The following is a 72,089-nucleotide window of genomic DNA, read 5'->3' as shown; positions in this document are numbered from 1 at the left end:
AATGATTGTGTAATTCCTTACAGTGTTCTTTATATTCATACTTTTAAAGAAAACTAGGATTGTTTTGTTTACTTATATGATTTTTAAAGTATAGTTTCAAATCGTATTTATAGCTAGAAAACATGATTTTAATACAATTTTAATACTATGAATTATTCTATCTTATAACTTTACAATTCTTTATTTCACTGTTAGACTTTATGTGGAAAATTGGGCTGATTTTAACTTTTTTCCTACAATAATACTGTTAACATTCTTATATGTAAATCCTTTTGATCATCAATGAGTATTTTATTAGAGTAAAATGCAAAGGTTATTACTGAGTGAAAGTATATAAGCATTTTCAATACTCGATATGTATTGCTAAATATCTTTTTAAAATATCGTACCCATTAATATTTCCACAGTATTTATGAGAATGACCATTTAACTTTACCCCAGTAACAATAATTATTATTTTAAAATATTTTTTTGCCAGTCCAATAGGAGAATTAACGACCAGCTGCACATTTTGTTTGCTCCTGAGTCTGAACATTTTTTAACGTGTTAACTAGCTATTTGTTATTTTGTTTGGGTGTGAAAATTGCCTATTCAAACACTGTGACCTTTTAAATCAGGTTGTTTTCTTTTTGTTTGAAATAGTTATTTATATGTGAAGATTAAAACTTTATCATAAATGTTTCACATTTTTTCCAAGTATTTTAATTTTATCAAAATGAATCAGTGAAGGAAGCAAGGAGAGGCAGTCACCATGCTGATCTGATTTTTTGTAATTAAATATAACTAGCTGAAGAAGTTGAAGTGGATAGTCTTGGAAAAATAACATCGTTATCTCTCAGTTTTTCATCAATTCTTTAATTTTTCACATATTTGTTAAACAGGTATTTATTAAGTATTTGTTCAGTAAGTTTACAAGTTAGTGTCAACTCAAAAAGCAGGAAACAAGCGCTGACATAGTAAAATAGACACCCAAATCTCTAGAATACATAAGATGAGGCACTGACCAGACACGCTAGTTGTAAATTAGCTGAACTTGACAGGATTCTCTTAAAACCAAAATTGTGATTATAACTACAAATTCCTCATTTGGGGGAAAATAAAAAGATAAAAACTATTAAGTCTTGTGCCTGCCCAGGAACTACTCAGCCATGTATTTTGAGAGAAATACGGAAAGCTAACAGGGGGAGCACATACATGATGATAAACCTTTGAGTGACAGGAATCTGGAAATATAGAGGCAGAAAAGCAAGAGGCATAAATGAGCAGAGGCTTGTTAAAAATGCCAAAGACAGTAAAAATGACATTTTTAGAAATGTTCAGAACAAGAAGAATGAGGCCAGAATAGGCCCACTGCTTGGGGGGAATATGACATAATAATTCTGGAAGGAACAGCTAAAGCATGGGATGACAAAAAGAAGATTCAAAAAGATCTCTACAGGAAAGCATGAAGGGCCAAAGCTAACAAGATGAAATTAGATAAGTGATAAATAAATCAACCTGTCCTTACGTTAAAAAAAAATCAACTGAACAAGTGCAAGATTGGGGAAACAGGACGGTCTACAGGAAAAATACTCTGGGTTTGTCATTGATTGAAAACTCAATATGAATTTGTCTTTCAGCGTGCAGCCAAAAATGGCCACAATCATTATAGAGCACATTTACAAAAAACACAGAATTACAGAGATAATTATGCTGCAGTGCTTGGCCCGTATCAGAACACACCTGTTACACTTTACACAGCTATAAATGTTTTTACTTTAGAGAAACAGGAGCAAGTTAAGACTCACTACTATCAATGACCTGGACCATTTTGAATGATCTTTAAGAGACTCAGAAATTTCTCCTGTAAATGTTGAACATGACACAAGGCATGAAAATTGTAAACTATTTGAACAACTGTGATAACAAAAATAGGTTTTACTTGTTCTCTGTTGCTCCAGAAGATAGAACTGAGTGCAGTGGATGGAATTCACAAAAAATCTAGATGTTGGTCTAATATTCAGACTTTTTTTAAGGCATTGTGTTCCTAGTCACTGCAAGAGTTGAAGAAGAGGTCAGGAATATGGTAGAAAGGATTTAAATATAGGATGAAATCTAACAAGAGGGATTTTCATGACCCTATCAACTCTACCATTCTATGCTAACCTACTTTTCATATTTGTTAATGTAACCTAATAGCTTTTTCTCATCAGTTAATCTGTTTCTGAAATAATTATATAAATAGTTGCTCAGTTAATAAATGCATAACAAAATGATTATTAAATATCTTAGCACTCATTTTTTAAAGTGTTTAAGAGAGTATCAGAAATAGGTGTGAAAACTGTCTCTTTCTGGCAGCAAAAATTTGAGCAGAACACTGCATTTCACTGAACCTCAATAGTCAAGCAGCTGGTTCTTTTTATGGTAAAAAGCAAGTCTCAGCATAAATTATTATCCCTGGTTTATTGATTAGGACAGTTGATGGATAGTTTTGTTTATTTCTTCTACATACTTGCTGATTTTTTTCTCTAGTTGTTCTAGCAGATGGGTATTTAAAATCTCCAAATACAGTGGAATTTTCCATTTCTCTTTTAAATTCTATCAATTTGCCTCATATGTTTTGACATTTTCTTTTTGGGATTTTTTACATTTATGATTGTTATGCCTTTGTATTAGTTTATTGCTCTTTAAAAAAATTATGTCAGAATTCAGTGGCTTGAAACAACATTTATTATCTCACAGTTCTGGAAATTGGAAATCTGAGTGCATCTTAGGTGGGTCCTGTCTTGCAGTCATGGTGTTGGCTAGGTATGCAGTCATCTCAAGGCTTCCATGGTCAAGGATTTGCTTCCAAACTCACTCATGTTGTTGGCAGGATTCAGTCCCTCCTCATGTTGTTGGACCAAGAGTGTTAATTCCTGATTGACCATTGCTCTGAGGCTGCCCTCAATTCCTTGTCTGTGGGCCTCCTAACATATTAGGATATTACCATCAGAGAAGGCAATAGAGATGACCATAAGATGGTAGTGGTAGTCAGGGTCTTTTGTAACCTAGCTACAGAGGCGACATCCATCACTTTTATCAAATTCTGTTAGTTAGAAGTAAGTCACTAGGTCTAGTCCACATTCAGGGGGAGGGATATTTGAGTACCAATAGGCAGAAATCATTGTGAGATGTTGTCAGAAGATAACTACCACAATCTATTCTTTAACTTAAATTTTTATCCTTTTATTATGTCCATTCCAATCTCTGGTAATAATTTTGTTTTGAAGTATATTTTATCTTTTATTAATATAGCCACTGTTTGCATGGAATATCTTTTTCCTTCCATTCACTTTCTATCTTTTTTTTCTTTAAAGTGTATATCTTGTGTACAACATATGATTGTTTTGTTTTCCTTCTATTGTTTCTGTTAATCTCTGCCTTTTAGTTTTAATTTTTATTCCATTAATGTTTAATACAGTTTTTTAATATCATTGAATACTGTTGTGCCATTTTATTTTTTGATTGCTACTTGTCTCCTCTGTGTTTGTTCCTGTGTTTCTCCTTTCCTGCCTTTTATTTGGATTCTAAAATATTTTTTAGAATTGAATTTAAGTTTCCTATTTTACTTCTTGGCTATATTTCTGTGCTTAGTTATATATTTTGCATTTCCTCTTGGTTACATCAGGAATTACAATACATCCTTAACTTGTCATAATACACTCAGAGTCAATTATGTACTACTTCATTTAAATATGAAAATCTTGTAAACATAAAGAATCATAGTTCCCACCCTTTTCATTATAATTTATTATATATAACAATCTACATACATTTTAAACCCCACAAGACAATGTTATGATTTTGCTTTAAGCAGTTAAATGGTTTGTAAAGAGGAAAAAGTCAAAAAGAAAAAAGTAACCTTTTTATTAAACCAGATATTAACTATTTCTGATGTTCTTTATTCCTTTCTTAGGATCTGAGTATCATTTTCCTCACTTTGAAGAACTTGTGATTTCTTACATTTCAGGTCTGAAGGACATGGATTTTTAGTCTTCTTTTATCTGAAAATATTTTTATTTTGCCTTTATTTTTAAAGGACATTTTAGCTGTATATAGAATTCTGTGTTTTTTTTCTTATTTAATCATATAAGTTATTCCACTGTCTTCTGGTTTCCATGGCTTCTGATGAGAAGTTATTGATATGACACATATGCCACTTTTCTCTTTTTGCTTTTAAGAGATGCTCTTTATCTTTAGATTTCAACAATTTGACCTGGCCTTGTGCTTTGTTGTTAGCTTCTTTATATTTTCTCTGCTTGGTGTTGATTTAGAAACTCAAATATGTGAATTTCTTCCTTTCATAGATTTGTGAAATTTTAGCCATTATATTCTGAAATATTTTTCTGTCCAGTCCTCTTTCCCCTTCTTCTTCTATTCCAGTTGTACCTATCTTTGACCATTTCATAGCATTTAAGATGTTCCTGCAACTCATTTTAAAAACATTTATATTGTTTACTATAATTATTATTTATCTATATTTAAATTAACCTATGCTGTTGTGTTCATTGAGCTAAGTCCTTCCAATTTTATTTATTTTAAAATTGTATTTTTTACTTCTAGAATTTCGATTTTAAACTGATTTTATCTTTGTTATAATTTCCCATTTCTCTACTAAAATATTCATTGGTTGAAAAAAATGTTCTCTTTTAGATCATTGGGGATAATTGTAAGTACTGTCTTAAAATCCTAATCTGTTAGTTCCAACATCTGATTTATTTTCTGGTCACACTTGCTTGATTTTTTTCTCTCTCGTGAGAGAAAATGTATTTTATTTTTTGGTTCTTCATATATTGGATAATTTTTTATTACATCTAGGATATTAGAAATATTAAGTTGTAAAGATTCTGGGTTCTGTTATTTTTCTTTAGTAAGCATTGTATCCTTTGTTTCAGCTGTTAATTTTTTTGGCTGTGCTGGAACTGTAAACTCCGTTTCTTGGACAGCAGCTCTGGTTTCTGTGCATATTTTTAGTCTGTTTGAGGCGAAAACCAAAAAATACTCTTGTTCACAGTTACCCATCTATGTACCATTATGATGCTCAGAATTTCTTTGTCTAGATCGTTTCCTTCTGATATATTTTAATTCTGTTTGAAGAATATTTCTTTTAATATTTCTTAAAGTGAAGATCTCATGTCTTCACTGAGTAAATTTACTAAGTAAATTGTCTCAGCTTTTGTTGGTCTGACAGATCTGTTTCCTTTACATTTTTCAAGATATTTTTGCTGGGAATATAATTCTAGATTAATAGGTTTTTCTGATTCTTTTTAAGTTTCAGTAATTTAAATTGTCATTCACTTGTCCTCTGGATTGAATAACTTTAGACGAGAATCTGTAATTCTTTCCTCCTTTCCTCTATACATAATGCATCCTTTTTCCTCTGGCTGCTTTTAATTTTTAATCCTTATCACTGTTTTCCAGCAATTTGATTGCGGTATGCCTTGTTGTGTTTATTCTATTTGTATTTTACTGAACCTCTTGGATGTGTGGGTTTGTAATTTTCACCAAACCTGGGAAATAATTGGTCATTTTTACTTAAAGTATTTTCACATACCTATTCTTCTAGAATTTATATTATGTCCATATATAATTTCTTAATTGTTCTACAGGTAATTGAGTCTCTGTTCATTTTTTTTTTTCAGTCTTTTTTTTTCTCTGTGATTTAATTTGTATTGAGATTTTTCTCTGTGTAACTTAATTTCTATTGTGTCAATGTTCACTAATTTTTTCTTCGGTGTCTAATCTAATAAATCAGTGTACTATTTTTCATTTCAGACATATAATTTTTCATCTATAGGAATTATATTTTGTTTTTTGCTACAAATTCAGTTTATGTCTTTATTACGTTAATGTTTTTTCTCTTCATCTTTGAATGTATTTCTAATAAGTCTTCAAGTGTTAACAAATTCCATCATCTCTGAAATCCTGGTTATGGATCACATTTTCCTGGTTCTTCATATTTCAGGTACTGATTAGTATAGATTGTGAGTGTTACATTGTTGAATGATAGTTTTTGTCATTTTAGTTAAGATGTGCTAGACTTTATTAAGTTACTTACCAAACAGATTGATACTTTAGAAGCCTGTTTTAAAACATTTTTATGTCAGATACAGGGTTGCCTTTATGCATAGTTTAGCCCCACTGCTTATATGTGCTCTACCTGTTTTCTCCACCAAAGGCTGAGTATTCAACAAGAACTCTCACTGGCTATTGTGAACCTGAAAAATTTCCCAGACATCTTGTAAGCTTCAGATTTTAGTTCTCTGGTCATTCCATTTCTAGCTTTGTGTAGTTGCACCCCCTGATGTTGCGGCTTAGATTTCACAAGAGACTCAAGGGAGCCCTATGGAGATTTATGGATCTCTTTCTCTATTAAACACCCTCCTCTCTAGTACTCTGTCCTGAAAATACTGGGTACCTCAGCCTCCAAGAATTCTTCAGTTTGTCCCTGAATTCTGTAAGACTACTGTGCTCTGCTTGGTACCCCTCTTCTTGTAACACAGCTTGTTAGATGCCTATAGTCAAAAGACCAGGAGAGAAAACATTGCTTGACCTTTTGACCTTTTAATTTACTAACCTTATATTAGTGACTGAATTGATTATTTCACCAACTTACTTGACTATATTAAGACAGGTGGTATTTGTTTACCAGCTCCTGGATTTTCCTTTTTCCATGTATTAAAATTTCTATATACGGCATAGGGAATGTAGTCAATAATATTTTAATAACTTTGTATGGTGAAAGATGATTACTAGACTTATTGTGGTGATCAATTCATAACCCTATAATTGTAGAGCCACTGGGGTTTAGATACCAATGTATCAATACTTTATTTGTGTTTCTCTTGATTTATTGTTTTATCCTGTAATTCTTTCTCTAACAAATAATTTTGAGAGGTAGAGGATGCCAGTTGAGCCCCCTTTTTTTTTTTGCCATGATTTCCACGATTAAGAGTAAAATTTAGTGTTGCTGTATTTAATTGGGAGTGGGGATCTTTCCATCGTTTAAAAGGGCATGGAAAATATACTTTGTTTCAGCTGTTAATTTTTTTGGCTGTGCTGGAACTGTAAACTCTGTTTCTTGCACAGCAGCTCTGGTTTCCGTGCATATTTTTAGTCTGAGATGAAAACCAAAAAAATCTATTGTTCACAGTTACCCATCTATGTACCATTATGATGCTCAGAATTTCTTTGTGTAGATCCAAGTTTCCTTGCAGGGATCAAAATTCTGCTCTGCCTGTCGTATGGTATCCTAACACTGTTTATTTGAATATATTGTATATTGTAGGAGAGTAAATCCAGTCCCAATTACTCCATAAAGACTAGGAGTGTAAATAATCACACTCTTTATTAAAAAGTAGATATCAGAATAAAATACATAATTTGGGTTTTTTACATGCTTTAGTCATTAATAATCAAAAGATATTTCAGACATAAATGGAAAATTGTGATAAATACAATACTGAGTACTATACTTATTCTAATTAATTTTCATAAGCACTGATGTTACTATTAGATAATGACTTCTAAGCTGTATTATCACTAGAAGACAAAAAAGGCAAAAGATAAATTCAGGATTAATTATCTCTTCTTCTTAAGCTTTAAATAAGGAAAAAAAGGTCCTCACAATGTTATTTCCTTTTTTCTTTTTTTAGCAGAATTACTTTATAAAGTCCTAGCTAAGTCTTAGGTATCATCATTTCTAGCCACACTGACAAGAGTATTGAAATACTAAATAGACTTGTAGCACTTAAAAACAGCTATATGATTTGTAATAATTTTGTGATTTTTATTTTTCTTCATCTTCTGTACTACACTGGTCATTCAGTGCAGTTCCTAAGATCACCATACAAATTTAGTTTATAATAGCTTGAACAATTTAAATCAATTCTCAAAATTAATCAGTTTAAAATTTTGACCTTTTCATTTACTAACCTTATAGTAGTGACTGAATTGATTATTTCACTAACTTACTTGACTATATTAAGACAGGTGGTATTTGTTTACCAGCTCCTGGATTTTCCTTTTTCCATGTATTAGAATTTCTATATATGGCATAGGGAATATAGTCAATAATATTTTAATAACTTTGTATGGTGAAAGATGATTACTAGACTTATTGTGGTGATCAATTCATAATGTAGATAAATGTCAAATCACTATGTTGTATACTTGAAACAAATATAATATTGTATGTTGACTATACTTTAATAAAAAAATTCTATAAATCTTATTTGGGTAAATGGATGTATGAAGATCTCAGAACTCTTAGATACTTATTGGCAGAACTTAGGTCCGTAAAGAAAGCAATTACAGAGGATTTTCTTCTGATGAGCTGGTAAGTTTAATAAAAATTATTTTGAGCTTACCTATACATTCATATTCACTGTATCCTACATAAGCCAGCAGGTGGCAAACTTGAGATTTTTTATACTATTGCTCCTATTGAGGAAGTACAAGTATTGAACCATATATCTATCAATGGATCTCATGAATAGCTTTTTTATTGTACTATAACATAAGAAAAATTAAACCCTCTAATTGCAGAGCCACTGGTGTTTAGATACCAATGTATCAATACTTTATTTGTGTTTCTCTTGATTTATTGTTTTATCCTGTAATTCTTTCTCTAACAAATAATTTTGAGAGGTAGAGGATGCCAATTGAGCCCCCCCCCTTTTTTTTTGCCATGATTTCCACGATTAAGAGTGAAATTTAGTGTTGCTGTATTTAATTGGGAGTGGGGATCTTTCCATCATTTAAAACGGCATGGAAAATATACTTTTTCTCCCAGAACAAGTAATGTAAGATATTTTTGAAAGTCCTAACAACATTGATCTTCATGTTGTTAAATACAAACAGTAACTTGTTCATGGTAACGATTGTTTTTATTTTATTCCTATAAATATTTCTGTTTTGGTGTGACTCATTGGTAGTCATTTATAAGTGATGATGGATTTAATTTCTTATTATTTTAAATTTTTAGTGGAATATAGGTGATTTACAAAATTTTGTCAGTTTCAGGTGTACAGCAAAGTGAATCAGTTATACATATACTTATATTCACTCTTTTTTAGATTCTTTTAGTATTGAGTAGAGTTCCCTGTGCTATACATTAGGTCCTTATTAGTTATCTGTTTTATATATAGTAGTGTGTATATGTCAATCCCAATCTTCCAATTTATCCCTCCCTCTCCCCACCCCTGGTAACCATAAGTTTGTTTTCTACATCTGTAAATCTATTCTGTTTTGGAGATAAGTTCATCTGTACCCTTTTTTTAGATTCCACATATGTGATATCATACATGTATATTTGTTTTTCAAAAAATGAAGATTGGTTATAGTCAAGCATATGATTAGGCTTTGGGTTTATAAGAAAACACATTTCTAGCCATTGCATTCAGAGATGAAAACTCAATCATAATAATTTACTCATTTCTTTCTCTCTGGGAAATTCATCCATTGTTAACACTACCTCTAAAAATTAATTTTCCATCCTGTAAGTTACAGTCCTTTTTATATGGCTGCATTAACCAATCTATTTTAACACTTACTATAACTTTCTCTTCCAATGGGGAAGAATATTAAAAAAAAAAAAAAGGAAAGCAGTGACTAAAGGCAAACAAAAAGTTAGGCCACATAGTTACTCCATTATTTCTACATATAAATTGGATCATTTAAATGACTTTTACAAGATTTAAATAAAATAAACTATCCTTCAGTAAAGCCAAAAACTATATGAAGGATTCTAGTGATTGGCTCTTTGGTAGACTGAATTTTCAAGAAGTGGAAAGGTGAATTCTCTAATTATTGAAAATAAACGTTTGAAGTTTTCTTCAAACATCACAGTAGCTGAAGAATCTTTAAGACTTATTAAGACTCTAATAATTCATAATTCTTCCTTCCTTGCTTTTTTTTAAGGGAAGAAGACTCAATTTTTCTAAAATGTGGAATATAAATACATCAAAAGGAAAATAAATTATACTGTACATTTGAATTTAAACTCTGAAAGAAGCTCTGAAACTTAAGAAAACGAAAACGGGCACATGATATAGATTGTATATCATTCCACTTTAGTGTTCTCAGCACTGGGGCCTTAAGAAAAAAAAAAGAAGCTTCTAATCAGAGGAAACTGCCCTGCTCTAGTCAGCATGCATTCAGAGGTCAAGATGCCCTGGTCTTGTGCAATGTGTTCTAACTCAATCCTCCTTTCTTCTGTTTTCCTTCAATCCATCTCCAAGTTCCCCAGAAACCAGTTTTTGAGAAAGATGACCCATAAACATCTTCTCATCCTCCCCACTCCCGAGATCTTCCTGATGGAATACCTTGGGATTTTTCATGAAGTAAAATCAGGGACATGAAACTGGCCCCAGACTCAGTGATACCCAGACTTCTAGAGTCCCACGTGCATCAGACTACAACACAAAAATACCTGAGCCATAGTTGGCCCTTGTTCTAAGGATTCTGATGAGGTCAGACTGTCATAAACAGTTGTGCAGTGAGCCAGATTTTTGTTTTTAATAATGTCCTTTCCAATGTAGTACTGAAATATACACATCTCTTGAATATGAGTGAGAACACGCAGTCCCAGGCATGTGGTCTGGTGATGCTACCTAGAACACGCATAGCTGCGCTGCTAGGGGAGAGCCGGGGAGGAACCGCGGGCACCTCCCCCGCAGGGGTGAGGCCCCAGCCAACTGCATCTTCCCAACCTTCAGACATGGAAGGTGACAGGTTGTGACAGCAGGGAGTGGCCAACTCCTTAAAGCAGGCTTGAGTGTAACTCTTCTTGAGAGAGGAGTTCCTTGGTGAGTGTTCTTTGGAGTCCTAGTGAATTTAGGAGTCTGTATTTCCTCCCTCCCCTGTGTTCTCTCTGCCTTTCTTTACACACTGTGCTCCCACGTCACCCTGTGTACACGCAGAAGAAAGTTTTATACAGAATGAGCCCCGTGTTGACGTAGGCATCCCCTCCCCTCCCATCTGGACAGAAGCCCAGAAGGCAGCGAGAGGGGGGTTGGGGGAATGCGAAGGTAGGGATCGCTTGGATCCCTGTGGTAAGCGTCCCGAGGCGGGGCCGATCAAGGGCCAGACTAGAGTATTGGTTCTGGACCCACAAATAGATCAAGCTTTTCCCTCCTCCGTCACCCTCTTAAATCCCAATGAGGTCATTGCAATGAGAGAGAATCAGATCAAGAGACAAGGGGAGGAAGAGGACGACGACGAGGGAGAAGAAACCCAGACGGAAAAAGGCCATCAGACAAGGTCGCTTTTTCTGGCGACACAGAAACTGTGCGGAGTGTGGTGCTGAATCTCATCTGCCCGCTCAGCCTGGGGACCAAGGGACTCGTAGAAGCACTTTGTGTTACCACGAAAACAAAGGAAAGGAGACGAGAGGGAGAGAGAAGCTCTGAGCAGTTCCGCCTTGGATCTGGGGAAGCAAAGCTCATCTACTTGTCAAGGAAAGAAAGGGGAGCCTGAAAGGGTTTGGGAGGCTGAGGAGGGAGCGGGATTTCCCTGCGGAGAGTTGGGACGCGGCAGAACTCTGGACAGCGCCTCCCGAGCCGGATTCCAGGCTCGGGGCTCCGGAGCTCCGTGGCTCCTCCAGGGTTCCAGCTCCTGTTGAAAGCCCTTTCTACCGGCGTGCTCTCCTCTCCTGGACTCCGACCACCGAACCGAACCGGGAAAATCCTTCTACGATCCCTGTCCGAACGTGCCAGGGGATGGAGCGACTCTGCCTCTGACCCGGTCAGGGAAGAGGGTCTCCAGTTCTGGAAATCCAGTCCTTGTGTATAATGCTTCGCCGGTGAAGAAAGAAAAGTTTTGGGGTCTGGTAGGGGGCAGAAGGGGTAAGGAGGATAGTGGAAGAAAGAAGGTGGATGGTTGGCTTCTCTTTCTGATCTGGAAGGAATGATGACCGAGGAAGGATGTGCACCAGCGGCCAGATTATTGGGAGCCTCTTGGTTCTCTCTGTGCTGGAGATAGGGCTGGGGGTGTCCAGCGTGGCCGTAGGAGCGGTCAGCTTCAGCCTGGCCCTCCGAGAGCACAAGCCGCAGCTTGGAGACTCGTCCCCGGTATGGAGCGGGGTGTGTGTACGTTGAGCCATTTCACTCTCTCTTTACCTCTTTACGGTGATGGTCAGTGTGTGTGCGTTAGTCACTCCCTCCCTGGGGAAGAAAATTATAAATCTCCTCCGGCTTGCATGTAGGTTCATGTTGGCAGGCTATACTTTATGTTGTCCTTTATTTATTAGTGTGTTTCCTTTTTTCTTACCTTGACTTGATACCACATTAAATGGCTTTGTTTAAAGTTGGGGGGAGGGCAGTTTCCACTGGCTGAGTCTGCAAAAGCCTGCGGAGTGGTGCTGATTGGGGCATCACACCTGTCAAGGGCAGACTCACTTAATTTCTTTTACAAGGAAAATCAAAATGAAAGTGTCATATCATTTTCTTATACCAGGAACAAGCAAGGGTAGAATTGTGCGTTTATTTCTGGATAACAGTGCCCAAAGTACACTAAAGGCAACACCGATATCACAAAAGGAGAAATGGGGTGTGAGTGTGAAAGGAGCATTTTATCCCAGAAAACACTGCTCTTAATTTTCCCTTGTTAGCGTCTATAGAACTCTTTTGTAAGTTCTAGGCAATAAGGTAAACAACAGATTATGATATGTAACATTCTAATTGAAGAATAACTCAGCTTAAAGAGTACCTAATGCTCAGAGAAAATGTCATAATTTTCTCTAGGTCAGAGGGCAGACCCAGTGAGCTTCTTGTTTATTTACTTTGGGTGAATCTCCAGGAAAGCTTTGGAGACCCATTCCTTCCACCAAGGATCAATAAAATAACTCAGCACTATTCCTAGTGTGAGCCTAATTGTGAAAATCAGCTTTTCTTATGCTTTAAGTTATATATCTGCTATATCCACATCCTTCTGGGTCTCTGGCTTGATTCTGTTTTCTCAGATAGTTTAATAGGATGTTATTCTGTCACAGATAATCAGTGAGTATAATTAACAGTCATGGCTTAGTCATGCTCTAGGTCACCGAGGAAAAAATTATTTATGAGTTAAAGAATAATTCTGAAGCAATTTACTTTTGAGAGAAGTTCTAGCATTCTTAAAACTGGCATACTTGTGCTTTAGAAAATTAGTTTTTATATTTTAACTTTTCAGAGTGAAGTGTTTTTAAATTGCAGAAGTTATAAGAAGAAAGAAAAATGGTGTTCATCTCTAACATGGAATTTTTCTAGGAATCCTTGTTCTGAATTCAATAAGTTACCACCAACCTCAAATAATTACCTTTTTCTTTATTATGTAATTTTATCAATGTATATTTTAAATTTAAGTATGAAAGACTAAAAGGCAAATCTTCAACCTAGTAATTTTCCATCTTATATGTAGTAGTGATTATTTTGAGATTTGTAGTATTATTACTTTATTATTATTATTATTTAAATAGAAATTGTTAGACTTTAAAACTTCTATCAGACAATTGTCAAAATTAACTGTAATGTCAACATTTAAATCATGGGAAGAAAATGTGATCTTCTGGTGGCTTATGAGGAAGAAGCCTCAAATACTCTTCAAATCAATTCCCCTCTGAAATTCAAGAAACTGAGTAAATAAATGTAGGTTGTATCTAAATAGCATTAAAATATCCAGTTTACCTTCAAGAATAAAAAAAAGTGGTTACATTTGCTTAGTGTCAAGTAAGAAAAATAATTAAATGATTTTTTCCTTTCTTTCCCAACTATTTACCATTATCTAGGTGAGTCGACATATGTGTATGTACAGAAAATGAAAATTCTGAAGCAGCTCAGTGAAAAGCAAATAAAATAATAATACAGTCATTATCATAAAGAATTATTTCCAGTTTTAACACTTTGTTTCCTTAGAGTAACCAAAATTCACCTAGGATTCTCAAATAATAGTTTCAAATTCTATTGTCTGATTCAGTTAAAAAAAAAATCCATATGATTGAATGAATGGATTTAAAACTGGAGTGCCCATAGATTTGGTCACTTTTATTAACTCAACATAAAAAATCAAATTTGTGAAGATATAAATATCCAAATTTGATCTTTGTTTATCACATTATAGGCATGCTAAATTGATTTTTAAAGTAATTTTTCAGAGGTCATTTGTGATACAGACTGAATTCTCTCTTAATTCTGGCGATGATGAATTCATATAACCAGTATTTATAGAGGGCTTACCATATGCAAGGTGTTTTACTATTTAACACAAAGCCTATTAAGGTGAATCAGAATGCCTAGCAGAGGAAACAAGATGGGTATGTCACAAACTTTTATCAGTAGTGAGAAATTAGTTTGACTTCAGGGAGTTACAGGAGTAGATAAAGGGGAGAGAGGAAATACCCATGGGAGAACTATTATTTTTCTCTTGATCTTTAAAGTTTATTGAAACTTGGAATTAATGTATCACAGTGTTAAGTAATGTATCACAGTATGAAATCTGGAGTTTGCCTGGGTACAAATCGCAGCTCAGCCATTAGCCATTTACTGTCTGGATGACTAGCCAAGGTTTCCTCATACTCTGTAAAATAGGGTTGCTAGAAGTCGCAAATGAAATAATGCTCTTAGTAAAATGCATGGTATGTAGTAAGCACTGAATAAATGCAAACAGCTAGTACTGGGTGCATAGACTAACAGTAAAGGGCGTGAGAAAGAGAAACTTTTAGGCAGCAAGGATGAAGACAAAAATCTGGGACAGGATGGGTTGTGTTTCAGGTAGAATAGGCTCTTCTATTTTTCTGGGGCTTACGTGCGTGAGGGAGAGATAAGGATGGAAAGAGTGGAAGGGACCAGACCATGGGAGGCTGCGTGCCAGTCTAAGGCAATAGATTTATTTCCTCACAGTTTTAATATAATAATAATAATAACACCAAATTTTAGTTCCCAAAGAGACTGCAGGAATATGCAGCAGAAAACTAGATTGAAAACTACTAATCTCTTTGGTATTTGGTGAATTTAAAATCTGTGTTATTTATAAACACTGGATGGGATTTTATGTTAATTAACCTTTCAGGTCATAGTGTATAATCAGAGTGTGTTTTGATTGGTGCCATGAAGTTTTTTCAACACAAATATCATTATTGCCAGATTTTGAATTAAATTTTAGAAGCCAATGGAAATAAAAACTGCACTACGAAGGGATTACTTATTATAATGGACCTCAACATCATAAGCTTTTTTCTAGGTCAAATGCACTAAGAGTTCAGGCAACTATTTGATTATTTGGACTTAAATTATTATTGGATATTTTTGGATTATTGGAAAAATTATTGGACCAAAATTTTTTTATTGTATTTTATTGTGATAAGAACACTTAAGAGATCTTAGCAAACTTTTAAATGTACAATATGTTATTGTGGACTATAGGTACAATGCTGTGCATCAGATCTCTAGAGCTTATTCATCTGATTAAATGAAATTTTATGCTCCTTGATCCATAACTCCCATTTCCTTCTCCCCACTACCCCCTGGAAGTCACCATTCCACTCTTTGATTATGTAAACTTCACTATTTTACATTCCTTATATAAGATGAATCATGCAGTATTTGTTTGTATGTGATTGGCTTATTTCATTTAGTATAGTGTGCTCAGGTTCATCCATGTTTTCACACATGACATAATTTCCTTCTGACGTTCCTTTAGAATTAAGGCTGAATCGTATTCCATTGAATGTATATACCATATTTTCTTTACATATTCATCTGTTGATGGACATTTAGGTTGTTTCCACGTCTTGGCTATTGTGAATAGTGCTGCAATGAACATGAAATGCTAATATATCTTTGAGATCCTGATTTCATTCTTTTGGCTAAATACCCAGAAAAAAGATTGTTGGATCAAATGGTAGTTCCATTTTAAGTTTTTTGAGGAACCTCCATACCGTTGTCATAGTGGCTACACCATTTATCATTCTCACCAACAGTGTGCTAACGTTCCAATTCATCCACATTCTTGCCAACACTTTTTAAGTGGCTTAGAAAAAGAAAAAGGGCTTAAAATCCACAAGGTGGATGCTTATACAGACTATCTCCAGTCACTATTTCACAATCAGGCAAAGGGTACGTCCTGCGACCAGTCTAAAAGATGTGGGCAATTAGAAGGAACAGTTACTTAACTGTAATTTCATAGTGAAAGAAAGCGATAAATGCCTTATAGGATTTTGGCCGCCTCCTGATTCTTTGTTACAGTTTATATAGACACCTCCTTGAGAGCATGAAAGAATACATTATTACTAGCTAACAATAAATGAACCATTGAGTAAACTGCTTTGGAAAAGACATAGGCATGGTGAAATATAATTGATGTGTAAGGTATATTGACAGGGAGTTAAATAGACAGGGCTATGTTTCCAAGCTGCTGTGGGATAGTCATTTTTCTCAGTCTCCAGTGAATCATGTATAATGGAAGTGGATTATATTTAGTGGTACACAGATCCAGGAGAATTTTATTTTGTTGCTCTAAGTTGGTACTTGAAAAATCTAAAGATTCAAATGGTGGTGTCCAGAGAAGCATCTGATACTGAGTTTTATTTGATACATACCATGCTGAATTCCATCCATCTATATCTGATATTCATTCTATAAATTAAATATATTAAAATAACTTTTCTTAGGCTCCTTACCCCACATGTAAAATAGTTTTTTAAAATATTCAAAGTTTTTCTGGTCAAAATCATATAAAGTTTGAGCACTTTTTATTGCTTATTTTTCTGAAGCATACTTGATTTGTACATCATAACTTCATCTGCTTAAAAAATCCTCTACTTTAGGTGAGTGAAATTTATAGCATAATCAAGTCACATACTTAGTACGTAGACTCCTGATTCACCATGGCAACAACTCAGCCAGTGGTAAGGTTGTATTGAAATTCACCTACTGTACAATCTGACCCATACCATAGCACCACAAATGAGATGCTATGTATAAATGATAGTTGCTCAAAAATGTTATTTCTAATATTTAAGTCTGTTCAGTTAATTTAAGGAAAAACAAAATAAAGTGAAAGAAACCCCTCAAACAGTTACTTCAATTGTACAAAATTTGAAGCTAGTGTGTCTCTGGCCAGATAATACATCATTTTTCTCCAAAGTTAAAATATATAAAGGATGCATATAATTTGTCATGAGATGAAAACACTGCCCCTATCCTCAGAAAAAATTACAAATGAACATTTATATCCAATTTTTAAATTAATTTGAATTATATAAGTAATTCACAAATATTGTTTCAAAGGGTTAAAAAAAGATCAAAACTGAAGTTCTCTTCCCTACCACCTCATCAAGATTAGCCACCATTATAAATTTAGTGTGTAATCTCAAGATATTTCTCTATGCATAAATAGTATTGTTTGAACATATAGACTAATTTTAATATCAAGTTTCTGGATATAATAAAGCCCCTTCATGGACTCTCTAGAGCCAGGTAAAGAATATCTTCCTTATCTGAGTCACACTCTTATACTCAAGTGCTACTTGTTATCTACTCAAGTCAGGGCAATTAGATAACTGGCAGTTAGATAAGTTAGACAAGCTAAACAGTTGGAAAATGTAGCTATTATTCAAGGAATCATACTGTGTCAAAAAAAATAAAATGCCAATTTCTGGTGTTGATTGATAATGGTAAGATGGAAGAAAAATGGTGAGTTTTGCCATTATCCGATGATATTTTTTTTGTTTTAGTCTGTATTTCACCCACATGTAAGTGACATGTGTTGAAATTTCTGTGCAGAGGCCATGGAAAATTCTGCTTCAGGATTTTGGCCCTCATTCAAGGGTATAACTGGTCTTGAAGAATTTGCCATAGAAACGTGAGGGGATAAGTGATAATGATAGCATCACTCACCTATTTGTTGACAGTTTGCTCCATACAACATGATCTAGACAAAGTCACATCTTTTCATTTGGATGTTTTTGCTTAAAATGTTCAAGCTGGCTCTCCATATTGACTTAATTATTAGCCAGATCATCCAATATGTGCTTTGAATATGGCTAAGCAATTTAACTTTCCTGTATATTCACTTAGCCCTCAGATACTTAATTTTATTAGTAGATGGGAGGCATAACCCAGCCATCCAAAATTCATCCAAACCTATCTTGAAAATTCAGTAAAAATTAGAATAGATTTTGGGGTGTGTGTGTTTACACACTCACCAAAGGGGAAAAACCCCAACAATTTTCTGTTTTCTGTTCAAATGATGTTGGCTCATTCACTTACGAACTGAACAAAACTTCATCCTACTACTGCATTATATATATATTGATACATAATTCTATTCATTCAAATGGCATTTCTATACCTAAATAACTAAGCCCAGAGTTGTTCAAAATATTTAACTTTATTGTCCTAATAATTTAGTCAAATTACAAGGTGGTTACTCTGCATATAGGTGTCCATGTTGAAATACATGGACAATGGCAGATTAATTAGATGATAGTATATAAAGACTCTCACTGAGTATCATTCTAGGAGAAAAAGAAAGAAAAGACACTATGTGACTACTTTCCTCTGTGATGTATAAAGCCATGCAATCCTTGTCATGAATGCAGATCTAATCTATATATACTTTACTCATATTGAATGACAGATGGGATTCATACATCTCACTCAATATTACTGTAGCTCTGGATAACTATGTGTCTTCACTGAGTCAAGGAGTACCTATTTTACAGGTTGCTGTGAAGTTACTGTGAAGCTAAGACAATGCTTATAAAGCTGTCAGTAACGAGCCTGGCACAAAGTAAGCGCTCAGTGAGCATTAGCCCTGTTTGGCTCCATGACTGCCTGAGACCATTAACCCACTAGTGGTGCACTGGTTCTCAACATTTCTCCAACACCTTTAATCAACTCTAGTTTGACTCATCATTTTTGTTTTTGTTTTTTCTTTTCATGTATAGTATCTAGTTAGCTTTTGATTTAATCCAGGTATATACATTAACAGCTAAAAAAATGTACCGAAATATCTACATTAGAGAAGTCATGTAAATATTCAGCTTAAAACCGAATGGGGAAACAGCTCCTGCTGTAAGACACCTCTCTCTTTGTTTTTCTGTTGGAGGTGGAAAGGGTAGAAACCCTGTGATAAAAATATTTGAAAATCAGATAAGTTAGACAATTATCTAAGTTAGGCAAGTCAAACAGGGGAGGTATGGTAACTACTTTTTATACTATAAAACAAAGTCCTCGAAACACATATAAAACCATATGTTACTGTCATAAAGTCAAAATAAAAGTACAAATTAATACTTCTGACAAAGATACTCAATATCTTGGAAATTCGTATGGTTTTGCCCTAACAACCCAAATAGCTTTTGAAGCAATGTTGATTTCATGTTGTACTATTAACAGATTCATCAATGAAATATCTAAATTTCAACAATGACTCTTATAATGTTAATTAGTGATCATGATTTTTAGTGCCAATATTGCAACTCAAGAAGCAATTGAAAGTTTCATTAGTTCATGATCTGCTATTAAATATTGGAAAAAATTAAGGCAAAAATAAAATATTAGTGGTTAAGTATATCACCTTGGCGGACAGGGTGCCTTGAGCTATTTATCCTATAGAAATAATACTAGACATGATTTATTCATGGTTAACTATGGTCCATATGCTTTCTTATACATTTTATTTCTAATTTTAACATCTTTGTGAACAATGTAGTGTTTTATAAAATTTATGTAGGAAAAAGAACTTAACTAGGGTCCACCATTATTTAATCAGCTGAGTTAGTATTTAAAGCCAGAGCAGTCTTATTTCAAAATCTGTACTTCTTTGACTGCATTGTGTGGAACATGGGATATTTTCATGAGAAAGTCATTCACTGAGGCCTGACCTCATTATTTGCTCCCATCCCTGAATCTACGAGGCAGGCAGGATGGCATAAAAGCCAGGTCCCGATCACTGTTTGTATCTATTTTCTGGAAGAGACTGATATAGTCAACTGATGAACAACACAACCCCGATGTTCTCAAAAGAGTGTGAGATAATAGATTAAATTGTTCCTATCCATAAAGCTTAAGCTTTAGCCTTGAAAAATAAAGCTAAATTATGCATCTCAAATAATCATTAAATATTATGAGGCCAAATCAGGAAGACACAAAATAACATATTTGTTTAAATATGTTCAGAATGAGAGGTATCAATGAAGGACCAAGGGTATTCTTCCTCATGGTGGGAGAACTGTACCCAGGCCTTGGAGATCGGTCAGATTTCCAGTGGGCAGAGGAAAGAAGATGATGTGCTAAGCAGTTATTAGTATGTGTAAAATCATGGAAGGGATAATAAATTGGAGAGTTTATGGAGGATTGAGGAGACTGTACTTGTTAGAGCAAAGACATGTTCACAGAAAAACTGGTAAGTGAAGATCTACCTCATCTGAATAGGATGGGTCCAGCTTCAAAAGGGTCCTGAAAGAATGGTAAGACTAGTCTGCTCTTGATTCCCAACTAAGCTTGGTGAGTTCTACTCGGTAGAACTTGGCGGTCATGAGGCCAAGGCCGTGGGGCCAGGCATTGCTGCTCAATTTCAAGGCAAAACACCAGCCCTTGGTTCCAAGATGTGTATGCAGGATCAAGAGAAAGACTTGAAGGAAATCTTGAGACTTGAGGGAAGTGAAAATCTTTCATCACAAACCTAACTCCAGCTTCAAATGGCTTTCCTATTATTGACGGTGGATTTGTAAGTTCATCAGTTCCTTTTGTTCAATTATTCTTACGGCTGCCTGTCATACAAAAGTAAGAGTTCATTTGTGTAACTGGAAGTATTGGCATGACACACAGAGATGGAAACAGGTTTTGGAGGTATTAAGACTTGGGTTCACATTCTAGCTCTAGTATTTTCTAGTTGTTTAAGTTTGAATGATTTGAATTACTGAGCAGTCAGCTAACTCATTGGTAAAATAGCAATCCTACTACTTATCTCATGGAGTTTTCTAAAAATTAAAAGTAGGACTTCCATAAAGGGCTTGATAAATTTTAGGTATTCAGTAACTGTGACTGGCCCACAACAATGACTGCACGCTTTTGCCATATCTCTGGAAAAATCCATTTTCTGTGTGTGGTTTCTATTGTGCATTATAGACATTTTATTTCTATACATTTCTGAAGGGGAGCTTATTGTAAGACCGTTGATGAAATTGACCTTGGACTCAAGACTTAGTAACATTTAGGTCATATATCCTCTCTTAGAAAATATGTACTAGTCATAACTGATTTTTGGCATTAGTAGTAGTAGTGATTTAGTGTGCTTGTCCCAGGGTCCCAGGAATATTTTCTAGGTCAGTATTGAGGTAAAGAAGTATAATTTTTGTTTGTTCTATCAAATACAGATGTGTTCTTGATTTTCTCATTAATTTTGCTGGGCTGTTGGAATTTTTAGTTCTTTCTGTACTTGTTTTCTGCCAATTAATCTCCTACATGGATTACTCTGAAGAATTTAAATAATAATTAATGATAATAATAATGACATAAATAATAACAGCAATGGCAGCTTATGTTTATAATATACTACATTGCCTAAGAATTCCACCTACTTTTGTTATACCACTTAGCAGGTGAGTTTCTTCACTTAGGGGATGAGAACCTAAAGGATTTAGGATTCAGTGATTTAAGATCGAAAAGCAACAGGTGTAGGGTAGAAACCTAAATCACCTGAAGAAAGAATGTATATGTATGTGTGTGTCAGTGTGTGTATGCATGTGCCCATGCAGGTGCTCATACAGGTACAGTGGAGATCGAGAGACAAGTAATTCCTAGGAGGAAGTCGATAATTATCACTGATACGCAGTATAAGCTGCATTTAGGCTGCTAGTGCCCTGATTTGGGGGCAAGTTCACAACGTCAGCTGCCTCTTATCTCCATAACTGGCAGGCTTTCAGAAACTGCCAGGCATGTTGGATGGACATTCATTCGTGGTGTTGACAGTTCTTAGGAAGAGTATAACTTCTACCCTCCAGTCCCCTGTAGCCCCTGGATATTTTCAACTCTGAGAGGACAGGCCACAAATCATAGACTCAAAGCTGGCATGTACCCAAGGAAGTATCTTTTTACCTTTCCTCTTCACCAAAGCCATCTTCTACATTTTTAACTTTATTAGGTCTTCCACATGTATCAAGTTGTGAGCTTGATATTTGAATGTTGCCCAAATACAGTATTTAAGTTAATATTATTTATATGACACGAAGGAATCCTAAACATAAAAATACAAGTGAAATCATTGCAAATTGGGATAGCCCACATTAATGTAAAACTACCTTAATTTACATAAAAATACTTATTAAGTTGTTGTTATGATATATATAGAGCTCCTGTAAAATGTATATAAGAAGTTTATGCTACTTTAATAAATAGAATGTCATGGACAGCATTATCTATATCTGGATGTTGAATATTGATTGCATCTTCCTTTACTTCCCTCCGGAACTAATCATTTTTTAAAATTTTAAGTAAGTTTGAATTTTAAAATTCATTTATATGTTATATTTGGCTAAAATAACAAAACTTTGGACTCAGGAGATAAACTCTTCTGATTTTTTCCTGCTATCTATGAAATAGTTTTATTTTGTTTTGTTTTAATAACTAACATGAATAATGACTATACCTAAGATTTACTTGGACAATTGCCACTTAAATATACTGCAAATTCAAAGTCCCTCTTGCTGAAAATTTACAAGTTTAGTTAAAATTTTCCTTGCTACTTCTGGAGCAGAAATAGCTCGAACATCAAAAAGCCTTATTCACTTAGCATACTCAAAATATTGAGCAGATTATTTTTTAAAAAGAAAAACTATCACAAAGAGTAGTTGTAACAAAATACAATGCATAATTCATTAAATACAAGAAAGATTGCATTACCTGAACCCTGAGTGGGGGTGTGAAGGAATGAATGGCATTCTGAGCATCAAGGCTGATTCTTTTGAAGAAAGAAAGAATTCCACACTGAGGATTTGGGTCCCAGTAAGAAGCTTCTGAGATTTTTGGACTTGGGTTCCTTTAGAAGAGCTTGGCCTGCCGATCAGCCTCATACTATCTATGTTTGGTGCTTTCTTCTGAAATTCATTCTTGCGTGTTGATAGTTTCATTCAGTTACTTTACAGTCTCTGCAAAGGTTTCTTTCACTACTTGCTGTGCATCCCCATTTACTTCTGCGGGGGTTTTCTTTCCATTTCTCCCTTGAGTGCTTGGTTTAATTTCTTTATTTGCTCTGGTTGCCTCTTACCCCATGCTGTCTGCTAGGCTACCAAGATGGCCTGGTGCTAATGGAGGACTGCTTGCTTATCACATCAGCATAGCTCTTGTACACTTTATCCTCTTGGTATTTTATTTTCCTGTGAAGGTGATTATATTTGTGAGAGGTAATGGCTCTATTGATAAAAAGTGTACATTTACCCTTTCGCAGTTGAACTTTTAAATTTTTTTAAGTTTCAAAATTTCCTGGAGTGGAAGAAACATAGTATATGGATCAATGTATATAAATGCCTTACTTTATTTCAGTGTTCTGTTTTGGGATGGAAAACAAGAAATTAGATCTAGCTTAAGGGAAAAAAAGAACACTGCGTATTAGCAGGATCTTCCATAGACTAAGAAAAGAAAGGACTATAAATAGGAAAGTAGAAAAGTGACTTATTTTAAAAATGAACGCTTTGCTAAAAATGCAGAATAATTGGGAGAGGGGAAAGCAGAGGCCATTGAGGATATCTATAAATGTAATAAAGGCGGAAAAAGCCCAGGAAACTGAGTTGTTAGATAGCATGGTCAGGGCCTGGGAACCCCCCAGGGATTAGGCTTATGAAAATGGGGCCAAATCAACGTTGAAGTCAGTGACAAAGACACTTGATCAGCCTGAGCTACATGGTCTACACTGGGTTGGGATGACTCAAGAAGAGGAATGACAGCATGGTATGGAGGAAGAGCTATGGAAAATGAAGAGAGTCAAGTTCCTGTTCCCATTCTCATCAGCCATATGCTATTCTCCTCAATTCACTTTCTTATAAGATTTCGTTAACAAGTATTGATTCCACTGCTATGACATTCTGTGCTCCGAGTTAGGTTCTGAGGATTTAGCAGTGAATAAAATTATCATGATCCCTGGTCTGCTGAAGTTTAATTTAAAAGGAATTCCCTGGTGGTGCAGTGGTTGAGAGTCCGCCTGCCGATGCAGGGGACCCGGGTTCGTGCCCTGGTCCAGGAAGATCACACGTGCCGCGGAGCGGCTGGGCCCGTGAGCCATGGCCGCTGAGCCTGCGCGTCCGGAGCCTGGGCTCCGCAATGGGAGAGGCCACAGCAGTGAGAGGCCCGCGTACCACAAAATAAATAAATAAATAAATAAATAAAAATAAAAAGGAATATAGACGATGAACAAATAATGCACAAATTAACAATTAAAGGTTGTACCTGTTAAATAGGAGAAGTACAGGCTTATGAAGCCTATAACAGTTGTCAATAATGGGAGAATAAGAAAATGCATCTCTAAGGAAGCAATATTTTCTGAAGGATGATGAGGCATTACCCAGATAAAGAGGGAAAAAGCATTGTTCCAACCAGAGGGAATACCGTGTGTAAAGACTCTGAGATAGAAAAAGATCCATGTGTTTGAGAAACTGAAAGAAGGCCAGGGTAACTGGAGCATGACTAGTGAGTAGGAGGAGATATAAGGCACTGGGTGAGGGGAAGAGACACACGTGGGGATGAAAATCACTTCAGGCTTTATACATACGGTACAATGTTTTTATTTTCTCCTAATTAGGAGCCACCAAAAGATTTTAAGCAGGAAAGTAACAGGATTATACCTGCATTTAAAGAAGCTCATTTGGGGCTGTATTTAAAAAAAATTTTTTTGGAGTCAGACAAGTTCTTAACTTGTCACAAATTAAGTCACAAGTCTAGTTAGGAGGCTGCTAGGGTGTATGAAGCAATAGTTACATGGATGAGAGTTAAAGAATAAAATAAAAATAGAAGAAGAACAGATATTTGAGATACACAGTTGACAAGAGTTTGTGTTTCATTAGATGCCATTGTAAAGTATTAAGAATGAGCCTCAGATTTCAGGACTGAGCAACTGATAGGGTCCTATTTACTCTTGAGATTAGGGGATTAGAGAAGGAAAAACTGTGTGTGTGTGTGTGTGTGTGTGTGTGTGTGTGTGTAGGGGATAATTGTGTAAGGTGGGAAGAGATCAAGGATTTATTTGTGATCTGTTAAGTTGGAGGTGCCTGTGAGACATCCAGATGGAGAGATGCTGTGGGCTATTAGATGGGTCTAGATTTCAGGGCTGGAAATCTAAAAACTGTAAATACATTAAATACATTTAAAGGTATTTAAAGCCACGTGACTTGTAGAAACCACCCAAAACAATGCCTTCAGTTACTGTTATATTCAGAAGCTGGACATTCAGAATTTACTATAATACTCAGAAGTAGAAAAAAGAGACTGAGAAGTTGTGACCAGAAAAATATGCTAAAGACCAGGAGAGTGTGGTATCCCAGAAGCCCAAAGGAGAGAGGTTCCTTGTAAGATGTGGAGTGAAATGTGGAAGTCATTACTTACTTTAGCAAGAGAAGATGAAATAAAACAGGGTGTAGAAGGCAGTCTGAAGTCTGAGAGAGAACGGGAAGTAAAAATGCAGAAATAGTAAGTGTAGAAGCTTGGCGGTAAAGGGAAGATGGAGTAGAGAGAAAGAACCATCAGTAGAAAAAGATTTGGAGTCAAGGAAGGCTTTCACTTTTAAGGGAGATTTTGGAACACTTCGGCATGCTGATGTGAATAATGGAGTAGAATGGGAGAGTTATAACGGGGGAGAAAGAAAGTCTTTGAGTAAGTGAAGGGTGATTGAATTTAGAGCTAAAATGGAGGTTTTGTGTTGATAAGTTTTATCTTTGTTTCATGTAATAAAGCAAGATAATATGAGTTAAGATGCAGAGCTTGTCACACCTAATGGCGAATAGAGAGAGGATTCTCTGATGGCTTTTGTGTTTTCTGTCTAATTTGATATCTGTCAATAGCTAAGGGTAGAGAAGAAACATGTCTGGTTTGACTCTGAGAACATGATTAAAATGTCTTCTCTCCCTCTTGATTGAGAATTATAATTAAGTCACACAATATGAACAGGATAGAGACATAAAAATAATTTATTCCAAATTCATCATTTTACAGATAACTAAACTGAAACCCAGAGAATTAGCACTGGTGGCTAACTACAGAACCAGGACGAGAGTCCAAGTCATCTAATTCTTGGTCTAACACTATTTGCACAGATGCCTCAAAACATTAAATATCCTTAAAATAAGTGTTCAACCAAAAGGATAATGAAATTATGTGGCTATGCCCCAAACTGAACAGGAATGATCTCAAATTATTGGCACTGCTAACTATCATGGATATGTAGTAATTATTTTAACAAATTTCAGGGGTTTCCTCCCAGTTGGGAGTTTCAAGGAAACAGCTTTCCAAAGAAATTGTGACGTGTTCTCCATGGTGCTTTTCCAAACTGACTGAGAGAAGCTAATTTTTTTTTTTTTTTCCCACATTGGGTCTTCGTTGCTGCATGTGGGCTTTCTCTAGTTGCGGCGAGCGGGGGCTACTCTTTGTTGCAGTGCGTGGGCTTCTCATTGCGGTGGCTTCTCTTGTTGAGGAGCACTGGCTCTAGGCACGTGGGCTTCAGTAGTTGCAGTGCACGGGCTCAGTAGTTGTGGCTGGCAGGCTCTAGAGGGCAGGCTCAGTAGTTGTGGCTCACGGGCTTAGTTGCCCCACGGCATGTGAGATATTCCTGGACCAGGGATTGAACCTGCGTCCCCTGCATTGGCCAGCAGATTCTTAACCACTGCGCCACCAGGGAAGTCCCCAAGCTAATTTTTAAAAGTTACTAATGTTTCCAAACCCACAAAAGCTAGTGATCAATTTAGGTAAGTAAGCAGATTGCCTTCAAGAAGGCTTTAAAAACAAATTCCAAAGCTCATTTATCAAGCTTTATGCATTTGTAGAGCTTGAACAGGGAATGTCAAAGTCCTGTAGTTATGAATATTTTCTCTCTGAGGCTATTCTTTTTAAGTCAAACATCTAGAAATCAAAATTAAGTCAGATTTAGTACAGTTTGCCTAAAGTGGCTAGAAACAAATATGCGTATGTTTACATATATATTATATATATGTATGTATGTAAAAATGCCTTTATCCAACACTGTTGTAAAAATTGTCAAAATATTTTATAATGATAAATTTCTTTAAAGGGGCACACTAAAAAAAAGGTGCTCTTTTCCATAAATGTATCTTTGGCCATGAATATAGCAGAGTGTACTTACTAGTGATGGGATGAGCTGAGTTTTGTAGTGTGACATTATGAAATTAAAATACCATTATGAAAGGTTAGCAATTCTCACCACCTTTGTACCCCAATTACTTGTAGTTGAAGGAAAGGATTTTCTCAAAGGAACTGTTCATTTGGCGAAAGAGGTGTAACTTTAACTTGTAATTTTTGCTAATGTCTTTTCAGCTCTAGCCAAGGGGTATCGTCAAACATCTTTGGCTCTCAGACGTTCAGAATAGTCTCTTAGAGGGATACTTGGGGAGTTAATAAAATATCGAGTTGAAAGTATTTACTGCGTTAAAAGATGCAAGTTTGGCAGACATCATGCAATGGGTTATCAGGAAACTTAGGCGTATAGAGAACAAGTTGTCTCTAGAGCTCGCACACAACTGAAACTAACTAATTTAGGAAATCATTGTATCTCTTGGGTGATATTTGGTGGTTGAGGGGGGCACTTGTTTTTCTTTGACTTGTGACCGTAACTAGGATTAGGTATTCTCTAGATTTACACAAATAGATTAGCCACTAGCCACATGTGGCTCCCGAGCACTTTAAACGTGGCTAGTCTGAGTTAAAATATAAGGATAAAATGCACACTAGATTTCAAGGACTGAGTAGGAGAAAACGACATATAGTACCTCAAGTTTTTTAATGTTGATTTCATGGAAAAATGATGATAGTGTGAATATATTGAGTTAAATAAAATATATTGTTAAAATCTTCACCTTTTTCTTTTTAATGTGACTACCAGAAAATGCAGAGTTATACATGTGGCTCACATCTGTGGCTTAGGTTAAATTTCTGTTAGACAGCTCTCATCTAGATACTTTTTTCTCATCAAAAACAAGTAGTCAGCTGGTCAAGAAAATTGTCAAGCTTTGTTTACCTAAGACGTGAACTATAGATGAGGAATGCCTCTTAGACAATTTGAGTTTTTTGTGAACTGGGAAGGCTGTGTTGGCTTAGTCAGCTGGTAGAGACACTAGAAGCAGCTAAGTGTTACAGTACAGCATTTTCCAGAATGGATACCTCAGGAGTCTGCTCCCATGACACAAGTCTTTCAACCTCTGTTTTTTAAATGGTGAAATCAAAGACTCTGTGTGACTTTTTGTTAAAGGGATTTCAAATATTATTTGGCAAGTATCAAAAGTGTTTTGGGGGCTTCCCTGGTGGCACAGTGGTTGAGAGTCCGACTGCCGATGCAGGGGACCACGGGTTCGTGCCCCGGTCCGGGAGCATCCCACATGCCACGGAGCGGCTGGGCCCGTGAGCCATGGCCGCTGAGCCTGCGCGTCCGGAACCTGTGCTCCGCAACGGGAGATGCCACAACAGTGAGAGACCCGCATACTGCAAAAAAAAAAAAAAAAAAGAGTGTTTTGGGAGAGGAGAAGCTTTTTCCCACTTCTTTTACTAACCTGAAATTAATTCATTCATTTATCCATTCATCAACATATATTCATTGAACTTTTTGTATGTGTGAGGTCCTCTGTTAGTGCTAAAGTTTTAAAGATTAAAATACATAACACCTGACAAGAAGGAGTTCAAGAACTTTTAGAATGACAGCTATATAGTGAATAATTACCATAAAAAATGGTCAGTGCATCAGTGTTATAATAGACATGAATATATTTTGTTAGGTTCTGACTAGGAGTACATAGAGAGGTTGAAAAGGCTTCACAAATAATGGATCTTGATATTTAAAAAATAATTTTCCAAATAGAGGGAGAAAATAAACATTTATTGGCACCTGCGATGTCCCACAGTCAAGGCTAAGCACTATCACATGGGTTGTTTCTTTTAATTCCATAATCAGGTGATATTAGTATTAGTCTCCTCATTCTTGTAAAAGGAATGGAGAATATCATTTTATTATAAATGATAGAATGTGTCAGAGAGCTATGATATATGTCATGGTAGATACTGGAGAAATATTGGGTACATATGGTCAGTACTGGAGAAGTGTCTGCTGAAATTGAGTGGAGAAAAAATAGGGTTGCTTGGTTTACAGATCAGAGAATGTCAGAGCAGGGAGAACGTCACAAATCCCATCCAGTTCAAATCCCTCCTTTTAAAGATGAAGCCCAGAGAATTCAATTGACTCACCTAATATAATTAAATGACAAAGGAAGACTGAATGAGAGCCTTTTTGCTTTTTTCTCAGTAGTGCATGGCCAAAACTTGTTAAGCCCATGACTACAGAAAGTAATTCTATCACAAGCTGCACTTTGATAACAACACATTATTTACTGCTCATCATTTACTGCAAGCTTTCAGCTTATTTGTACAAGATTCCTTTCTGTATTCTACTATTTAGAGTTGGAATTACAATATTATTGCTAATTTTTCACATAATTTCTCCTGTTTTGAAATTCTGATGATTTTCCCTCCTCTTTCCTTGCTTTCCTAAATATGTGTTCCTTTAACAAGACCCATCTTGTTGAGATAGCTATGGTGATCTAAAGCTTCAGGATATACACAGGACCCTAGAGCTTCCCAATAAATCAATTTGACAGATAATTACTGGTCTTTAAATGAAGTTGCTTTGCTGAGAATTTGAAGATAGATAATTATCTGGACTCTGGATTTAAGGGTTTTATAGTTGGTGGGGGAAATACATGTAAACAATAACAGATATTGAACATGAATTCCTCTAAGTGCTTTACACCTATTATTTTGTCTAATATTTATAGCAATTCTATGAAGTATGTTCTCTTATGTATTTAATTAAAGGGAAAACTGTAGCAAATTATTTAAGTAACTTTCTCAAAGTCACACAGCTGGAAAATGATGGAGCCATGATTCAAACTCAGCCAATTCGATTCTAGAGCAGTCATTCTTAATCACTAAACTATTGATATATTGACTCCTACTAATCCAAATAAGTAGAGTTAAATACAGAATGCAGTGTATGAAAATCCTGCGAAAGGAAAGTGAAGAGGGAGACAGATGGCGCAAAGGAAAGTGAAGAGGGAGACAGATGACTTCATGGAGGATGTGTTTTAGTGGCAAGTCTGGAAAAATTGAAGTAGGGAGGGCTTGATGGGAGGTGAGGAAAGAAAGACCTTTCAGGTTGGTGGAGACATGCTCCGTGGAGAGCTTGAGAATGGTAGAGGATATTGGTTTCAGAGCACAGAATATGAAGAAAGAAGAGAATCTGAAGAGGTAGGGTTGAGCTAACTGTTAGAAACTTGAGTACTATACTATGGGATTTGAACTTACACTTTTTAAGAAATGGACAGGTACTAAAAACGTTTTAAAGGTTTTGAGGATATAAGTAACAAGAGTCAGTGTATTTTAGGAATAATCACCTAGGAAGCAGTGTGAAGAATTAGAGCTAGGGGCACTATGAATATCTTTCATATTAAAATTTAGAATCAGAATGAAGGTAACTCCCGTAGGAATGGACATTAAAAGGGCATATGTGTCTCGGAGTGGCTGGGCCCATGAGCCATGGCCGCTGAGCCTGTGCGTCCGGAGCCTGTGCTCTGCAACGGGAGAGGCCACAACAGTGAGAGGCCCACGTACCGCAAAAAAAAAAAAAAAAAAAAAGGCATATGTGAGCAACTTTATGGAGATAGATTCAACAAGACTTGGTGGGAAGCAGGTTATGAAAAATGAGGGTGGAAGAGATTGGAAATTAAGGCTGCCTTTCTGCCTGGGTTAAAGAGAATGAGAGAGTTTCACTGAGATCAGGAAAACAAAAATGGAGGCATGTGTGGACGGCAAGAAAACAAATTAAGTTTAGACAAGTTGTGCTTTGTTAAGTCATTTATTCACAAAATATTCACATGTCAATTTATAACAGGCTTTGTGTTGTATACTGGGAATACAATAAAGAACAAGACGATGAGGTCCCGACCTCAAGACAGCTACAGTCTATGGTAGGGAGGCAAACATTAAACAGATAAGTGTAGAGATAAGTATTTAATTACAGTGCTACAAAGGAAAAAGTCAGGATGCCATCAGAGCTTAAAATGGGAGCTCAATCCAGAAAGTTAAGGAATTCTTCCATGAAGAAGTAATATTTAGGCAGTCATTTTTAGGTCCTATTTAGATCAGGGATAGTACTTAGCCAGTCAAAGAAGAATAGGACTATTTCAGGCTAAGGAAACAGCATATTCCAAGTCTTTTCCTTGAGTGGGATGAATTCCAAGAAGTTAAGAGAGAGGTGAGTGAATGTTGAGGTTGTAGAAGAAGGCAGATCATGAAACAGTTTATAAACCATGCAAAGATTTTGGATTTTTTTCTTAAAGACAATGGGATAATATTAAAAGTTGTAAAATGTGGAAGTAACAAGTTCAGACAAGAGTGGATTTGATGAAGGCAAGGGTGGTAAGAACAATTTGAAAGCTTTTGCTGTAATGCTGATGAGAGATGTTAGCGGTTTGGAAGAGAGTGGAAACAATGGAAGTGAACAGAAGCAGGTAAATTTCAGCTATGTTCTGGAGACAAAAAGAAGAACGCTGTGTGGTTCACTGACTGTGGTAGATGAGGGTAGGAAGGAGGTGTCAGTAAGCCGTTCCGGATGTCAAGAATGAGAACTGGGTCCATGACTGTGCTATTTCTGGAAGTGAGAAATACTGGAGGAGCAAAATATTTTCAGGGGGAGGATGACAGTATTTTCAGGCGAATATGCTCACAATATTTTCAGGGGTAGAAGATGAGGACATTCTGAGTGTGAAGTATTTTTGTGAGGCATCTCAGTGCCTGGTTCCTCTAGCTGGCTTCATTCTTAGTTTTCACACTGTGGTCCCCAGCAGTTCTCAGATCATATCGTCACTGGACCAAGGCCAGTAGAAAAGATAGTCTGCTTCCTGGCTGATGAAACAAAATTTCTAAAATATATTCTCTTTCCCTAGCTTGAGCTTAACTGTATCTTGTGGTCACATCTGAAGCCATCACTGTGACAGCGGACAGAACATCCTAATTTATTATACCTGGCTCACAGGTCTGTAGCGGATGAGAAGCACGTGCCTGAGAGTGAGGGATGGGTGGTTTTCTAGCAGAAAAATGAGGTGCAAATTGCCAGATAAATACATTCGGAAGAGCAAAAAACAGCTTTCTACCACCACACGTAATCAGTGATGCCATAGACATGAATAAAAGAAAGAGAAAAATGTATAGTTTGAAATTTGGGGAGGACATTGTTGTGAAAAAGACAGTTGGCATTCCGTTTCAGAGTTTAGGTAACGGTCAGTACTTGCTGTACAAGATGTGGAAGTTGTTGGCAGAGAATAATAGTTTTTCTACCAAGAACACAGAGTGAGAGGAGAACTGAAACCATAGCATAAGACGGAAAAAGAATCCAGCAACGGAGACCGAGGAGGCCTGGGCAGAAAAGTAGGAGGGCAGCTGGGGGAGTTCAGTGCCGTGGAATCCAGTGAGGAGACTATTTCAGAAATAAAGGAATGGCCAGTACAGTGTCACTGATAATCTTTGAACGGGCAATTTTAGTGAAGTGTGGGAGTAAAAACTGTATGTATCACTGTATTTACTCAACAAATAATGACTGAGAACTTACTGACTGTGAAGTCCTGTGACCAAGAACCTTACTCTTCCATTCCAAAAATTTAGTAAGTGTGCCCTGTAAACCAGGCATCATGCTGAGTTTTCTGGGTGGGGATAAAAACTAGAGTAAAAAAGCATCTCTTTCTAAAGAGCTTACTGTCTAATGATATAGATAATAAACACATGAATAACTGTAATACAAGGGAAATATAATAAGGACCATAAAAACAGGCACCTAAGATACTACGAGAATTCAGAAAAAAAGATGGGATCACACCTGGTGTGATTTGAGATGGAGCCTGGAGAATAGGTAAGAAAAAGAATAATATTTTATAAGCAGAGAAGTGAATATAGGCAAAGATGATAAACTGAGTGTGTACAGGGATTATTAAGTCCACTTTGGCTGTAGGAAATCAGCAAGAGACCAGTTCACAAATTAGGTTGGAACTACCCATCTGGGCGCTGATGACAAGCCAAGAAGTTTGCTGAGCCATTGGGAAAAAAATTGTATGAGGCACAAAAAATCATGCTTAGAAAGAACTTAGGATGACACTGGAGAAACGGAAGGCAGAGAGAGGCTCTAGAAAGCTCTTAGATAATCCAGGGGAGGACTGGTGAGAGCCTGAACGAAATAAGAGGTTCACTGTGGATGTAGAATTAATAGCACGTAGTCATTGATTTGATGAAAACGATACGGAAAGGGGGAAAAATCTAAACTGCCTCTGAGTTTTGAAAGAACAGTAGTAAAAAGTGATAGAAATAGTAAAGTTATTAGTGAAAGTAGATCCGAGACTCATTTTGTGAGTGTCCCTAGTGGGCCTCTTTCTTTGACTTCCATGCATCTGGCTGTGAGCACACTGAATTGCAGAATGATTGTAGGCTCAGTTAAAAATAGATGAAGCTTTCGTGATGACCAACATCCTTTGTTGTTCTCTGGTCCCTTGGAACACGGGCCCACTTTAGACATAACATTTTGCTTCGAAGCATCACGTTCAGAAGCAAATATTATTGGCAACATTTAGAAGACTTCCCTTGCATCAAATAGAAATTAATACATTTGATAATTACTTTCTAGAAGGTAGTCCACTTATAAACCTTGAAGTGTTGTTCATTGCAGCTCAGCATATCAGGGCTAGAAGTTTGAGAGAATAATAGTGCCCAAATCCCTGAGTACATATTGTTTTGATGTGGGACAACCCACATCCATGAAGGAGCAAATATGTATACAGTTTTGGTATAAGACAAGATTTTGTGAATGAGAACAAAACAACAAAGAATGCATGCACAAAATATTTTTATAATTCCTGTCATGAATTCAGACACTGGTCTATACTCATCAGATACTCAAAAATATTATATAGTTTTAAAAATTATTATGAATAGCTCCATTTGCTTATGGTTCATTGGGTATTAGAAATTATACCGAGCACATCATAAGCATTAGCTCATTAATCATTTTAATAGCACTGTAAGATAAGTGTTAGGATACCTGTAGTAGTGTATCCATTTCACAGATAAGGAAATTGAGATTCAGAGAGTTTAAGCAGCTGCTGTAAGTCCTGCTACTATGTGGCATAGCCACATTTAAAGCCCAGGTTTTCCTGACTCCAAAGTCTGTACTCTTAACCATTACGCTGTACTCCATCCATTTTTTCAAGCCCTGGCTGTAAAGAGTAGCACTGGGTCTATAACCCAGACCTTAGTTAACAGTGCCCATTGATTCATCTTTTCCCAGAGTGAGAAATGTTCTAGAGTATAAATACGGCTTCTCTGATTCTTCAGAGTACCCAGCAGCCCAGTGTGACAAGAAATTGCAGATACCTTTCTCCCACTTGTAATTCCATTCTTCTAGCTGATGCACAGCCATCACGCGGTCTCTCTTGTCAGGGGAAAGAGGTTATTTTCTCTTCCAATATTTGTGTTTCTTCTTCATGTCGATTAACAGAAAAACGACGCCAACCTGCTTCTTCCTAGTTCTGTACTTAAACAAAATAACCACGATATCCTTTTCCTGTAATTAGATGCTCTTGTTATCTTTTCCTCCAGAAATCAGGGTCAAAGTTAAAATTGCATTCCATTTTTCACCATCCCCCTCAATTTGTCCCAAGTATTACAGTTACTTCTCACAGACACCTTTGGAAACAAAACACTGTTCAAGGAAATGAGCATTGGGAAATTATAACCTCTATAACAAATATTTAAAAAGCATAATGCACAATTTCTTCTCCTTCAGAGATTCTGAAACTGTATTTTGGTTATAAATTGTGCAGGCCTCACTTTATGTCTGAGGGAATGATGTTACTTGTATTGAGTTCTGTAAAGTATAGAACTATCTGTAAAGGAAAAGAACTGGATAATGGATCGTGTTTGTTTATAGACTTCTAAACATTGTAGACCCCATATATTTTAATCTCTCTTGTCCTGTTTGAAAGTAGAGAATGGCCTGGAATAGACAAAGAACACCAGAGGGGCACTGTTTGAAAGTATCTATCACCCAACAGCAAATTTCCACCAGTTTAAGACTGATATGTGTTCATTCTTCTGAGACAGAAATATCTGTAGGGAGGGTGGACCAGACATAATGATGATTAGAGACATCAATGATCTGGAAACCTGCTAGAAAGAAATCTTCTCCTGGATAAAAGAAGGTCTGCCAATTTATTGATTTGCTTTTCAGGCAGTTCCATTGCTGACAGAGGACACCACAGCGTTCAGGAGAGAGTGATCATGAAGATGGCTGAGAAACCAGGGCGTGTTTGCCCTAGGGAAAACACAGGGTTAACAGTGTCCTTGTCCTAAATTGTGGATGATGGGCAGATACCACAGGATTAAGGCTTCAGGCTTAATGAAAGAAAGAACTCTCCGACAGTCAGAGTTACTTAAAGATGAAGAAGGCTGACTCTTTTGATGGAGGAGATTGATCCAAAACTGTAAACACTCTTGTCAAGCAAGGAAAGCAAGTAATAGAGTGATATTGGTTGGGCACATTATGACTATATGATTCACTAACATCCTAATTTTCAGTGCAACAAACTGAGCTTAGCCCCAGTAAGTTGGAGGAATTGTTTGTAAGTGTTGTTTACTTGGAAGCAGGAGGATAAATGAAAGAAGAATTTGGAGGAGTTGTTAAGGAACACAAGGCTAACTCACAAAAAGCCGTGACCTTCCCTTTCACCAAAAGCAGAACTCTCTGTTTTATTACCAAGGGTCTGACATACACATAAAACAAGAAAATGGGGTTAAGTCCTTCTCTTAAAAACAGAGAAGTTTCTACTTGTAAAGTATAATATGGAAAGAGCTAATCAAAATATTTCTCTCCTTGGCTTCAAGTTCCCACCATGTGAATGACACTGCTCTGGATTATTATCAAGGGTTCTGACATATACATAAAACACGAAAATGGTGTTTTCCCCATATGGATACTAATTTTTGCATGTAAAACCCACTCAAGTTGTAAGTTAGAATTTAAATGGATGCCCTTTGGGATTTTGTAACAATTCAAATATGTCATTCACATGGTGGGAACTTAAAGCCAAGGAGGGAAGTATTTTGATTAGCTCTTTCCATATTGTACTTTATAAGTAGATCCTTCTCTGTTTTAAAGAAGGGTTGCCTCTGCTGTCTTACTTTCCATCTTTTTCATATTCATTAACTCCTCTAAATGCTGAACCATAGGCTAAGCCTTATGTGGTGTGATCAGAACAAAGTTCTGGAAATACTAAGTGAAATATCCTATCATTTTGCATAAGTTTACTGTAGAGAATTGGGAAAATACAAAAGAACAAAAATGCCGTTGAAATCACCAATGATTCCACCACTCAGAGATAGTCAGTGTCTATATTGTGGTATATTGCCTTAACTTTGTATGAAAATCATAATTTTTGCAATATAAACAGTGTGCATAAAGTTTTGCATTCCACTGTTTTGTTAAAACAGTGTTATAAGCATTTCATCATGACCTAACATATTCAAAGTAAACACAATTTTAAAGACTAAATTTTAGCTCTTTGGTCCAGTCCTCTGCTTTTAGATAGTTCCATACAGTTACTAAAGATTAATATTATCTACACCTCATAAAATAGATTTGCCTTTAGTAGACCACTCCAACTTTCTACCTGACTTCAAATTGTCTTCTTTATCCTATAAACTGATTTCTTCTTATCTCTACATCAGAGAGTTGAGCGTCCTTAGAATTTTGATATTCCCTTTTGAGCTTGAAAATTAGAAGTCTTTCATAACTGCTTCTTTCCTTAGACATGATAATACCATTATCAGAGTCAGCATGAGACAGTGGAGAGTATGCATCCTGCAGAGGCAGCCAGTTCTGAATCTGAATCCTGATGCTGCCATTCATTAACTTTATATACCATCCAAGCATATCTTGGACAAGATCACTTATATTTTTCTCAACCTCAGTTTCTTCTTCTGTAAAATGGACTGGTTTGGTGGATCGAAACAACATGCTTGAAGTTTCTTGATTATTTTAAATGTGGATAAGTTAATACTCAATAAGTCAATGATTATAAGTCTCCTTCCACTTATGTTTTGATAAGCCCTCCTATGCATTCTTACCCAGCTCTGTCATCACCCTGTTTTGGCCAGCTACACGATAAATACCTTGAAAACCATAAGGCTGAATGGACGAAACTTCTCTATAGTATTTACGTATAGTCTTTATTCTAAAGGGAATCAAAGGGCTTTAACTTAGGAGAGGCAGGATGGCATCCAAATAACATCCAAGACATCATCATCACTATCATAAAGCTACATGGGAGAAGAACTGGTAGAAGTAAATGCATTACATAAAAAGGTTAATTACTTGAAGGGAAAAATTTTTAAGAAATCACTCCCAGCTAAAGACTAGTATTTCTGTTGTAAATTGAAAAACAACCCTGTAAATTAATTGGTAGCTACTGCCATCAAGTGGTAGAAAAATATTTCTTCAGAGACAAGAATCCAATAGCCTTTAGGGGGGAAAGCTCCGTTATCACAATTTAGTAATTCCCCGTGGACCTGAATTTATTTCATCCCTTCCTATTGCATCATAACCACCCAAAATCTGATCTTCATTAAATGCCCAGCTGTCTTTGATTTCTATTACCACACTTCCAAAATATCTTCCTGTCCAAAGAGAAAACTTAAGGCTTATTTTGATGGCTGTCCCAAGGGCTTTCTCCAATACAGAAAGAAAAAAGAAATATAACTGCAATGAATGCTGACAGCGTTGGGGTAAAATCATGATTGGAAAATCCTAATGTAGTTCAGTCTCTAGAGTTAGAAAGATAGGTGTTTGAGTTCTGCCACATACCAGCTGTGTGATGTGGGAGAAAAAATGTTGGTCATAGCATCAGTTTTCTTAGGTGACCGTGAAGACTCAATTAGATGATATATGTAAAATGTTAGCCCAGAGGCTGGTATCCAGCAAGTGCTCCATAAATGTTAGCATGTTCTTTTATTACTATGACTATTATACTACATTTCCCTTCCCTAATCCTAAATAAATATTTATTGTCCTAGCAATTAGTACTAATATCATTCAACCCAACCCTAAAGAGGTTCAAGCTAAGAAGGTAAAATCCCTACAACAACAAACTTTGCCAACCATGCATGATAGGGACGTTCTATGATTTGTCTAGCTCCAAAGAGAACTAGGCTGGGAACACAGGAATGAAGAAACCCTCTAAATTCTAAATCTAGATCTGGCAGTCCTTCTTTCCTGCTGAGGTAATCAATGGTCATGACAATAAATAGCTCAGGACCCTGAGGACCCTAAAATGTCTTCTCTTTCATCAGAGAGAGATAGCATGGTGCCACATGTTTGTCACTGAACTCCAATTCTTTGAAAATTGATCATCTAGCCATGTGGTATATTACTCTCAACTAAAATGTCAGTATATTTCATAGGATCCTACTTCAACCCCTTGTCAAAACTGTGCCAACCGGTCCTCTGCATCCCAAGAGGTGGTCATTCAGTCACTCCCAAACATTTCCAAAGGGACCTCATTAATTTTATGAGGAAGCCTAAGCTACTTTGTGGACAGGTCTGTTCATTGGAAAAATTTCTCTGGTAATGAGTGGAAATCTTCATTCATGTAACTCCTATCCATTATTCTTGGTTCTAGAATTTAAATCTAAAAATAATAGGCAACATTTTATGCTATGCCCATTTCCCAGATAGGCTAAAGACCAGAATTTTGGACAATACTAGCTTCACCCTATGAATATGTGTATACTGCAGCACAAAATGTACCTGTTCATTTAAGTTCAAATAAGCTAAAAAAAATAGTTTATTTTTCAGCAATCATGCAATGTCATGGACAGATATTTTAGTGGTCTCAGCACTTTAAAAGAAATAAAAATAAAGATCCTCTGAGTTATTTGATTTTTAAAAATCTGAATGGAAATCGGAATGAAATGCAAAAGAGTCACCATTTTTATTAAATCAATTCACATAATTCTCCAAAGAATGATTTCAATTGGGAGCAGATGACCACAGAAGTGGCCTCTGGCCCCTTGTCTCCTAAGACTTGATATCCTTTTGGAATCATCAGTATGGGGTCCTTCGAACAGGATGTGGGATGGAACACAGCCTGCATATTAAATGACTAATGCACCAGGAAGGGGACCATTTCCATGCATCTTACATTGCTTTGTTAATTTTGCTTTTGTATCCCTTTGTTTTTTTGTCAAGTTCTTTTGAAAACATCAGCTTATTTTAGTTGTGTTGAGGGGATAATAGAAAGGAATTTATTTTATGCTAGGTTTTATTTACAACTGAGCTGCAGATGTAGCTGGGAACCTCAAGCTAAGTATGATAGTGGCATTGAGGAAAAAGATAAAAAACTTCCAGGGGAAGGTTAAAGCTAGGGTGATAGTCATACTTATATAGCTGTCCTTCCTACCAGGGAGATTTTCCTAAAAAAGCTTTCCACTGGGGACATTTTATGCCTTGTCTATTAGAATCTTTTTGACAAGGTGCTTCTAATATACTTAGAGCTAATATGAAGTAGGGTGGAGTGCACAAAAACCAATGATATGGGAACCCCAGTTTTCAGTTTTCATTGAGCTTCTGCCACTGACTTGCTATGTGATTTTTTTTTGACATCTTAATTCCTCCATCCACAAAATGGAAATATTAAGGAGTTTTTTCAGCCTTCCCAGAAATACTGGGAGAGAGAGCCCAAATAGTAAGTGTTGCGAACTTCTGAAAAAGTAAACTATGGAAATTTGAGAATTTATACCAACAGAATACTTGAGAAACTGTTTCCATTCGGGGTTCTTTAACAGGAATCAAAATAAAGAGACTGGATGATAAGGATAAAGGTTCATCTGCTAAGACATCTTATAAACTTCCTTCCAGTAAGGCAAATAGTCTTTGAGCTGAAGAATATTGATGGAGAGTGCAGCATTTAATATTTTCTCCAAAGCCTATAACCCAAGTGTTTTTTTTTATGTTCCACAATTATTTCTTTTTGCCACATTATTATTTCTTCCTGTAATCTTTGTGGGGTTTTCAGTAAAAGCACACCTTAACTCCAGGAAATAGAAAATCTGTCAGGTTTAATTTTTCTGCTTCTTTAAGAGCCAACACTTATTGTCTGGCTGTGTTGAGAGTTTAAGTTATTTTTTATTCACAGTCGTATCATCTTATAATACTACAAAGACGTGTAAGTGTCTGTGCCACTACTGGCATAATAAAGTTTCTGAGTAATAAAGAAATGAATCAATGGAAGGCTGGAATAAGGGTTCAAAATTATTTTATGATGGTCTTCCTTATCCAGAGAAAGCCGAAAGCCATCCCATTTATAGCATAAATCAATGAAGCTCAGAAACCATCATTCAGAGCTCTTCTGAAACAATTCAGAAATGCAGCATCTTCCCTGGGCTTTTTATTAGCTTAAGTTTATAAATCTTCTTCACCACTATTGCACTTCAATTACAATGATTCCTTCCAAAATTTGGTCTTCAAAAACCTCACTCTCCAGATTCATTTCCTAGAATCTACTAGTTTTAATAGCCTGATTCATGTTCTTGTAAGATCGTACTTAAGATTTTTTAAGCAATGAGAAATTTATAATTGATTTTCAATTTTATGTTTTCTAATGACCTCTTTTGAGAATTGATGTACAAATCTCCCTATTTACCTTGTCAACGTTTTAGGGCTCTCTGCGAATCAGATTGAACCAGGTACAGGAAAGATGGTTGCCGGCATTTAAAACGAGTTTAAAGTTAATTGCATAGGTATGTGGAGAGAAGGGACACTTCACCCTTATAAATGTCAGGCGAGTTATAAATAGTGCTCTGCAACTCATTGGTTACCCATGGTTTATAGAAACACCTTATTCTAGTTCACCCTTTCCAATCTTTTGATTTTCACAGTCCTATTATGTATACTGACAAGCTCTGGCATAAATATATTCAGGAAGAAAACTGTAATTTCCTTCCTGATCCAAAATATTCATTATAAGAACTGGAGCAAACAGAGAAAGCCTGGCTAAGTAATATAAATTATAATACTGAACCACAGAGTGAAAATAAAATTTTCTGTGTTTATTTCACAAGACTAATCAACTGCTCCAGACTCTATTAAAAGAGACAGGGAGACAGAGAAAGTTGGGCAAGAAAACTTCCCTTTTGTTAATGCCCTGTAAAAAAGCAGTTCTCGCGGCTCTATGTGGAATACTGATAGCCCCACCTTTGCTTCAGTCTAGGTGTTCTGATCACCAGAAATGAATCATCATGGGAAACAGAGAAAAAAAAAAAAGCTTAAAAGACCTTAAAAGCCCCAATATACCACCATTTCTTTCTTTCTTTTTTTTTTTTTGTGGTACGCGGGCTTCTCACTGCTGTGGCCTCTCCTGTTGCGGAGCACAGGCCTAGCGGCCATGGCTCACAGGCCCAGCTGCTCCGCGGCATGTGGGATCTTCCCGGACTGGGGCACGAACCCACGTCCCCTGCATCGGCAGGCGGACTCTCTACCACTGCGCCACCAGGGAAGCCCACCACCATTTCTTGATGCGAGAAGTGAGTCTGCCAAAGATAAGCAAAGGCATAAAGTATCTCCAATAGGATCCAGAGAAAGGAACATCAGCTTCTTTTCCTCTGTGGCTGCTGATACGTATGAATAAAACACTCTTACTTCTGCTAGAGTTCTTCTGACAGCTGACTTAACACCTGGGAATGGAAACAGACATGTTTTCTATGAGAGTTTAAACCCTTCAGGAAAGAGAAGATTGGTTGACCATATAAGCCTAGGGAGTCTTCAGAGTCTTATATTAGACATCCATTCCTGCTCCCTTCGGGACTACTACTCCTATGCTAGGCTCCATAGGTGGCCAGTTCCTGGTAGGGCCAGCTCATGTAAGCCAAACTAGAGAGTTAAATCATTCCTTTGATTCTACAGCTAAGGTTCTCAAATTATAGGAAGCATTAACAGTTACCTTGGAATTTATCCAAGATGCAGATTCTTGAACCCTACACCACCAACATTTGATTCAAGAGGGGCTCATGACTGCACTTATAACAATTATCTCCATGTCATTATGATAAAAACGGCTTGTGGTTGTTATTCTTGGAAAAATTCTAGTCAGTGCTTTGTAACTCAGTCATTTCAGCTAAAGGGGGTCCAGTTGTTAAGACCACCAAAAGCGTATTCTCAGAGACTGTTCTTGGAGAAGAAAAAGGGAGGTAGCGTGAGCAGCTTTTACACACTGCCTAAATCGGAAGAGTGTTGGGGGAAATCTTGTTACTTGAAACTGGCTGGATACATATTCAGACGGGACTATTATGTGAAACATATGTCCTCAGATGGGGAGAGCTCCCTTTATTTTGAGAGAGATCTTAACAAAGAATTTTAAGTAGAGGACATAAAGTCAGGATTATTTTAATTGTAGCATAAGCCCTAAGGTTTGATGGAGCTGTTTTTATGGATGCTACTCTGCCTGCCATAGTATTCTCTTTTTCCCCAGAAGGAACACATGAAGATAGTAATTACCTCCATTTAGTCATAGCCATTTCAGCACATCTCACTGCTTATAATCAGAAAATGAGGTACTCTCCTTGCTTTAGAATGTCTGCTTTCAGACGTGCTCGGCTTGCCAGGTGTAGTACAAGAAGACTTAAAAGAACCACAGAGTTAACAAAACAATTGACCTCTGTTTTTTAAAAAAAATTATATTCTCATAATTTGATGTCCTGAAGCTTTTTGTGATGTCCTTTGATTGTGTTTACATTATTTCATCTTGACTGAATGAAAAGCGTCTGGATTTCTTCCAGGAGCAAATTTCTGAATGGGATTGGAATAGTGTGCATCAAGGTTGAAGGGTGATTAAAGGGGAAATTACATTATTATCACTCAGAACAGTTTACTATAGATCAGACCAGCGGATAGTAGGTAATAGCATTCAGATGAGAGTACTAAGACACTGCCCAACTTCTAATTTCACCAAAGGGGAAAAAACTATTCTGGGTCTATTCTGAAGCCAAGCTTGGGATTCTGAGAGAAAATGAATCAACACCTGGGGTATATACTCATTGGTTACTTTCCCAGATCATTTTCTCTCTCACAGAACTAAGAACACAAACTCATGTAATGTTATATGTCAATTATACAACAGTAAAAAAAGTTAAACATTTTTTTAAAAAAGAACACAACGTTTTCTAGTTTGGGAAGCTACTTCTCATCTTTCTTTTTTTTTTTTTTTTTTTTACTTCTCATCTTTAAAAAGAAACTTCTGGCAGTTATCACTCAGTGCCAAGGTACTATCTTTTTCAGTGTTTTTGTTTGTTTGTTTTGTTTTGTTGTTGAATGTCTACTTATGCTGACATCTCAAGAGCATCTGAGGTTTGAGAAGGAAATTTTTGAAACCCACAAAGCTACAGTTGTGACACTTAAAAGGTGAACACATCCAAATTATTTTCAAATGCTACCATTGATAAGAGAATTAACCTAATCTGATCAATCATGAGTGTTTCATAAAAACAAAAATTAATTCGATTTTATCCAATTGCACCCAGTTATGTCTTGGAATTGGCTAAATTTCATTAATTTCTGCCCTTCCCCATGCATACTGTAAATACATTAATGCATCCATCTACTAATTCATTCATTCAGTTCGAAATTCCATTATGTCATCTAGAAACTTTATTTCAACAGCACAGCTTTGTCTGAGGAGATATGGCAAAGTTGGATATAAAAATAGATGATCTCTCACCCTAAGAGTACCAGTAATGGCAAATGAAATAACACATTCAATTCCATTTTTGTAGTAATATGAGGTTCAAAACTGTTCTTTTGCTCCATTATCTCTTTTCTTCATTTACTTGTCCAACATGGAGCAAAATTCCCTTTTGTATTTTTTTTTTTTTTTTTTGCGGTGCGCGGGCCTCTCCCTGTTGTGACCTCTCCCGTTGCAGAGCACAGGCTCCAAACGCGCAGGCTCAGCGGCCATGGCTCACAGGCCCAGCCGCTCCGCGGCATGTGGGATCTTCCCGGACCGGGGCACGAACCCGCGTCCCCTGCATCGGCAGGCGAATTCTCAACCACTGCGCCACCAGGGAAGCCCAAAATTCCCTTTTTTCAATCCATTTTTCTTCTGGAGGGTTGAGAGAATATCAAAATGCTTTGCAAAATAAAAGGTTTATTTCCGCTACTATTATGAATGTGTAGAACTGCAAAACCTTTTCTAAATAAAGATGAAATATGATGGTCATTGAAGGTGAAGCTGCATCTACTTTAATATGTAGTGGTTTATGATTCGTTATACTTAACTGAGAATAAAACCACATTCAGCCTTCAATCACAATTATCCATGATTGGCTCCATTAATTTCTAAAGGACTGAACCCAATTCTTGTAAATTATTCTGTGGCACTTTTGGATTTGTGCCTGAAAGCTCTGACCGTAGCAGGTTCCAAACTCAGTTCACCAGGCAAAACCAGCCTTGCGTAAAAGCAAGCAAATGATGGCCTTAGTGCTGTGATTGAAGAGAGACTAGCACAGCTCCTTGGCTCCAGAATATGGGCTGCCATCCTCCTTTCCAAATATGCATTCTGAAAACATATAGATTGGGGAGTTTTTGCTAGTTTTTTTTTTTTTTTTTTTTTTAATACTCACAAGAGGCATGGAACTTTGAGTCATTCACCAATCTATATATCTATTTATCTTGGATGCTTAGTCACAAGACGGAAGTCATTCTCTAGTAAGGATGAATCTTCATGGGCTATTCTTTCCTAATACCTCACTAATAATTTGGCCTTGAGCAAATAGGGGGCTACTCATTTAACTTTTTGAATAGGTAACACCTGTACATGGCTTAAAAATAAATAACCAAAAGTATTCAAGGAAAAGTCTGGTCTCCTTTATCCAGCTGGCATCAGTTCTCCAACCCACATAATCACAGCTACTCTATGTTTCTTACATGTTTTTCCAGAATTACCTTATGTGTGTAAGGGCAAATATGTACATAGATTATTAATATTTCTTGTCTTTTTATACAAAAAGTTTATTACATACACCATATTGCATCTTGCTTTTTTCGTTTAACTATATATGGTAGAGAACTTTCCATATCAGTGTATAGAGAACATTCTCACATGTTTTTAATAGATGCAGAGAAGTCCATTGAATTTAATCAACTCTCTACTGACTGACAATTGAGATTGCTCCTCTTGTATTGTTGCTAACAATGCTAAAATAAATAATTTGACACATAGATTGTTTTGCACACTTGCAGCTATATCTGATAAATTCTCAAATGCAGGATTACTGAGGCAAATGAGATATACAGATATGCTTGTATATGTATATGTGTGTGTATAATATATATGCATATATATATATAAAATTTTGATAATTGTTGACAAGTTCTTCTCAGTAGAGTCTGTTTCAATTTATCTTTCCACAAGCAATGTATGACAATCTGGTTATTTTTCCCAGTTTGTCACTTTAAACTTGTTCATAATTTTCTGCCATGTAGCAATTTTTTGCTTATTTTTTTGTTTTAATTTTTGAACAAATCAGTCTTTTATTTCATGGATTTTGTAACTTCAAAGTAATAAAATAATTCCTCTTCTAGTATTTTTATGATTTAGTTTTAAATTTAAATCATTAGTACATTAGGCTATTACCCTGTCATATAGTATAAAGTGTATACATCTAGTTTCATTTCTTTTTCCAGATGGTTACACAGATGTCCAAACACCACTAACAAAATAGTCTTTTTTCATAAATGTTTAGAGATGACATTTTATTATATACTAAATTTCATATACATTCTGTCTATTTCTAGGTTTTATAATTCTATTCTTCTGTTCAGTTTTTCTGTTCATGTGTCAATGTCATTCTGTTTTAATTATTGAGGGTTTGTAATATGTTTTGATATCTGATGCTAACATTCACCCTCATTGCTCATCTTTGCCAGAGTTTTACTGACAAAGTTTAGGTATTCTTTTATATTAACTTTTGGATCATGCTTCCAGTTAAAAAATTGATCCTTTTGTTGTTTTTATTGAATTATGTTAAATTAACAAATTAGATTAGAAAGTAGCATATTTTTTACGTTAAAGCTTTTTATCCAAGATCATGTATTTTTCCATTTGTAAAAATATTCTATTACCTTATTTATTAATGCTTTTAGGGTTTATTTTATTCATTAAAACTTGTATTATAAATGTATTTTTAAGAATTTTATTATTTCTTATTGAAAATGGGATTTCTTCCCTTACAGCCTCCAGTAGGATGTTTGTCTACCTTAATTTATTAGTTTCCGTATATTAATTTGTGCCTTGCTACCTTACTAAATCATCTTATTTTTTGTAGTGAATGTTAGAGTTGATTCTCTTGGAAATTTCATGAGTTAATCATACTGTCTGCAAACAATGATAGTTTTAACTCCTCTTTTCCAATTTTAATACCTTTAATTTCGTTCTACTATCCGATTGCATTGTCTAGTTGTGTAGTAGCTCCATTCCAGTATTCAACAAAAGTAGTGATACTGGGCATACTGATTATGTACATGACTTATTGCTGCTGGTGTTGACCATGGTCACCTGGCTGAGGTAGTGTTTGTTAGATCTCTCCTCTAACTTACTCTTTTTCCCCCCTTTTCATATGATACTCTTTGGAAGGAAGTCTTTATGTGTGGACCACACTTAGGGAGTGGACCACACCTCTCTGAGAGTGAGGTATCTACATAAAATATTTGGAATTTTTCTGCATAGATTTGTCTCTTCTCCATAGTTATTTATGTATTTATTTATCCAATCATTTATTTATATCAGTATGGCCCCATGAATATTTATTGTACTCATTGGTCACAATCTAATACTATTTTATTTATTTTGTTGCTCAAATTGTTCCAGCTTTAATCATTGGGAGCTCTTTCAATTGGCCTCTGTATCCCTCTGACAAACCTCAATCAGTGTGGGTTTTTTGTTTGTTTTTTGAGCATCTCCATACTTTCTGACACTATAGTATGCTCCTAGCCCATATCATATATTTTCTGCTGCATTCCAAGGAACACACATTTCTTTAAGGATTTGTGATTCGTTTTACTGGAGGACAGTTTTAGAAACCAAGAGCCAAGTGATAGGTGTGTTCTTTGCTACTAGTATCATTACATCTAGGCCCTCTCAGCTGACAGCAAGAAAATGTGTGTATACTAATGTGTATATTCACAGACCTATAAATAGTTCTATATGTAGCTATATTTATAAATATTAAGTTAAAAATTACTTCACACTGCTATCTACAATGCTAATCTGTTACCATATAGATCATTCTAGGCTGTTCCCCATGCTTATCTATAAACTCACACTCCAATACTAAGAAACCTGTCTCCCACCGTCCATCATCCATTTAATGTAATTGTTCAATTTTAGTATACATATATAGTAGGATCAGAATTGTTAATCAGTAACCCTGTAGGAAACAACTTTGTCCGACAGAGTATGGTGCTTATGTACAGTTTCTTTTGCCTTTACTTACTCAGGTCAGTATCTTTTCCCTCACCTTCTTCAGGGAAACCATTTCATACATTCATTGTTATACCGTAGATTGCTTTGTCACATTCTGCATTCCATCCTGTGATTCCATGACCCTCAAAATGATTTTTTAAATTTGCATGCATTAAGGTTTATTCTTTGTGCCGTGAAGTTCTGTGAGTTTTGACAAATGTGTAGTGTCATGTAACCGTAATTACAATGTAATACAGAAGAGTTTCACTGCCTTAAAAATATCCCCTAGTCACCTATTCAATTTCCTCTACCTTGCCCCAAACGCTGGAAACTACTGAGCTTTTCACTGTCTCTTTTGTTTACTTTTTTCAGGATGTCATATAATTGGAATCATATGGTATGCAGACTTTTTAGACTGGCTTTTTTCATTTAGCAGTATACATTTAAATTTCATACATGTCTTTGAGTATCTTGATACCTCATTTATTTTTTATCACTGAATAGTATTTCATTGTATGGATATACCTGGTTTATCCGTTCACCTATTGAAGGACACCTTGGTTGCTTCCAGTTTTTGTCAGTGATGAACAAAACTGCTATAACGTGTCAAATTAGATGGGTAAATACCTGAAGGCGCAATTGTTAGATCATATGGAAAGACTATGTTTAGCTTTGTAAGGACTGCCATGTGGTCTTCCAAAGTAGCTGTACCATTTTCCACTCCTATAAGGAATGAATGAAAATTTCCATTGTTCCACACTACCAGCAACTGATATTTCCAGTTTATTTTAAATTTTAGTTATTCTAATAGCTGTGTAGTGGTATTTCATTGTTGTTTAAATTCATGAGTTTTCAACAATAAATGATGGTGAATATCTTTCCATATGTACCATCCTTAGATCTTCTTTGGACAGATGTCTGTTAAGATCTTTTCCCCAAGTGTTAATTCAGTTTTTTGGTTTTTATTGTTGATCATGTTTTTATTTCAACCTATTCCCTTGCAGTATTTTTCCAATGATGATTATTTGCATCAGTTTCTTTATTATGCCTATTTTCTTAATTCCCAACACAAAATTAGTCAGATTCTTCTGGATAATAGTGTATCATGCTCAATTCTAGATCTAGTTAACTAAAACAAAACACAGAAAATTTAGGGAAGATTAGGATTTCTATTAAGAGAGAAATCTATCAGCAATGACGGAAGACACTGGGTAGAATAAGCTTAAAAATTATGAAAGAGTGCTCTCTATTTCTGTGAACCATTAGAGACCAAACAGCCCTGACACTTTGAACTTATGTTACGAACAAGGACTTTGTGTTTCTCCCTTGAAGAGCACTTTATTTGGCTTCATATTTGTTGGTATCTCACTGAGAGTAATTAAGGGGAATATCACTGCTTCAATGAAGAGCTCTAAAATGAGTAGGCCTGCTGGCAAAGCACAGGTGAACATATTGAGTGCAATTCCAGACCATGAGAGCACATTGGAGTCACCTGCGAAGATTAAAATATTGATGCCTGAGTCCCAGCCTGGAGATCCTGATTCTTAATTGGCCACGGAATCAGGAATTTTAAAAGCTAATAAGCAGCCAGGTTTGAGAATCACTGCCCTCGGACAGGCTTTCCAACTTGATAAACTTTCCTCATTTTACACATATAATTGATACTGATACTGGAGTCACTAGAGAAATGGGATCCCAAAAGAAAAGAAGCCCATGACAGAGAGGACATCCTTAGGAGTCTAGCCAGGTGTCATGTAAGAAAGTCAAAATCATATCAGCACAGTATCAGGAAGACTATGAACTACTTTGGCATACTAGCATTTTGTGAGCTAAACTACAAAATAATCCTGTTAGAGACTTCAGTTATTATTCTTTAATAGGTGATTGAAGTAGAGTAAAAATATTCAAGAACTGATGGTAACAAAACAAATCATCAAACTTTTAATCCAGGTACAAGGAGAAATATACCATTTTAATCAGAGAGATTTCTTTTGAATCAATTTCTCAACACTTATTATTTTTTGTGTGTTTTCCTAATAGTTTTTCTATATGTTTTAAAGAAACTGATTAATTTTGATGAAACTGTATAAATCAGTAAATGTTACCAAAGCATTAAGTTCAATTTGTGGTTCATCTCATTATCTTGAAGGGGAAAAAAGTACAATTTCTATTTTCGAATGTGTATATCTTTTGTAATTGGCTAGTGAATTTCAGTGAAAATTAATACCCCTGAGGTGGTTAAATGTTACGTGAGAAAAATTTTAATAAGCTGTCTCAAAATAAGATTGGCCCACTGTCTTTCATAATCCCATCTGCCCAGCACTTTCCTGTTCTCCTAGCCAGCTGATAGAACCATTGCTTTTATCTGCTTCCGTTACAACCATGATTCCCAAATTTTCCATTACATAATTTAAATAGAAATTCTGCAATAGCCTTTTTTCTCTTAGTCCTTTCGCAAAATAAGCTTCTTGGACAGAAAGAAATAGTAATAAGGAAGTCATTAACTAGCATCTAGGTCAGGGCTGAAGGAGAAAGAGAGAGAGAGAGAGACATTGAGAGAAAGGGAAAACCAGTGAGAGAGAGAGAAAGGGAAAACCAGTAAGGAAAGAGGTTTTCATTCATTTTAGGAAAGTTTTAACAAATCTTTTCCTCTTTACCTAGCAGAGTGTCTCTCCCTCTCTCTATTCTCCCTATTATTAGAGAAATTGAATACATTCACCTATGTTCTGATTGTTTTACATTACTGAAATTATTTACACCAACTTATTTTATAGTTTCACTTTATTTCCATTCATTTTTCAAACTTTCCTGACATCTGTTGGTTCAATCTTTATTGTCGTTGTTGTATTTTTTTCTCCTTTTATTTTTCTGGTCTTTGATATTTTAATGCACAAATTTAAACTTGTACTTTTCTATCGATATCTGGCACTTGAGTGCCTCCAGTACTCTGCCAAATGATACAAGAATCTTAGAACATTTTACTTATATGCTCTTTAACTCTAACCCACCATCTCTCATGCCAGCATCACCTGGGATATTCATTCTAAACTGATATTATTTTTTCTAATCAATACATTTCTATTTAAAATATTTCCTGTTTTGCTTTATTTTGTGCTCTTGCTACTTACTATATTTCTTTCTTAACTCATGTCTTCCCCTGTTTGTTTTCCTGAAGAACAACTTCTAGTTCTTTTAACAGCTTCTAATTCTTTTAGACACTGTCATGTGAAATAATGTTTTGAAGCCTGTATTAGTTTCCTATTGCTGCTAGAACAAATTACCATAAACTTAGTGGCTTAAAATAACAGAAATTTATTCTGTCACAGTGCTGGGAGGCAGAAGTCTAAAATGGGTCTGCAAGGCTGCATTCTTTCTGGAGGCTCCAGGGGAGAACCCCATTTCCTTACCTTTCCAGTTTACAGAGGCCACCTACATCGTTTGCCTCATGGCTCTCTCCCCCCATCTTCAAAGCCAGCAGTGTAGCCTCTTCAAATATCTTTGTCTCTGTGTCTTCATATAACTTTCTTTTGACCTTCTTGTGTTCCTCTTAAGGGACCTATGATTACATTCAGCACCTACCTGATCCTACATTTAGCACAATGATCTCCTCATCTTGAGGAGGCTTTTTTGCCATATAAGGTAACATTCATGGATTCTGGGGATTAGGATGTGTGTATATTGGGAGCCATTATTCAGCCTACCACAGTTCTGTTGCCCAAATGAGCACATCTCTTTGTAATCTCTTGTGTAAATGAGAGATTGGCTGTATGTACAGCACAAATTCAAGTTTTTCTTTCAAAATCTTGTATTTTATCTTAATATCTTCTTTTAGGCTGTTAGTGTGAAAGGTGGAGTCATCCTGGTGAGGAATTGATTTTACTGTTAACAATGATTATCTTTGGTGCATCAAGTCTTCAAATTCCATTAATGGAGGGCTGTGGTTACCTGAACTTTTTCAGTGTCAGTGCCTCACCCTCAGCTTTCCATTGTCCCTGCTCACTTCTAGAAAAGTTATCAGTCTGTAGTTTATTCACTTTTTCTTACTGTTAAGGTGGTATTGCTTTAGCCTTTCTACGTCCTAAGCAACAGCAGAAGGCTCCATGGACCTTTCATTAAGAAAATCCACTCAAAATTTAGAATGCTATGTCCATAACAGCTCCATTTCATTCTACAATGAGGCACAGCCTAGAATGCTATGTCCATAACAGCTCCATTTCATTCTACAATGAGGCACAGCCTAGAATGCTATGTCCATAACAGCTCCATTTCATTCTACAATGAGGCACAGCCTAGAATGCTATGTCCATAACAGCTCCATTTCATTCTACAATGAGGCACAGCCTAGAATGCTATGTCCATAACAGCTCCATTTCGTTCTACAGTGAGGCACAGCCTTAGTTATCTATTGAATTTAATCTAAATTGAAATCAAACAAATTCCACTTGGAGGACTTAACTAGTTTTATTGCATAGTTGCCCTTGATGCCCTATCATTAGATTGCTTCATTTATATAACTTCCTAGTAAGAGCAAAGCAAATAATTCTCCCTGGATTAAAATTAAAATTAAGCAAATAATTCTCCCTACCTTCTCAGACATAAAATTATATTTTCTCATGTAAAATTGTATACCTAATTCAGGATAGAGACAGAGATATAGATATCCAGCTATCAGTTTTACTTTTTTTTTTTTTAACTAATTTGTTTTTCACTTGTTTCATAATTTCTGTAATGTGGGTCAGTGTTCTGCATCCTGGATAAAGTTATGTTGAACAAAAATAGTATCTTGAAATACTATAACAGACTCCTTATATAGTAAGGTACACTTAATTTTAGACTGTGATACAATCAACTAATCTTATAATTACTTTTATTACAACAAAAATTAACAAATGGCAAGGGTAAAGAGTGCAATCGTAGATGATGAGGTGTCATTGAATGCTTATGGCCGGATCTGCTAGCATAATGCAGTCTGCACTAACACTGAAAAATCCTTTTGAAAAGCATTCCCATTACATTATTAGAAATAAATTAACTTAGACACTTAAGCCTGAGATTTTATGTGTGATCTGTGACCTTGATGTGTGACCTTGAGTAAGTCACTAAACCTGTCTGGACTGTTCGTTTCCCATCTTTTAAGATCCCTTGTGGTGCTATGACTTGGGGTAAAGTTAGCCAATAAAATAAAAGATTATTTACTGCTTTTTTGTGCTTCTTTTACTCTTTTCTGTAAACTGTGATGACTAAACTCAAGCCAGGATCCCTTAAAGCCTCCTCAGAATTGCATAATTTTGTATACTTCCCATTACATGGGTCTGTTTTTTCTCATGTTAGTTTTCTCTAAGGAATGTGGATTTTGGATACCCAACAGAAGTATTTACACTGCAGGCCTGCTTGAGAGTGGAAAAACATTGTTGGATTCCCTTCCTACTCTACCTTCCCCCTCCCCAAATTTCTTAGAGGTACAATAGGAAGAAGCAATTTTATTGCACTTAGTTTTTCCAACCGAGTGAATGGACAGTTAGCTTGGAGAGCTCTGCTTATGGTCCTGAGGTCCCCTTGGGCTTTGTTGTGAATAAATAATGGCAATGTTTATAGATTTCAAAAAGATCCAAGGAGCACAAAACTGCACTGCTTTCAAATTATTTCAAGAATGAGTTCTGGGTGAATGGACTTTCAGGGTGAATAATGGGTTAGTCAGGGAAGCAGGAGTAAGACATGCTGAATCTTTGATTTGGAGCTTGGAAGCACTGAGAGGCACGGAACTGGCCCAAACTGGAATGACTTGAGCATAACCTTGAAAAGTCTGAGATGGGATCAGTAAGAAAGAGTCCATATGAGGACAAGATCATCTAGACTTAGAACACAGAGAGGGGTGAGAAGTATTCACTCAGAAGTTGCTTTTTAAGGCTTCTGAAAATTCTGCATGTATTTACATTTTATAAAGTTCTGAGTTTCTATCTGCTCATGGTTTTATGGTATGAAAATTATTCTGTTAGATCTATTTATATAGTATGTCAACACTTTGTCTGTTATATACTTTCTGAATATAATCCCAATTTTATTTTTTGCCTTTGAGAGTTATGGTATTTTTTACTAACATAATTATAATTGTATGTGTTAGTATTTGTAAGTATTTTCCGTTTTGGTCTGTGACTTTGCTGCTATGTTTAGAAAATCCTTCCCACTTCTCTAAAATCATATAAATCTTTTACTTTATCATCTCCTACCACATTTTTTTTAATACATTTAAATGTTCAAACTGCTTTGTAGGCATTTGGTGTATGATGTTAGATGATGAAGATTAACAAATTGTCCCAATTACGTTTATTAAATAAATAGTTCTGATCTTTTCCCCATGAATTTGAAAGGTCATCTATATTATATACCAAATTCTTATATATCTTTGTGGTCCCTTATCTGTCTTGCTGCATCATTGCTTGCTTTATAATCATTCTGTTCCCCTGTATGGAAAGTTCTCTGCAAAGGTAAATTTTTATTACCTATTATTTTTAATCAAATTTTGTTGGTGCTTCCCACAAGCATATTACTTATTTCAGATAATCCTTAGAGTATTTTGATGTGTATATTTTAAAATCTATTCATGTGTAAAATACTCAGTTAAAACCACTTATATTATTAGTTCTGACTTGAGATAGCAACATTTAAAAGAAAAATCAAATGAAAACAAGCTTAACCATATTCAGTTTTCTTTGCTAATCTGAAAGCCCTTATTAATGAGTTTATTATTTTACTTATATGGTTTACTTCCAGCAAAAATATGCACAAATGGCCCTAAACGTTTCTCTCCAAATTAAACAATTTACCCCTTTCTGATAACCAAAATGTGTAATAGTGCGGATCTGGTAGACGATTTCATGCAGCTGCTTTTGCAAAGCAATTATGTCACCAGTGTACTTATTTACAGGCAATTACATACCACTGATAGCTTCATCCTGTTGTGTTCTTCTGACATTTCTGGTAGAATGAGGAGGCAGCTATTTTACCTGACACAGTTTGAGAGGTACAAAGAATATCTCTACACAAAAAACACCTCCCTGTCTGATGCCTTCTCTTTTTATGTGTGTTATATTCCCTTCCTCTAGCAGAGCCCATTGATTTCTAATTACTTAGTATGAAGGAATGTACCATACAGCCATACTAAAGAATGTATCATACCAGTTTTCTCCCGAGAAAATAGGAAGGGATAAGAAGACAGTGAAAGTAGACAGGAGGAACAAAACTCTAAATTCATCTACTTCATCCTTTTGCCTGGCGGTAAAACAGGTTCAAGTTGTGCTTAAATTCCACAATCACCTATATCAACTTTGCACAAAACTTTCATTAGAGTTTGCATTTTTATCCCTTACTATTCTAAAATCAGGTATTTTCCTTTTCAGCTTTTGATGGGAATGTAAAATTTTCAAGTTTCCCTGGAGAAAGTGTCATGAGTGAACTGTAAACTAAAAACTAGTTCTCTTATCTTTGGATATGAAATAATTGTTATTCTTTTCCTTTTCAGTTTCTTCTTTGTGGCATATGTGGAATATTGTGCGCCAAAAAAAAATCTGGACTTGTCGTAAGTTTTTGCCTTGTTTGTATTGTGCATTGAAGTGTTTGAAATGTAAGAATTCAAAAAGGGAAATGATGACTAGCCAACTTTCATATCCTGAATGTTACTCATTTAGGATAAAAAGAAGACTGACAAATAAATCCTGGCTTTTTTCTTTTCAAAGAAAACCATCAAGATTATTATAGACTATGACAAAAGAAAGGAGAAGCTTTGATATACTCTTTAAATACATGAATCTGCAACCCTTAATGACCGCTGTGATGGCAGTCTCCACTTTTCGTTTATAGATTCCCAGACACTCACAAGAATCCTTCATTGAGCTGAAAAAGACAGAGCTTGAGTTCATGGGAAATTTAACTGTTTAGATATGGAACTGGGCCTAAAGATTACTAGCCTTGACTGTGAAGTTAATTTTGCAAAGCAGCAAAACAGCTGTGTTGTTATAGTTGTAGTTAATTCCCAAAGTTTTTTTATTTTATTTTATTTTATGACTGTGAATGCAAATGTAAGCGTTCTCAGAAGTTTTATGGTACTGCTGTGGGTTTTGGGGGTTGTGGAATACACTCCCAGTTCACTCTGATATTGGCTGGAGGAGGATTTCTGTGTGCTGCAGTGTGGATTCCCTACTGTCTTTCATGACATTTTTTGAGAGTTAGAAAGTAGGAAAAAGCATGTTTATTTTTTTGAGGACAATAGGAAATATCACAGACCTTTATAAGTTGGCAAAATATATTGTACATGGACCCTAGAAAGTGGTCTTTGAGACTGAAAAAAGGAGAAGGGGACCAGGATACCAGGGAAGGGGAAGTATTGCAGTCATTTGTTCAACTCCTTTTTCTAATCACAGTTTTCTTTGTGAGAATACCTATTGCGACAAAAAGGGTGAAGCCCCCATTGCTTTAGATATGTGAGATGTAATTTTAAAAAATTACATTAAGGGAAACCTTTGGATAAAAATTTTTTTGGAGGCTTGTAATTTGCATTTGTGATTCTCCCATCACTCTTTACTATGGTTTGCTTTCTTTCTACGCTTTTCCTCTAGCAAAACTCTTCATGGCTATATAGTAACAATTTCTTGGAACATGGATGAAAGAAAAGGAAAGGAATAAAGGAGAGAAGGAACAAAAGAAGGAAAGAAGGAAAGAAAGGGGGAGGGAGGGAGGGGAAGTAATGAAAAGGGAGGGAGAGGAGAGGGAGAAAGGAGGAAGGGCGAGGGGTGGGCCGGGGAGGGGAGACATCTAAGTCAGTCTGGGCTGCTGTAACAAGGTACCATAGACTGGGTGGCTTACAAACAACAGAAATTTATTTCTCACAGTTCTGGAGGCTGGAAGTCCCAGATCAGGGTGCCAGCATAGTTGGATTCTAATAAGACTCTCTTCTGGGTTGCAAATTTCTGGCTGTGTTCTCACGTGGCAAAAGAGGGAAGCGGGCTCTCTAGAATCTCTTTTTTTTTTTTTTTTTTTTTTTTTTGCTTTACGCGGACCTCTCACTGTTGTGGCCTCGCCTGTTGCGGAGCACAGGCTCCAGACGCGCAGGCTCAGCGGCCATGGCTCACGGGCCCAGCCGCTCCACGGCATGTGGGATCTTCCCGGACCGGGACACGAACCCGTGTCCGCTGCATCGGCAGGAGGACTCTCAACCACTGCGCCACCAGGGAAGCCCTCTAGAATCTCTTATAAAAACAGGGACCCCGTTCATGAGGGCTCCACTCTCATGACCTAATTATCTCCCAAAGGTTCTGCCTCCAGATACTATAATATTGGGGATTAGGCTTCAAATATGAATTTTGGAGGGACACAAACATTCAGTTCATAGAAGAAGGGAAGGGAAGGGATTTTTTTAAAGGCCACTAGCGTCTTTTCTGTTTTCCTAATTCTCTTATAAGTTATAAAAAAAAAATTATAAGATCTAAGCTTTTTAGAAACTACCATCCACTTTATCCTCCTGTACCATCTGAGGTTCCCATAGATGACATTAACTGTCTAAGATTCTCTACCCTTTAATAAAATTATGTGAAAATTTCTCCACTCCAAATAACTCTAAAGTCTAGAATCTCTAGTCTGGTAAGATTTAACAATAGTATATGGTTATAAACTTGGTACAGATTTTAACGTTTTAATTCCTGAGTGAGAATGTTCTGTCTGCACATGTTAATGAAGTGTCATGCCTTTAAGGAATTAATGGCAATAACATCAGGAGAGAGTGTTTTCCTGTAATAGTCTATTAAATTTGTTATTTATTTTATTAATTAACAGTAATTCATTATTTGAAGGCTAGAGTGTAATATCTTTCCATATTTTCTGGGAATGAGTAAACACCAAAATATATTTCCAAGAAACAGCATGTCATTTGAATATACTTTAGAAGGAAATATAACTGATTGATTCTGTTTGACATTGGGAGCTACAATTTCCCACTTGGGGTGATTCGTTGATTTGGTGATTGACATTCAATGCTATATTTCATCAACCATTAGAAGATTATACTCATCCATCACTGGGTTTTCAGTTTTGGTGGTAAGTACAGAAAGACAGACACAATCAGGAATGCTGAATTAAGTTAGAGAAAGAAAACAAACTACCTGTAGTTCATTCTGCCCATTGTTCTATTTCATACATCCATGGCCTTACCCTTTGCTGGGAACTACGTGCACTTAGCCTAGATGAACTGTTGTCAAGGAGGCCTTGTCTGAAACCCCTGGTTGGGCTACATTCCCCTGCTCCGTACTCCAAGGGCTACCTTTCATCCTTCTTTCTTAATATTTGCCATAATATGTTGGAACGTTGGATCTTCTCTCACACAAGGCTGCAGTGTTCTCAAGGGGAATAACTATGAGCTGTTCTTTTTTTTGTAATGACAACTGCTGCCTCACTCATGGCCTAACAGATGCTAGGTGCTCATTAAGTGTTTGCTAAAGTCAACTAACTGTCAACAGAAAATAATACCTAATAAAGTAAAATTAAATGCTAAAGTAAGTTATATAGCTGTTTTGCCCTGTGGACTTATGCCAAAGGAGATCAGTCAAGTCCAGGAATGCTTTCTGAGGAAGTTAGGACTAGATTTGTGTCAGTCTTCCATCTAGGGAACCAAGAAAGAAGCAAAATAATTTCCAGGAAATGAAAATATTATTGAAATGGGAATGAACAAGCTATACTGAGGGACAAGGGAGGTGAATAGAGTGGAGACAGTGTTCCAGAGAAAAATGGAAATAGGGTTGAATAATTAAATTAGTATCACACTATAAAGTATCATCAAAGCTCATGGGAGAATTTAGACTAGATACAAATACAGAATAAAATTATTAAAGCTATTGGAATATTAAATTAAATGTATTAAACATTTACTGCACAAAAGGCATTGTGTTGTGCTTGGTTCTGCCAGAGATCCTATGATATTTAGGTTGAATAAAAACCCCTAGCTCAAAAAAAAAAAAAAAAAAAAACCCTAGCTCTATTAACAGAGACCCAGATCAAGGGAAGAGTAGGATCAAAAGCAAAGCTACATCCTGCGTTTCTCCATAGCAGTCAACCAAACAGTGGTTTTGGACTATCTATTGTGTGGTGTCACAGAGTAACAAAAGATTTGTAACATAAAGCACTAGTTCATAGAGGGTCCCTAAACTATCTCTTGGGAAAATAGATACTAAAACAATAAAATTCTTATAAATGAAAAAAAAAAAGGAGTTAACTAAATTCCCTAAGCTCACACAGCTAGAGAAGTACGGGGAGGTTTGAAGCTCATTGGAACTAATGACATTTCAGGGAGAAGACATTTAAATATTGGGGGGCGGGGGTGGGAATTAACAGAGAAACCGTAATTTGAGTCAAAAAATCTGGATTCAATTCTTAAATTTGAGTGTTAACTGCTCATCATTCATTTTCCAAATGTATATCACTTCTCAGAGGATAGCTTGGTGGGTTAATTGAAATGCATAGTAGCACGCAATAGATATTAAATATTATTTAAATCTGAATCTACCTAGAAGATAAATTTTGCTTACTTCAGAGTTTTCATAAGATGTATCCCTGGCCTTTATATAGTCAACTATTAATTCCTGAAACACTGTGGTCTACTCCCTCTCCATTGAGTCAGAGTGCAGGGAATCTTGGTGAAAAGAGAGCCCCTGTCCTCTAAGAAGCACCAAAAGCACCTTCTCTTTATTGTAACTCAGCCATCCTTGACGTGCAGCAGGTCGGTGCAGTGTGTTCCAGTCAGCTTTAACTCCCCCTCTCTTTTTCGTATCAGATGATCCTCTTTTCTGCCTGCTGCATCTGTGGACTCATTGGGGGCATCTTGAATTTTCAGTTCCTTCGGGCAGTGACAAAGAAGACCTCTTCCCTCTATCCCCTGCATCTCGCGTCCATGTCTCTTGCGTGCATTGGGATCGGGGGCTGCACCCTCTCTTCGTGGCTCACTTGTCGACTAGCCAGCTATGAACAGAGGAGGATGTTCTCAGAGAGGGAGCATTCTCTGCATCACTCTCATGAAATGGCTGAGAAAGTGAGTTTTGTACCTCTGCCTCTCATTGCTGTCACATGAAGACTGCAGTCAAATCTAGGTGAATCAACTTGCAGCTTTAGATGAGAATTTGAGGAATTGGATTTTATAAATATTTGGCCCTATTGGACTAAGAATAGGAATTTTAAATTATTTTTTCCCTGTAATTCTGGGCACACCTATTTTTGACATAATTTTCTCTATCTATATAAAAACACAGCTCCTAAAATAGAACTAATAAAATATTGAATGTCTTATAAATATGGATTTTTAACGTATTGTACTGAGGAAAAACATAAACTAAAAACACTCTCAACTCAATAATATCAGTTTTAGAAATCCGATGGCTTCTCCTTTCTAACTCACCCCTTGTGCTTGTAAGTAGATGCATTTGATTATGTAAATTAGATTTTCACGCATAAAGGGGCCTTTTAATAAGGCAACAAAAAGCCCTGCCTATCAGTGCAGATATTACAATACACATAAAGCTTCATTTAATTCTCATCTAAGCTTCATGCATATTTGGGTAGCTTTGCCTGTATTTTAAATAATGTTCCTTGCATAATTGTTTCATGATACCCATTCAAACAAGAAGTTACATTTATTGCATCAAAGGACAAATGATATAGTGAGCTGTCTGTGTTTCTTCTACATTTTGCCCATATTTCTTAATTCAGCTCCTGCTACTGGATCTGTTAAGGAAAAGATAAAACATTTGTAAAATAAACTCACTAAGATAATGGCCACATCACATTTTACTTGATATCATGGAAATAAAATTGCGTAACAACAGAATAGAAGAAAGAGTAGCACAAGTTACAATTGCATACTTCTTTATAATGTGATTTTGAGAAAAAATATTCTGTAGTTTATGTGTTTCCCTTTCATATACAATTTATACACTCAAATAAGGAGAGTAGATGCTCTTAAATTGTTCCCAGAAAGCAATTTTAAACAGATCTACATGTATCCTTCAAAAAAAGAATTAATAGTCCAAATAGCAGGACTGGTAATATAAAGAAATGGATTGTTAAAAATAGGTTATCATTATATATTTGGATAATGGCTCTTTTGTGCTCTATTTTTATATTAGTATGATTTAGGTTTCTATGTCTATGCTTGTGCAATATTTATTGTATGATTGTTATATTTATATTAGAGATTGAGGGCTATTGAAATAACCGACTTGCCCAGCTGCCCGGTGGTGCCCCCGACACCAGAGTTACCTACAAGGTACGCTGATTTCTAGGGAGTTACCATGTTGTAATGTCACTGCAGGAAGCACTGCCTCTTCTATGAAGCCATGATGTCAGCAGATCAGTCTGGACTGATGCTGTGATATTGTTCCTCAAAGTATTGCTTTTGTGAGAACTACTTTGAGGACCTGATATAAACCAACATGGCAAAGTCTTGCAGCTTGAAAGTTGGTTGAGTATTTAAAATATTCAGCCTGCCTGTGAGCATCCAAACACATTTCTGCTTGGATGATTTGTGACTCCTTTATTCTCTGCTACATCATGATTCTGACTCGATATCATCATTCACAGACCAGAGTTTTGTTTTTAATAATACATGTGTCTGATAAAGGCAAACTTTGTATTGCTCTCATGCTAAAGCTGCATGAGTAGATAACTTAAGTTTGACACTAATACAGTAAAAATTCTGTATAAAAGCTTTCTTCTTATAAACCTATCTGATATGATACATTTCAAATTTATTTCCCATATTTTATACTTCTGAAAATAAATAGTCACCATTCTTGCTTTGGTTAAAAAATATAATAAGAAATACAGGGAGTCACACAGATATTATGGCCCAATTGCAGAAAGTATATCCACTTGCAAACAGTCACAGTTGGTCCTGCCCAAATTTAAAGTATAATCTTTTGCTAAATTGGACATGCCTATCTGCAAATAAACTGAAGATACTTGACCACTTAAAAACTAATTTTCACTGTTTTTTCCTACCAGTGATTTTTCTGTGTCCATATTAGGGTGACTTTAGTTAAGAAAATTCTTTCTTTTGGTAAGGTTTTTAAAAACTGGATTTTTTTCTTAATCCCACAATAAAAGTTTATACCTTAATTTTTTATGATTATTTTTAAGCTACTTTTTGAATGCAGAGTTATTTTAGGAGAAGTAAAGGCATCTATGAATCTTCTATAAATTCCTTAGAAAATTGTTTTTGTCCTACTAGAAGGAATAGAAATAGATGGATGAGTAAATTTTATTAAAGATCATTTTGGAGAGATCATTTCTATTTTTCTTGCCACCAGTAGTGAGTTTTTAAATGAACCTCAAATCAGGTATCTTATCAATAAACTTACCCTCAGCCGAATAACCCCAGTGTATTATCGGACCTAATTTCACAGTGTATATCTAGCAGAGACAGCCTCTCATTTATAGTGAACCATTGCCAGACCGTAGAGGCTGGCTATTGGCGCCCAAAGAACTTCTCCACTTTTTGTCAGAGCTTTTACCCTAAACTGGTATGAGATTTTAGGCCTTAGGTAATTCCTCAGCACCTTATTAGGGTAGGTATAGTGGATACCCACATACAACACTACCCTTATGGCCTGGAAGGGGCAAGGCACTTTGCATGGAGAGATGAGTCTTGATGTGAGAAGAGGAAGAGTCTTCTTTGCATGTTGTCTTCTTCCTCAGCATTTTCTTGACGGTAGCTCTACCCCGTGTTCTAAAAGACACCAAAGTTTTCAAAAGCAAAGTTCCAAAATCAGACCAATTCCTACCTTCCAGTCCCTCACTGATTCTCCTAAGCAACTTTCAAAACCACCAAATCCAAGAAGTAAGCATCTGTATTTTACTCCATCTCCTATATTGAGTTTTCAAAGAGAAGATACTAAAAATGAGGCATGTGATATCTTTTCATTTCTGAAATAAAGATTTGGAAGAATTTCTAAAGTTTACAGAAGCAAACACATTACTTTTTACTTTTAATTCACCCAAACAGAAAGTAGATATACCTGATAGGCTTAAGATCATTGAGAAAATAATTTATTTCAATTGGAGTCCTCGTTACAGCTCTTTTGCAAATAGGCTTGTTCAAGTGGGGAAAGATGTTTTCATCTATTTTTAGATAGTTTTGCCTAAATATTATTTATAATATGGTGCACTAACCATTATAAATGTGAATGGGCCTCACATGTCCTCATTACCTTTTATTGTGTAGGGAAGAGTTTAACGTTTAACAAAACATATGAATTCAAAGCATCTGAATTTTTCTTAAATTAACATATTTTCTAAAATTGCAAGTGAAACTTTTTATGTAAGTTCATTCTTGATATCGAAATTTCTGTTGCCTTCCCATGTAGTTTTCCTTATTAACTACTTAGTAATTGATCTCTTAAAAAACATGTTAAGAGCTTTTTTTCTAATTTTTATTTTTAAAATTTATTTTGTGTGTGGTTTTTTTTTAACACCTTTATTGGAGTATAATTGCTTTACAATGGTGTGTTAGTTTCAGCTTTTACAGTTTGTTTTTTACTGTATGAGTGAAGTGTCGTGAAAAGCAATCTGTCCTACTATGAATTATTAGTGATCTTCAGTTACAGATAGGCAATCCCCTGGCGGACATTTTTCAGTTCTTCACGAAAAGCCCACACATTTTTCTATAGAGCAAAGGTAACCCCTAGAATCTGTTGGCATTTTGCTGACATGCTCAACAGAGGAACCTATACATTGAAAAAGTTAAGTATTTAACCATCTTCTTTCTAGGTGAGGTGTTTCCAAAACAGAGTTGAGGGCCGAGAGGGGAGACTAAGGGGGCTGGGGAGAGATTGAACTGTTGCTGTGGGTAGAAGACTTTGGTCTAACGGACTGTCGCTTCAGTGTTTCATGGGTTCCAAGATTCCATGAAATTTCATTTCCTCAAATTCAGCAACAGCACTAATCCTTGTCCTTCCCCAAAAGTCAGCAAGTTTTTCAATGACTTGAAATTTCTGTTTTGTAAACCCATTAATCAAATTAATGCCTTACTCTGAAAGTGAATTTTAATTAATTCATGTTATTTTCCTAACAGGAAATGACAGACAACATGAGCAATGGAGGACCACAGCTGATATTTAATGGAAGAGTATAATCAATATTTTAAAGAACTGAACATTTTTTAAGATTTTCACGAGGCAAAGAAATACCAAAGGACTAGGAGATAAGTTAAAACAGTTCTTGCATTTGCTGTTACCTCTCCTGAGTACTTACTAAAATTATTCTTCCTTAATTTTGCCTCACTTTACTTCTTCAGCTTTTTTTTACTGGTGAAAAACTTTCCAGAAATGTTCTAGTACAGTAATTTCAACCAACTTTCCAGATTGTTCTAAAAAAGACTTTTCAGGAAGAAAAAAAAAAGGAATAGATAAAATAGAAAGATTCATATTCTACACAAACACTATTTGACTAGCATGAGTGTTAGATTTGTAATGACATATTTCATATAAGTAATTAAAAAGTGCAAATATCAAGAAATAATAATTTATTGATGTCTTTGTTCTGAAAGACGATGGCTTCAAAGAATGCCACAATTTAAAACCTCAGCAATGCCTTGTTATAAAATCATTGTAATTATTTTCAATTTGTGAATGAACTATATTTCATAATTTATTTGTAAATTACAAAAAAAAACACCCTAAAACATAAAAAAGAGGTTTTTTTAGAGAAACAATATTAATCTGTATGATATTTTTGCATTTTTCCACAGAGTGAAAAGTTATAAATGAATATGTTTTGATTATACTGTGTAAATTGATGGGCATGTTCATGAATGAGCCTAAGAACAAAATAAAGTATGTGTGTGTGTATGTGTGTGTATATATACTGTAAATATAGAAAATATATATAGGACATATTTATAGCATTCATGAATGTAAATAAGTAGTAGAAAGGAAATTGTGGTGTTGTGGGGATATTGTCAAGATTCTATTCCCACAGAAATGGGAGAGCAATTGTTCAAGGCTTTTCTATGCCCACAAAGTCACATTTAATTTCTACTAAATTTTTTCAATTTTATTTCTTTATTATGTCTGCTGTATGTAAATATCATTGTGGCTGATATTATGGAGTTAAGTGATCTGAATAGTGGAGTATCAAGATAGATTGCTTAATTATTTGGCCATTTTACTATTATTATGATATTTATGTAAGAACAATTATTAATATTGATTTATAAGCATAACAACTTTAATTCAGATACTTTCACTTTTATAAATATAGACAGAATGACTTGCAATTATTCATGTTATTTATATTTCAAACACTTTACAGCTCAATTAAATTATATAAAAGAACAGATGATGTATTCCCAAAAGATGCAGGTACAATTAGCTTTGTTAGAATTTAATTTAGGTTTTTTGGTTTTGTTTTACAATTCACATGGAAAAATACAGACCATTTTTTAAGAATGCCTATATCCAAAGAACCTGAAAGAGTTCTCTGCAGAAGGAAATTAAAAGATAGGCTTATATTTACACAGCTAAATTCAACCCTCTCTTCCATAACGGAATGTTAAAATAGTAATCTATGACACTACATACAGGCGAGAAAATAGCTTGGTCTTTGAAAATATTTGTCAGAATATAACTTGTGGCAACAGATAAAGAAAGTATATATTTTAAAATATATAACTCATTGTATTGTACACTTTTATTATTCCGCAAAGCTAATCAGTTTTCAGGTCATTTTTTATGAGTTACTTACTGAACGATAGGTAAATTAGCACCTTTAATATCCAGTATGAGAACATGTTATAATTTAGAAGCAAAATATAGGTTTTAGTTGTGCTAACAAAATAAAAATAATGCCAGTTAATGGAAATCTGAAGGTCTTTTATAACAACTTGATCATCACCTACCCTATTAAATCAGCTTATAAAAAATCTGGTTGTATATGTTCAAAAGAAATGACGGGACTGTGGTTGTCTGGTGGTGTTTTTTAAGTCTCCCAACTTGTATGAATAACTTCACTAGCCAGCAGATTTACAGAAGTGGCCCACAAATGCAGCCTCAAATAATAAATCAACTTCACTTCTGTTTATTTGATGCCATAAATAGGCATGATCTTTGTCACTGAAAATCTATACTATATAATGCAGGTATTTTGTGTGTATATGGTTCTCCTGATTTTATGCAAGGATGTAGTTTTGTACTGAAAGAATAATCACTGACTCTAATTTTAGGTGGCATTTCTTTGTAGACATGTTTGTACAATACAGAGTTATAATACATGGGTAAGATGTTTTAATTTCTTTTGAAATGATATATAAAATCACCCATTAAAGGACAAAAGTAGGCATATCACTGCTTAGACATAGAGTTAAGAAGAGATGCCATCATCACAGTTATTCCAGTAGTCTACAGTGTATTTAACCAAGTATAGATGTATCTTTAATGTAATTATTTTAACTCAGTAGTTTCAGGACTCAGTTATTTAGAGTAATTTATTTGGGATATGTAGTGATTCTTTTTGAGATAAGTAGGGGAAGTTAGGAAGACATTGTTCAAGTACTTAAAAATTTAATTTTCATAAAACATTGAACTATGAACTAGAATATTTTAAGTGACCACATTACAGTTTTAGCATGAGTCCACACTTGGGAAAAAGTAATGTGATACTAAATTAGAAAAAAATATGTGAAACTAATGTGGTGGTGTGCTGTAGAGACTAGCTACAGGAAGGTGCAGTAATTATAAGCATAAAACAATAAAAGTGGACTCTGCCTGAAAAATTTTCAACATATGTGTGTGTGTCTCTACACATACATATATATAATATGAACTGCTTAGAAGTGGGACATAGTATGATGACTCTATTGATATGTCTATATAATAAATGGTGTGTTTTGAAACTACATATGGTGTGAGCTTTCTTTCCATCACGATACAAAAAATAATTTCCCCAATAACTTGATGAATAGATGTGCAGTTCTGAGATTGGCAGGGGACAGGATGCTGTGAATGAGGAGAGGACATGGGATTAAGAAAGGGCATTTACTCTTTCCTGTTTGAGCAAATGGGAAAGATTAAAGTACGCTCTAATGTAGACAGGAAGTGGTTGAAGATACAGGATAAAATGAGCATGATAAAAGAAGGTGAGATCCCTAAAGAGGCAGGAGGAAATAGGTTAGAGATCATAGGAGACAGAATTAACTAGAGATAGGAGATCTCACAAATGAAATCTTTACTTGAAATATTTAGAGAACTCTGCTGACCTATTTGGATTTGTCAGATTGGTTGCTACTGGCATTTAGGGTGGACAGTAATTCATTGTGCAGACTGTACTATGCATTTCAGGCCATTAAGCATCTCTGGCCCCCACCCACTAAATGCCAGGAGGACATTTCAGTTGTGACAATAAAAAACTATCCAACAAATTTGCACCTATATCTTTGGTAGGGAAGTTTTGCCCCCGAATTTAGAACCACTGAGGAAAACCCTTGAACATGATCCAGAGCAACCAATGTTAGGGCTACCCACAAGTGTAAATGTGAATTGCTCAGGGTGATAAGTTCACTGTTCTAAGGTCTAACTATATTATCTGATACAGTCGTCACAATCCTATCCACATGTGATTATTTAAATTTAAACAGAAATTAATTAAAACAAAATCAAATATTCAGTTTCTCAGTTGAGCTAGTCACGGTCCAAGTGCTGAACAGCCACATGTGGGCAACAGGTATAGAATATTTTTCATCATCTCAGAAAGTCCTATTGGACAATGCTAGTCAAAAGCACATCGAAGAGAATGGTTCGTCACCCTCAGTACTTATAAAACTTCTTCCACAGTCAGCCAATTATCATTACAACAGAATGTGTGAAAAGAGTTGGTAAACACTCCATGGAATTTGAAGTTGATGAACCAGTTAAATCCAAGGACTGAACGAAACTAGCAAAAATACAGTGTAGGTCAGACACGTAGTAAAATTAAGTTGCATTAGAGATTTCATGTTTAAAAACAAAATCTGTTCATGCAAAGATTCCACTAAATTATTAAATATTTTATGTTTGACAGATAAAGTGAGATGTATAACTCCTATTTTAGAAGAAATTTATTCAGCTTATCACCATGTGTCAATGGAAAATTCTGCATTTCTTGGGCTTGAGAAGGTGAGAACAGTATGCTGCCCTCTACTTTTTTCATTGACTTAGCTTGAAAGTGGCATGTTTAGAACTACATTTTCAAAAATTATTTAGCAAATACATTTCAGAAACACAGAGAGAGCATCTTAAGTACCATTTGGTTAGAACACCGTTTCCAAGTAAAGTTTCAGAACTTGGCATCACTTCACTCTTTTCTCCCTTAAATCATTTTTCTGGAAACATATGTAATATTTCTTACTCAAAGTATATGACAGCCAAAAAGTGTAATTATTCCAAGTCCATAAATCACACGTCATCAGTTACTCACAGCAGAGGAAACCAATTCAGAAATTGCTGGAATGTGGATGCCTAGTAAAGTTATACAAAAGGATTTTTTAAAACTCTTTTTGTCAGGAAAATTATCTACTGAATACAAAATCTTTTACTAGGAATGTATTTCCCGAGAAATATATTGTGAAAAGTCAAATTCTAGATCTAAAAAATTTTATTTCACTATTTTAACAGTTCAGTATTATCTACGTCAATTAACTATAGGCAGATCTAGGAGCATCTTCACTTTCCTTCACATTAGCTAGAGACTACTGATTTCAAAGCTTTTCCTGCCTTAACATCCAAAGGCTGTGCTTCTTTAGCCACACAAGGCATCGCAAGCCTTACCCCCAAAGCCAAAATGTACTGTGTTACTGAAAATTGCTAGAGAGACTCTAGGAGCTTCACAGAAAAACCTAAAATCCTGTCAAATTTGCATTGTCTTTTATTGACTACAGTGATCGCTCCTTGTTATTAATCAATCAGGATATTGGTCCCCACCTACTCACTAAGGCAGGGGACCTCAAACGTCATTCCACAACCTCTGGGGCTGAGGCTAGAAGAAATCCCTTGGGCCCTCCAAGCTTACTGCCCAGTCAAGAAAGCCACAGCCCTTTGTGGGTGGCTATACAAGCCAACACTGTCCTTCACTCTGTCCCTTACTGTGAATCAGCAAGGAAAGAGGTAACACTCAACCTTATTCACATAAACGGACTTGAAGGGCCCTATGCTGCTAGATGTCCACTGCCCCATTACTATCCCCAGAGTCTTTCAAGATTTGGACATATCTGTCTTTTCTGTCTTCTAAGTGTATTAATACTTTTACATTAATATCTAAGCAAAATACAATAAAGGCTCTGTGTCCTTTATAACAAAACAGATTGCAGGAAAGAATATCAAGTTTTCAAGTCATGATAGAGAGGCAATATCAGCCTATTGCCATCTGTCAGCAAAACCTATGGTGGTGTAGCAGGTAAAAGACAACCATTTATTAAGTGCTATTATAATGTACATTGTCTATAAATGTGACTATTCCTCTGTCACATTAATAGCATTTATTTTATTTGAAATAAAAGGTGGCAAGACATCAGTATTTCACCCGAAAGGTGAGGTCATTTCTGGCTGTAACCGTGACTCTTAAAGTCATTCAACCAAATCATGCAACTTATATACAATTAGGTCTAAAACACAAACCACAACTCCACTGCATATGAAGCACTTCCCTTGATTTGTTCTGCTTCTTCTGATTTCAGATCCAAAATCTGCTCTGTGGTGCTACCTTGATTTTGGTTTCTGGCCCCTGAACTTGAACCTGAGACTTTATCTCTCTGGTTGTCAGTCTTTGACTGCCACAGCCATGTGCTTCACTCTAAGCAAACAGGACTTCAGCAGCATTAGTTGCCTGGCAAACAGGCATGTGCTCAAATTGAAAACAGGAATTCAAAGGAAGAATCTCAGGTGACTAAAGGGAAAGCTTGAGCTCTCCATACCTTGAATGTAAAAAGGCTGAAAAATCTAGGTGGTCATTGGAGACAGCCAGGGAGCTGTAAGCCAGAAACCAAGGCAAGATCATTTTTCCTTTTTTTCTTTCTTTTTTTAAATTGGGGTATAATTGCTTTACAATGTTGTGTTAGTTTCTACTGTACAGCAGAGTTATATGTATATCCCCTCCCTCTTGGACCTCCCTCCCACCCCACCCCCATCCCATCCATTGAGGTCACCACAGAGCACCAAGCTGAGCTCCCTGTGCTATACAGCAAGTTCCCACCAGCTATCTGTTTTACACATGGCGGTGCACATATGTCAGTCCCAATCTCCCAATTCATCCTATCCCTCGTCCACCTCCACCCCCGTGTCCACATGTCCGTTCTCTGCATCTGTGTCTCTATTCCTGCCCTGCAAATAGGTTCATCTGTACTATTTTTCTAGATTCCACATATATGCGTTAATATAGAATATTTATTTTTCTCTTTCTGACCTCACTCTGTATGACAGATTCTAGGTCCATCCACGTCTCTACAAATGACCCAATTTCATTCTTTTTATGGCTGAGTAATATTCCACTGTACATATGTACTACATCTTCTCTATCCATTCATCTGTCGATAGACATTTAGGTTGCTTCCATGTCCTGGCTATTGTAAATAGTGCTTCAGTGAACATTGGGGTACATGTGTCTTTGGGCTTCATAAGGGGATTGGACCAGTAAGCTATAAAGAAAACTAATTTTTTAATGAACAAAATTCTGCTTTTATATGTTAGAACTGTTCATTTCTTGTAGTATCTGTCTTTTTCTTCTTTTAAATCTCTAGTTTAGCCTACTCACCTGCACCAAAAAACATCAGATGAAGAGGTTTTATTCAAGCAGAGATAACACTGTCAGTAAGTATCATTCTAAAGCCGGTATGGTGCATGACAGCAGGAATCACACTAAGAAATGTCATGGGAAAGTGAGACACAAGGGGATAGAGTTGCTTTCATTTAGTCATTGGTCCTCCTCACCCAGAAATACCCATTTCAGTGTGAATTTCAGAGTTCCAGAGTTTTATTTGACTGACCAATGTGCCTTTTATGTAGTGTCTTCCCTTGTAAATTCTGCACACTGTTGCATTCTTTCACAAGTGAGAAAGTCCATTTTGCCACTGGATAAAGATAAATTCATTATTGCAATCATTTCTGAAGCATAAAAGTATTAAGAGCATCTTGTAGCCATAAGAGGAAGCGGAGAATATGATCCATTAGTATGCATTCTGTGTAATTACTTGAGAGTAAATTCTAGGTCAAAATGCACCATGTCTAAACTCCATGTTTATCTACTTTCCACTCTCAAACTTTCCATACCACGTTCTTTGGAATATATTTAATGTCAAAGATCTGCAAGTTCACACCTACACGAACTCTGCAGCCAGCAAGTGGTTTATTAAACTACAGCTTTAAAGTAATATTCAAAAAACAGAAAAGGAAACAGTGTTCTCTTTTTGTTCTGCAGTGAGCTAAAGACAGATGGAAGTAGATGAGAATTTCCATAGACACCCCTGCAAGCACCATGTTTAATTTTATTGGCCAGATTCCTCGGATTTGAAAACCTTGAAAGAGGGGTGTTGAAACTCTGTTGCAGAGATATCTACTTGAGAAGAATATAGGGCCTTAGGAAAAATACTGGCCCTAGTTTTCATCAAAGGACAGGGAGTTATATAAAGATGGCACCAAATCCTCAGAAAGTAACCCAACCCTTCTGATACCTTCTTAACCTCTTTCCAACCATCACCAGTGCATACAGCTACACGTGTACACCCACATACACAAACACACACCCCAAATGAAATTTATTATTTAAACCAATCCTTTTCACCTAGAATCTTTCATCCAAAAGGGCTCTGAAGTTGCCTTCCTGGTAATGACTGATAGATACCTAGGTAGATACTTGCAACCTCAGGTGGGTGAAGCTAAACCATGGATATGATTTTATGATTTTACCTGAGTCCATATTTTAAAGTTCAGGTTTAAACAAATACACACACACACACGTATATATACATGTAGAGAGAGAAAGAGAGAGAACTCTAACGCACACATTCCTAGGTAATAGTTAGAACATCTGAACTATGGCCAGGAGATAAAATCTAAGCATAAAGATCAGGATGTTTCAACACTATTATATCTGGTTACCACGGAAGTCAGACACAAATAATTACCTATCTAGGGAGTGAAAATACAATGAATACTTAAGATTTTTGCCCTTGTTATTACCCTCATAAGCACCTAATGTGATTTACCAATAGTCTATTTATTAA

At 35.9% G+C, this 72,089-nt stretch overlaps 1 protein-coding gene across 2 annotated transcripts; it reads left to right on the top strand.

The window, feature by feature from the left end:
• Window positions 1–11,945: 11,945 nt before the first annotated feature.
• TMEM196 (transmembrane protein 196) lies at window positions 11,946–63,977 on the top strand. 2 transcript variants are annotated; one of them, XM_060156146.1, is made up of 4 exons: window positions 11,946–12,092; window positions 55,332–55,388; window positions 59,628–59,882; window positions 63,918–63,977. In XM_060156146.1, exons 1-4 carry the CDS (start codon window positions 11,946–11,948, stop codon window positions 63,975–63,977), a joined length of 519 nt encoding a protein of 172 aa, XP_060012129.1. The 2 variants fall into 2 exon arrangements, with proteins under 2 accessions (XP_060012129.1, XP_060012127.1); XM_060156144.1 differs by having other exon boundaries at window positions 11,946–12,110.
• Window positions 63,978–72,089: the final 8,112 nt, after the last annotated feature.

Source organism: Lagenorhynchus albirostris, chromosome 8, assembly GCF_949774975.1.
Source record: "Lagenorhynchus albirostris chromosome 8, mLagAlb1.1, whole genome shotgun sequence".
Classification (NCBI taxonomy): Eukaryota; Metazoa; Chordata; class Mammalia; order Artiodactyla; family Delphinidae; genus Lagenorhynchus; species Lagenorhynchus albirostris.
The sequence above is the reverse complement of the archived record's forward strand: the minus strand, read 5'-3'. Positions and strand labels throughout refer to the sequence as shown.

What these genes read in the sequence shown, in the direction of transcription:
- TMEM196 (XM_060156144.1), top strand. Translation starts at nt 11,946, where the DNA reads ATGTGCACCAGCGGCCAGATTATTGGGAGCCTCTTGGTTCTCTCTGTG. An exon ending in AAAAAAAATCTGGACTTGTC is followed by an intron (nt 55,389 to 59,627) that starts GTAAGTTTTTGC and finishes TTTTCGTATCAG; the next exon opens with ATGATCCTCTTTTCTGCCTG. An exon ending in CTCATGAAATGGCTGAGAAA is followed by an intron (nt 59,883 to 63,917) that starts GTGAGTTTTGTA and finishes TTTTCCTAACAG; the next exon opens with GAAATGACAGACAACATGAG.